The sequence below is a fragment of the Uranotaenia lowii genome, chromosome 3 (assembly GCF_029784155.1).
Source record: "Uranotaenia lowii strain MFRU-FL chromosome 3, ASM2978415v1, whole genome shotgun sequence".
NCBI lineage: Eukaryota > Metazoa > Arthropoda > Insecta > Diptera > Culicidae > Uranotaenia > Uranotaenia lowii.
The window spans coordinates 92,876,023-92,948,111 of record NC_073693.1 but is presented as its reverse complement, the minus strand read 5'-3'; the positions used below and the strand labels follow the sequence as shown (position 1 = coordinate 92,948,111).

The following is a 72,089-nucleotide window of genomic DNA, read 5'->3' as shown; positions in this document are numbered from 1 at the left end:
TATAACCAACACAACGCTACTAAAGTTTCACATATCCGAGCTCTATTAACGTATCTATCGCTGAAATAATGTGCCCGGATACTAAATGATCATAGCCTTAGGGTAACGGACCTATTTTGGACCGCTTTGGGAAGTGGCTATGTAATTTTCTGAAATAAAAAAGCATATGTTACAATTTTTGATCCGTTCATAACGAAGATCAAGGCTTTTTCTATCGAAACATATCGTCGTTTGTTGCAATGTAACAAGATTTTAGCCTTAAAACACGTTTCTTCAATCATTACTGTGGTCAGTATTTTGGACCGATTTTTGACCACCCTTAAACTAAATAAGTTTTTTTTTCTAAATTTTGCTATATATCGACAGCGATTGATGCGCAGTTATGCGAATTATTCAGATAATTTGATCTTTTCTTATTGTTATAGACTAGTCAAGTTTTGTTCGATAAGAATAAAAACAGTGAAATTCCTGTAATATAGAACACACTTAATGTTATGAAAATTCTGACAGCACACTTAAATCTTGACGGGATTTGTTCTGCAGTGTTATACACTGGCCACTGGCTTATCTTTAGGATCAATTTTCAGAACGCAAATCTCCTTCAGGCGACCCAATGATAAGTTGAGAAAGTCTGACATCATGAACTTCGCGACATCAATTGATGCATTTTGACTTCCAAAACCTTAGTGGATTTGGTTTGGCTTCAGTTCTGTAGATAGATTCAAAAAGATAAAATGTGCGAGATTTATGCTATCTTTTTAGCCATCTAAAAGCCAGATTTTTTTTCACAAAAATTCAGTTTTAAGTTTGATACTAACTTTGTTCTAGGATAAAATTTATCGTTGGAGTAATTCCAACAGTTTTTTTAATTGCATAACTACAGGGGCTGAAAACTAGATATTTACTACTTTATCGCTTCTAAAAATTGCACATTTCAACCACTTTTTCTCAAGTTTTGAAACATATATAGCTATAATTGAATATATTATTTGATAAAATAATTCTAATATTAACTAAGATATTTCAATTTTACAAAAATTAAACTCGTTGCATATTTGCCGATTTGTTGTCGTTTTTTCCAAACCCCTCCTTTAGACGAGTTTTATTTTTCGTTTCTCTCATCGAAAATCATTCCTGAATGCACTCATTTTACTGGTAATCCGTAATGGTTGAAACTTTTAGACCAAACTTTCAATAATTTTTCATGAAGCATTAAAAACAAGTGCAAGTTTTCGTGTTTTAAGGCTTCTTTAAGCTGTAGCTTTTCATTATGAATAACAAGCAGAAAAGGAGAAATCTCGAACAATTTATGCATCAGATATTTTATTAACAATTTTCAGAAAAATATGATTACTATACCCCAGTTTCCAACTCTTCCGACCAGTATTAAATCTTTTTTATTTTTTTCACCCATATTATATTATTGTAATTGAAATCATAATCTAAATACACGTCGATCTTTTATTGGACGTTTTAGGGTGCTAAGTTTATATAATTTCGCAATTATACTTATGAAGTTCCTGGATATGTCAACAATGAAAGATGGAAAAACTAATCGTAATTACATGACCCATTTGGTCATGCGGCTATGATTGGGCGGGGCTTATTGGCAATGAAAGTAGCCTCGGGATGTGCAGTTGCCATTCTGAAATGGGTTACTGGAATTTCAATAGAGCTAACACCACCAGCACCCGCGATTGAACAATTTTAATCAAACGGATTAATATTGGCCCTTTTGCATAACATACCTGCCAGCTCAGGGGGTCGTTGGATGGATTATCATATAGATTATATATAGATTATCATTATCAAACAGTTGACATTGATGTAGATTGTTAGATTCACGTGATTCAAAGCATAGTGCACAAAATGTAAGTTAAAACTATGATTGGCTTGGTTTTGTACCGATTCAAGTGAACCTCGTCTAATGGAGAGTTTGGGCTTTGGCGAGCTGATGAATAAAATCATACTTAAATTTCAAATTTAATTCATAATGAGTGATTGAAATAGTGTGCATAATTCTATCATATCGTCGTACAACGTCCTATTACGTTCATGAACATTTAACATCAAGTTAAATGGCCAGGTTATGGTGAGTGGTCCAAAATTAGTCCCTAAGGACTAAAGTAGGACCTATTTTCGACATGGGTCAAATAACTTTTAAAACCAGTTATTTTGCTTTTTCGAGTTTGCAAAATAGTTTTCACGTGTTTTATCATTGCTGTGAACATGTTTGTATTTGTAAAATTCATCACAGCTATGCAGCAAACCTCTTGAAAGTTGGCTCCAATAATGGCACGTCCTTCTTAAATGGCCCTGATTCGGTCCAACTGTGAAAAATCAAAACTTAATTTTCAATTATCTCTCCGTTAACAGCTTACTTAAATAAAATTTTAGATGTGATTAGAATCATAAAAAGTAGCTTTAACTATATTTGTTCAAAATTTTAATGAATAACATGATTTATTAGAGAAATATTGGCAAAAAGCTACAAGGTGGTCCAAAATATGTACCCTGTCCAAAATAAGTCCGCTACCCTATAACTCAAAAATCCAACTTTTTTGTACCGATCTTGAAGAGCAGGAATCCTCCTAGATAACATGTTTCAAAAGTGAAAAAAATCCAGCAAATTCTTCAAATTATCAATTTTTTTTTTAAATATGTCTTTATTTGTATCAAATCATGATTACACTTATATTACATTATTGCATTAAACTAGGTGTTCAGCTCAATAATGAACTGTTCATAGCCCTATAAGTAACTAGATTATAAAAATTTATTTATAAGATTTAAATTTGCTGAGCGCAATCAAGTTTTTAATGTAGGAGAACATCCTGTAATAGCAAAAATATTTTATACTTAAAACTAAACACTATCTGAAAATTAAACTAAACATAAAGAGAACGAATCTCTGCGATGGAAGACTGCATCGATTTGCCTCTGAAGTTGGAGATGATTTTGTTGGCCATCTCTTCGATAGATTCAATGCCTGCAATCCGATGAAGATCTTCGGTGCTGTGCCAAGGTGGAAGCCGCAAAATCATTTTCAGAACTTTGTTCTGAATCCTCTGGATGACTTTCTTCCTCGTCGCGCAGCAGCTAGAGCAAATCGGAACTGCATACATGATCGCTGGTCGGAAAACTTGTTTGTAGATGAGCATCTTATTTCGCAGACACAACCGGGATTTCCTGTTGATGAGAGAATAAAGAGATTTAGTGTATTTATTACATTTAGATTGAATATCTTCAATGTGATTTTTAAAAGTAAGATTCCGATCAAGTGTAAGTCCCAAGTACTTCACGTGATCAGACCATTCTAATGAAACCCCATTAAAAGTTATGGAATGATTTTCATTAGGTTTTAAAAAATTTGCTCTTGGCTTATGGGGAAATAAAATAAGTTGAGTTTTGGAAGCGTTAGGAGAAATTTTCCACATTTTCAAGTAATTCAAAAAGGAATTTAAATTTTGTTGCAATCTACTGCGTACCACCCGTAAATTTCGACCTTTTGCTGAAAGCAAAGTATCATCAGCAAATAATCTTCTACCTTTTCCTTCTGGTACATCAGGAAGATCAGAAGTAAAAATATTGTATAAAATTGGCCCAAGTATACTGCCTTGAGGGACACCAGCTCTAATGGGTGTCCTTTCAGAGCATGCATTTTGATAGCTTACTTGTAAGGTTCGGCTAGTCAAATAATTTTGAATAATTTTGGTGAGATATACAGGAAAATCAAATCGAGCTAATTTAGCTACTAAACCTTTGTGCCAAACACTGTCAAAAGCTTTTTCAATATCAAGAAGAGCAACACCAGTTGAATAACCTTCAGATTTGCTAGCGTTAATCATATTAGTTACACTCAAAAGTTGATGTGTAGTAGAATGTCCATGACGAAAACCAAATTGTTCATCAGGGAAAATGGAATTCTGATTAATGTGAATCATCATTCTATTCAAAATAACTCTCTCAAATAGTTTACTTAAAGATGGAAGCAAACTAATTGGTCGATAACTTGAAGGCTCTGAAGCACTTTTTCCAGGTTTCAAAATTGGAGTTACTTTGGCATTTTTCCATTTATTGGGAAAATAGGCCAAGTGAAAACATTTGTTGAAAATTTTAACTAAAAAATTTAAAGTGCTTTCAGGCAACTTTTTAATAAGAATATAGAAAATCCCATCTTCCCCTGGAGCTTTCATATTTTTAAATTTTTTGAAAATCAATTTAAGTTCATCAATATTTGTCTCACAAGAACTTTCAAACACATTTTGCTTAGAAAGAATATCATCAAATTCTAGGGAAATTTGAGCATCAATTGGACTTACAACGTTTAAATTAAAATCATGAGCAGACTCAAATTGTTGGGCTAATTTTTGAGCCTTTTCTGAATTAGTTAAAAGAAGTTTATCCCCATCTTTCAAAGTAGGAATTGGCTTCTGGGGCTTTTTCAAAATTTTAGTTAATTTCCAAAATGGCTTTGAGTAGGGTTTAATGTCCTCTACTGCTTTAGCAAAATTTTCATTACGAATGAAATTTTAACGACGTTTGATCTCTTTTTGAAGGTCGCAATAAATTAATTTCAAATAAGGATCTCTAGTACGTTGATATTGGCGTCGACGAATGTTTTTCAGTCGTATCAAAAACTGAAGATCATCATCAATTAAAGGTTGATTGAATTTATGTTTAACTTTAGGTATTGAAGCGGCTTTAGCATTGACTATTGAAGTTGTCAAATTTTCTACAGCCAAATCAATATCTTCTATTGAATTCAGTGGAACGTTTACATCTAAATTACGTTCAATAAAATTCATATATCGCTCCCAGTTAGCCTTTTGAAAGTTAAAAGTTGATTTTAAAGGGTTTTCAATGGGACTTTGGGATAAAGAAAATGTTACTGGAAGGTGGTCTGAATCGAGGTCCGCATGAGTAACTAATTGACTACAATGCTCGCCTAAATCCGTTAGAACCAAATCAATTGTGGAGGGATTTCTAATTGAAGAAAAACAAGTATGCCCATTAGGATATTCAACAGTATAATAACCTGCAGAGCAGTCATTAAACAAAATATTCCCATTTGAATTTGATGAAATATTATTCCAAGATCGGTGTTTTGCATTAAAGTCACCAATAACAAGAAATTTAGATTTATTTCTGGTGAGTTTTTGTAAATCTCCCTTCAAAAAATTTTTCTGTTCACCGCTGCATTGAAAAGGCAAATATGCGGCAATAATTATAATTTTCCCCATAGAAGTTTCTAATTCAATTCCAATTGTTTCTAAGACTTTTGTATTGAAAGAAGGAAGAAGTCTAAATTTGAGACGACTATTGATGACAATAGCTACACCCCCACCTTGTCGATCAAGTCGATCATTTCGTAAAATTTTAAAGAAAGCATTGCTTTTCAAGTTATTGTCTGGCTTTAAAAAAGTTTCAGTGATGGCAGCAATATGTATGTTTTGAGTTTTCAAAAATAAAAAGAACTCGTCTTGGTTAGCCAGCAAAGATCTAGCGTTCCAATTCATAATATTTAAACATCTATTTGGATCCATGAGGGAATCGTAAAGTCATAATAATTTTGTTAGCATAATTAAAAGAAGTTTGGAAAGCTTCAAACATTGAATTTGCTTTCAACATAAGTTGCATCATTTCCATTAAATTTTGATGCAAAAATTTTAATTTTTCCTCAGTAATCTCACCCAAATCAACAAAATTGTTAGAATCAGAAGAGGAAGGAGAAGAAAAAGTATTTGAATTTCGGGGATTTTCCCAAGCCTTCGCATGAACGTTGAGACTTGGTTTTTTCCCATTTTTATTAGTTAAACCTGAAGAGGGCAACCCATTTTCAACCACCTCTGAGAACGATAAACAACGAGTCTGGGGCGCAGAATCAGCCCAGGTAACATTAAAATCACTTCGGGTATTACCCAGCCGTGATTCCAATGTAGACCGAGGCTGAATGCGAACAGGCAGGTTGTTTGCCGGCCCGACGTGTGAAGACGAAAAAGAGGAAGGAGGAGAAGAAACTTTTCTGGAAACTTTGGGATTTTTCCTAGAAGCAATAATTTTTGCCCTGATGGGGCAGTCTAGCGAATTCGAGGAATGATTACCTGCGCAATTTGCACACTTAAAAAATTCTGTTTTTGGCTTATCACCACCAAAAAGGCATTTAGATTTTTCATGATCGAATGAGCCGCAAAACATGCATCTGGCATTCATTCTACAATTTTTAGTACCATGACAAAAAGCTTGACAACGACGACATTGCGTAATATTTTGAAGAAAATTGGTAGAAGATTTACGAAAAGGTTCGAATTTGACTCGACAATGAAACATAAGACGAGCCTTTTCAAGAATTTGCAAATTATTAACCTGATCCTTTTTAAAATGGATCAAATAAAGTTCAGGAGCAAAACCAGCACTACTGATATTATTCGTGTTGGTTCTTTTCCTCATTTGAATTACTTGAATTGGAGAAAAACCTAACAAAGAATTTAATTCAGCTGTGATCTCATCCGGTGTCTGATCGCCAGTGAGACCACGAAGTACAACTTTAAATGGACGATCACTTCTAGTGTCGTACGTAAAAAATTGGTGTTTTTTATTATTCAAATAATTTAAAACCTTTTGAAAATCATTAAAAGATTCCGCCAATATACGAGCAGTTCCCCTTCGACCGATCTGAAAAGAAATCTTCACATCCTTGACGGAAGTGACGATTTCTTTTCGAAAGGCATTGAAGTCAGGAATCGTGACCGTTATTGGTGGAATCTTTTCGTTTTTAAGAGTATAAGAAGAAGAAGAAGGTTTCTTAGTACACTTATCAGAATTAAATATGAATATTTCCTCATCACCGATGTTATGAAGGACATCGAATGAATTGGAAATTTCAACTTTTTTGGCAGATGGCCCTGGATTAGGTTCAGCAATCCGTTTTCTTCCGGCCCTTGAGCCAGCCGAAGACTTCCCCATGCTGGAAAGAAAAGAGAAAATATGAATAAAAGAAAATGAAAATAATTTTAGCACTGAAAAGTGCTGATTGAAATACAGGTAAGGAAAAAATAAATAATGTAAAATGTTCCTGCAGGTACACAGCAACGATACGATGCTCCGGCGTACGTGTTGACGGCTCAACGGTACAGATGGAAGTGACTTCAAATTATCAACGAAAAACTTCCTAGTAAATCAACAGATTTTTCATGATTGTGACGACACAGTCTGTACCAATACTAAACCAGGGCTGCCTTGGCATACATTCTTTTAATATTCCTTGAGTCAGCCCTCCCATCACGACTGGACACTCAAATAAATTCAATTAACATCACTGCTAGATGCCTAGCGAGGTATTGCATGACTACTTTGCATGAAACTTTCGAGAGGCCTCAGCAGTGATGTCGATTGAATTTATTGATTTTCAATGCCAAAAGACATACCCCTGTTAATCAGCTGATAACATTTTTGTCTAATTAGATATGAAGTTACAGTCTTCGACAAAGTTATTCAGCAGATAATTTTCTTCAGAGAATTTATAATTTTTCACAAAATTCATCAGCTGGCTCGGTTCCACAGAAGAACAAAAAGGATATTGATTTTTCAGTACAGAATATTTAATTTTCCCATACAAAAACAAAAGTTCAAATTTACTCATGTAAACGTTAATTAAAAATTTTACCAAAAACCATGGATGAGTTTTGAACCAAAACGAAGCATTTTAGACCCCAGGGTTTGAGGACGTACATACATACATACTGCAATGGTCAATCAAGAAAAAGAGAAAATAAAAATTGTCTTGATCAAGCTAGCTAAAAAGAGCTGTATAAAGGTCGCAAACTATGCTTCAATTCTTTGATTCGACCTAAACATTCTGTGTTTTATTTAAAATCAATGAAATTTGGTAATTTTTACTTTGAATGTCTATAATAATTTTATATTTGGAATTTTCTTACTTTGAATAGTGTGATTACAAAATCTCTCAAACACAGGAAAATGTGTACAAAATTATAAGTCTGTGAAATTTTCATTATATTTTAGTAACTGTATTTTTTCCTTTCTTTTAAGAATTAAACCTTTAGTAACTATATGATGATGGACTTTCCACAAAGAAAAACTTCAAAAGACTTTGAACATTTTACGTCAATTAAGAGGAATTATACGAATTATTCTTATAAACCCGGCATTTTCGAGAAAAATACCGCTTTAAAGGTTTGACAATATTCTCATTTTGGAATACAAAAGCACTGGATTTCCAAAAAAAAAGCCGACGCCTGATCACAATAAATTTCAGGCTCATTTGGCCCTTATCTGTAGTCCGGAAAGGGTTTAAATTCTGCCTGTGACATTCTGGTAAGTGATTAATGAGTTTATGCCTTAGCCACATAAGAATTATTCAGTTTAATATTTTACACAGCAAACACTTCACTATGATAATTGAGTCCTTATTTAAACAATTCTGGATATAAAAAAGAAATAAAAATCTGAATTTCTTAGAAAAAATTATAGAATTATGCTTAAACCAGGTGATTTCTAAAAAAAAATCATCGCTATCATAATTCACGAAGCAATGGATTAAAAAGTCAGTTTTACTTCTAGATTGTAAACTCAAACCTCACTAACAATTCGTCTGCATTGCGGGCAGATCATGACAGCCCAGTAGATTTATCACTACCGCAAAAGCTCGCGAATGTCAGAGAAAAGAAACCCTTACACGAGGCCCCGATATCCGAGCGGCTGTCAATCAACCGGGATATGCAGCCCCCGGGCGGCAGCAAAAGCACTACCTTTTGGTCTTAGTCCGATAACAGAATCCATTTGAAGGATTTTGAACTTTTTAGTTTACCCACACCAGAATCTCACGCTTTTGGGTTTGTAAAACTTCTGGAGGTTCGGCTCTTTCGGGGAGGCGTGGTTCGGAAGCTGCACAATTTTGCATCTGAGGGGATTGATCAAGCTTTCAGAGAGTTCACGATGTTGCGCGTTCCTGTACTTAAATGTGCACAAGGATATTTTGGTTAGGGAGAAGATTAAGTGCTCTGATTAACCGAGCGCACTTTGCTGGTTGAAACTTCTTTTCGACTAATACTTTTTTCTGCTAGGACCCTGCTCCCCAAGTGCCGGCGGCCGCAAATCTTGAGAACTCTCTGCACTTGAGCGCATATCACGATCGGCGGGGTCCAAGTGTGACCGCTGCCTGTACTCAATTGTGCGACGACGAGGACCAAGTACCAAGCGCAACTTCCAACACGTCATAACCTGCAATAAGCCGAACGCGCGAGTCGAGCGGCTAAAGTTTTTCTTTTTCGGTCATTTATCAGCATCTCGTGAACGTAACAACGGTGTTGTAGTGCATAGCGGTTTCAGTTCATCTGCGTATGGCTGGAAGCTACCGGGGCAGAAGCGATGAATCATGGCAATTTATCTACCGGAGCGGCTTCCGGTCAGTGAACTTGGTGGACCGGGGAAAGATCGTTACCAGATTACCTTTTCTTTGTTTGGGACGATACTTGTTGGAGATCAGAACTCTTCAGTTGCTGCTAATTAGAAACTGAGATTTGAAAACTAAAAAAGTACATTTATATCATTTATCCAAAAAGTCAGGAGAAACGTTAAACAGTAGAATCCCGCCTATACGAACCACGAACTTAAGTTTTCTTAGCTCCCTCGTTATTCCAGACATCAGATTGACACAAGATCCATAATATATTTATCGAGCCTTGCACCCGGATGGTATGCAAAAGAATGTACAGTAGAACACCGCTTACCTGAGACAGTCGGGGGAGGGACCACCTCGGAGAGACGAAATACATTGACAAACCCTTTTGCTCTGGTATTGCATATCATCCAGGCGCATAGCACGGTTCTTACATGGATTTTATATTTCAATTTTATCGACGTTTCTGACAAGTTTAGATTTTAAAACTCCAAAAAACGTCAATTTTATAGCTACTTAATACATCGTGATGACAAAAACACATTTTTATATGGATTTTGGATAAAAATGGTGGCTAGGATAACCGGAGCTCGCGTAAGCGGTACTGTACTGTATTCGTAGGGCAGAAGATGTGAACAACTTCATGAAATAGAAGAAATACATTAGTTTTTATGATCGAATGGCTTTCAACAAAAAAAAGAGTACATTTGGTAAAATTTTACAAAAAGAAGAGTACGCCCATTTTACAATCAAAAAAGAGTTCACATGTAATCTTAAAAGAGTACGTATGGTATCCCTAGCTTAGCCCCTTTTTCAGTGGGAAACGCGGAAAATTATGAAATGCAACAGAAAAATGAAAAAATACAAATTATGTTAATTACAGTGGCACAATTGCAGACCAATGTTACAATAAGCGGTTGCCTTGGTGCTTATACCACCAGCGTTTTTGTAGGGAAAGGGCAACCATATCCGTCGTATTCCTTTGATTCGTCTCAATTCATGAATGCTTGTTTTAGAGCCGAAAAAAACACTTTCCACTTCAATTGGCTACTTTACATGAAGAACTTATACTTCTAAAATTTATGTCTATCAATTTCAAATTATCTATGGAGGTATTCAATTTTGAAATCAAGAAGTGAAATGAACTATTGGCGCACTCCGCCATATTGATAGACGTAGTTATTGTTTCTCCCAACGTGTTTCATTGTTTAAAGGTTTCAGTGCAATGTTTTTGACTATCAAAATCATATTATACAACAACAAAAATGTTGAAATAAAATTAGAAAAAAGGTTTCAAAGTAGGGTGGGTGTACCTAATTTCGCTATATTTTGTCTAGGGTTTTTCGATTTGATAAAAGTAAGCCAAATTTTCAATTGTAATACATAAATTTTTTTGGTAACTAGGTTCAGAATTCTTGTTTGCACTCGATTGAGGTTTGAAATAATCAAGCTTCAATTTTCGAAAACTAATGTGTTTTTCAAAGTGTGTCGATGTTGCTAATGTAGCACTAATTATTTCTAATTGTTAATATATGTGTTCCTTATTATGGACATATAAATGAAAAGTGCATCAGCGTACCCAATATTATATAATTTGTTCCTGATTATCCATACAATTATGTTTCTCATTAGTTTAATGAGAAAATTCTCAAAACATACTCTTTTATCATAACTTTTATAACTTTTTTTTTTGGAATATGACCAAAGAAAACATGCTTATGAAAATTCTTCACCAAATTCGATTATGCCGGGTTTTAAGAAAGCAGTGGATGTTAAGCATATAACAAATTAAGCATTGTTCAATTGGAACTATTAAAATTTGTTTTTTTTTAATTTTTTTTTCATTTAACATTTATTATAATTGAATAAGTAGAAAATTTAAATCAATGGATTCAAATAAGTTTTCAACGTATTTTATTCAGTCTTTTTTTTTCAATTTTCCATTCCGATTCTGTTCTGGTTGAGAAGCTCTCTGCAACTTAATGGTTTACTTTTCTAATATTTTTGAGTCTTTTTTAAATCCTTTGTTTTTTCCTTATCAAACTACATGTTTGCATCCATTGCTTTTGTGATTTCGTCATTGCGAATTCCAGCTGATAAAGAACAGGATTTTTTTTAGTTATGGTGTTTCTTTCCATGGTGTCTGAGGTAACTTCAAGAGCTGCGAAAAATCATCTTTGAAAGTTTGTTACATGTTCAATGATAAAATAAAAAAAATAATACGGAATCAGATAATTTGCTTGGATAAAAGAATTACCTTTGAGTGCGTTTATACTGCGTTGCGGTTTCTCAAATTGGTCTTCGATTTTAGGACGAATTGGGAAGCATTGGACTATCATCGTCTATTACATGTGACAAATTTCGATTTTACTGGTTTGTAGCAGACTCCAAGAAGTTTTCCTGTTGTTCTTCAATCATTATTGGAAGATCGATAATATCAATAAGCTCTGCTTCGAGCAGTTTTTCAGCTGAAATATGTGAATAAAAATGCTAAATACACATCAGTAGACAACCGTTTTCTATACCATGGAGCAATATTTATATATTTTTTTTTATTTTTCTGGCAGCAAACAAGTTTAAAGTAATTAAAAAGAACGCGAGCAAATTACAAAAAAGTTAAGCATGCTGAGAACACAATATATTTAATTTTTAGAGCGGAAGAATGTAATAATTTAAAAATGAATATAAACTAAAATAGTGAATCTCAGTGGAACAAGTGTTCCTTTTAAGAGATCCACTTCTCAATCAAAGTTGTTTAAAGTATGAAAAAATTAAAAAAAAGTCAATTGTACTAAACTAAGTTTAATTTCAGAGAATTATACTATACTAAAAACACACAAGTTTAAACCAATTATTATATACAAATTAAAAAAAAGCTAGTTTGGTGATTCTTTGTTCAATGGTTTAATAGGTTCTTAAAGTATTGCATCAGTCTGGTCTTGAAAATATTTCTGTTATTTATTGTCTTCAATTCTTCTGGAAGATTATTGTACTTTGTTGGTCCGATAAAAGAAATTCTTTTTTGTCCTAGGCTTGTTGAAGAACTACTTCGTAGTAGATGATGAGATTGTCTAGTGTTGTGAATACGAATTCCCGCGGTAAATCTTAAGTTTTGAGATGTATATGAGGAATGCAAATTATCAAAAACATAAATACAAGTTTGGAAGTTACAAAGCTCAGTCAAAGGAAGCACATTATGAGAGCGGTTAGAGTACAACAAAATTGACGGGTAACGATAGGGAAGGTTGAAAATAGTCTTCAAACAACGATTCTGCAAAGTTTGTACACGATAGAGAAGAGATATAGAAGCCCTGCCCCACCACGTCGCTATTAAATAATTCAAGTGGGAATGAATGAACGCAAAATAACATCGCAACATCACATGTCGCGGTACAAAATGTTTCACCCTCCATAAGACACCACTAAAAGATGATATCTCTTTGTGTAAATTATTAATATGCGATTTCCAGGAGAACGTATCATCCATGGTTATTCCCAAGTACTTAAAACTGTTGACACATTCCACCGTGACGTGAAATCGCTTTTCCGGACTTTTCAGCACTGTTATCATTCTAGAAGTCAACCAATTTACTTGAAAAAGAAAAAAAATTGTAGCAAACGGTCGCAAATTGAATAACCTTCAAAATGAACATAATTTGGTCATTTTAAAATTTAAGTTGTTTTTGTTGTGATTAATTACTTTTGTGACGTGAATTCACGCTAGAATTACCCATTTCCGACTTTAGAACATACATCTTTGATTTCCTGTTCTCTCTGTGGAAATAGAATATCGGTGTCTTCAAATGAGTTGTAAAAAAAACAATTACCCACAATTTGATGTACGTAGCTTTTCGATTGAACAACATCGAACGAAGTTATGCTTATTTGAAGTTGTGACGTGAATTCACGCAGTTCAAACAGAACAGGGTAGTTGACTGAATTCACGTCACGAATATAAAGTTATACCTGGGGTTATACTGAACCATTCTTCGGAGCCTTCAAATTTTATGTACACTTTCAAAAACGATATTCTGTTGTTCTGACTTTAAAAATCATTAATTTTCATTATCAGCACCTAACTTTTTCCTTATTTTGATTGGCACTTAAATAGCAACATATTGAGGGATCATATGTTAAAATTACTACTTCATTTAAAGATTCACCAAAAAAATTTTTTTTTTACTTTTTTTTCAATCTTTCTGTATTTTTATTTCAAAATAATGAACATATAAAAAAATCAACTAAATTATGCTCGATTTGTAAAAATCCGACCATCTGGAGGGTCAAAACAGCTTTCAGAGCACATTTTTCATATAAAATTTAACAAAAAACATATTTTGTGACGTGAATTCCCTCATTCGCGCTGTTGTAACTCAGCTAGATTTCAACCGATTTCTATAAATTTTAGAGTTTTGGAATCCTCTTATCATTTTCAAAGAAAATCTTATTTTTTTTATTCCAAAAAAAGTCAGAGTTTTCTCGTAAAATTAAAAACTTCCCTTTTTTGTGACGTGAATTCACTCATTTGCGACTGTTTTTGTTCGCTTTTCAAACCATCTGCATTGGATATAAACAAATTCTTTTTTCTACAAAATGAAGCCGTGTTTTTTGGCTTCTAAACATACTAAAAATATTTTCAAAAAAAATCATCCATATATTAAAATTAATGATTTTGTAAAAGTTGTCAAAAACACCACTTTTTTAAACAAATAAACTGATTTTCAACATCATCTAAAACATGTGTAAAAAAACTGTTTTCTCTTTTTTCCGTTGGTTTTGTGTAATTTGAATTATCAAAATTATAGACAACTAGCTGACCCGGTAAACTTCGTTTTACCTTCTAAAGTATAAATCGTAATAAATGTTTAATTTTATCTACACGTCCTTAACAGCATCGTGCTCGCGAATAGATTCTTATAGTAATCGTAACAAATAAAGTTAAATTTGTATTGGGACCACCTTCCATAAATAGTGAGATCCTTGAAACTATTATACAAACCATCTCTGACCCAAAAAACTCTCGGGTACCAAATTTCACTTCATTCCGACCGACCATTCATACGTGATGTTGTTACAAAGAAAACGCCTCCATTTTTATATATAGGATTACATGAAAATTGCTCGAGATGTGTCATGTTTGATAATGATTTGATATGAGAGCTCCTTCCCACTAAAGTCGGATAGTCTTAAAACTATAATATAAACCAAATTTCATGTAATTCTGACCGCTCGTTCATATGAAGGAAGCGTGTCTTCATTTTCACATATAAGATTTATATGAAACTTCTCTCCCCTCCTCTCACCTTTAGTTCAAAAAATGGGGGGGGGGGGGGGGTTTATGGAGAAAGCGTTATTTATTACAATAAATCATATTTTACTGTCAAAACATGGCTGCCTGACTCGTTTAAGCAAAATCGCTTGGCAATTGTTTAAGTTATGTTATAACTCACGTTGATTTTGTATGGGAGCCTCTGGTTTTAAAGGTAGGATGTGTTATTTAGTAAAATAGATTGTTTTTCCACATCAAAACATGCATGTGTACACAATTTCATGAATATCCCATGTGAATTGTATGGGTTGTATATATTTTTTCAAATTTTTTCATATTTTTTTAAGGGAGCCCCACGTTTTAAAAGCGAGCAATTGCAGTCTGCATAATGAATCAACTTCTTGTGTCTTTTCGATCTCGTGAACCAATTTTTATGAGAATCGCATTTAAATTGTTCAAGTTATGTCCCGTTTCAATTTGATTTTGTATGGGAGCCCCCCTTTTATAAATAGTGAGATTCTTGAAACTATTATACAAACCATCTTGGCCCCAAAAACCCTCGGATACCAAGTTTCACTTCATTCCGACCGCCCGTTCATACGTGATGTTATCACAAAGATAGCGCCTCCATTTTTATATATAAGACTAGCAGACCCGGTAAACTTCGCCTTACCATGTTAAACTTGGCGTATATTTTTCAATTTTCATTAACTTTAAAAAGCATTTAATATTGAGCTGTGTCCCAGTTTTTTTACATTTCCCTCCTTTCCGTTTTTTAGAATTGTCCCACTTAATTCTATCGAAATAAAACCTAGGAATATTAACTCAATTCTACGGGCCTTAACTTAAATTATCAAAAAATAACCTTCAATCAATCTTACAGCATGAATACTTTTTAATTTTCTTTTCTTTAATTCGGATTTTCATACATCGTCGAATGATCAGGTATCAAGTTCTCGTTGCAAATTTGATTTTTTTTTCAGCACTTGACGTAATCACCCAACTTGGCAAGCCTCGTGCAAAAAAAATCCAAATTTTAGTAACTTGTTCCATAAATAATTGTATGTTGATAATATGTATGTTTCATTTTATGTATACCGTTTAGTTGATTTATTCCACTTTGTTCGAGTTCACATTAAGGTTTAAGTCGAGATCAAAAGTTTCTCATTTATTGGAATTTATTGCATTTGAAACTTTATATAAATAGAGTTGTTAATATCGGGACCACTTTTGAAGTATTTGCCTAATATTATGCCTAACACTGCGCTTTCAGCTCCCAATTAGCTTTGGATAGTATATTTTTTAGAGCAGAATAGATAAGAACAGTAGATTTTTGAATAACCATTTTTAAACAGCATTTTGTTCACCATCCTCATCCTTCGGAGCAGTTTAATTAATATCCATCTTTTCACCAAAATCAGCTTCAAAAAAGTTAGAGATGAAATACTTAAATGGTAGACGTTTCATGGCTCAAAGGCGCGTTTGCACTTGTTCGAACGTGTGAAATGACAGGAATTTATATTATTGTTAACACTTTCAGGTCATATTTATTGGAAATTCAACAACAAAATTCTGCTGCCACTGGAATATCAATCACAAAACATACTTTTCATCAAAAAAGCGGATCAAAAGTCTCTACTATGTAGAAAAAACTGAGCTAGAAATTCTTACGGAAAATGCATATCCTCATTTTTTGTTATGAAAAAGTAAATTATTTTATTGATAACTTTTATTGATTATGCTTGCAAAAAATTAAAAGTTCTCTACATTCGGCCTTTCATTATATCAATCCTATCGGATTTTGTTATTGTTGTAAAAATTTGAAGGCGATTGATACATCTTAAGTTACGTACATTTGTACAGGTTAAAAAAATGTTTTCGATATATTTCAGTCGACAACATCTTATTCTTTTTTCAGTTATTGATATGAATCAAAACTAACCTTCCAGGCGTATTGGATTATACGAAATTGAATACAAAGCTTTCTTTTTTTTTCAAACGTCCGCAAAGAGTCATACCATGATATTATATGCATCAGTATCATTCATATTCATCATATTCATATTTCTTAGACAATATTTTTTGTTGTAATTAACACCCAATCGAAATAGATTTTTTATATGGTTTTGATTCCATCGGCCAAATATCAATCTGCGTCACATTTAAGCGCCATTCATTAAAATTATATGTGCTGTACAAATGATCTAGGAATCAAGAAGAAAAAACACATCTATGCTTCATATGGCCACAACATGCATTGAAATAATGCCTGGTTGAGAAATGCGCGCCCAAATATTCCCACTAAACAGTATGCAATGCCATAGTTACTAACCTCCTACGACGTTTGCTCGCGACGCCTCGACCATGGAGACGAAAAACAAACCGCCCGGCGCCCAAAAGAAAGAAAATCTCGAAAAAATTGAAGGCCATGACTTTAATTTGATTAAATTTATTACAAATTCAATGATTACGGACAATTAATGCGACTTTTTGTTGTTTTTATTCGATATAAACCGATTCGCATGCCTACAGAATATTCTAAAAATAATATCATTTGAATCGGTTGGGTCATTCTGGAGGAGTAGTACTACAAACACCGTTACAAGAGAATTTTATATAATAGATTTTGAGATTTTTTGATACGCGAACGGATAAAAATCACTTTTGAGCGGTACAAGCACGTGGAATGTGTCTGTTGACTTTTTCCAAAACATTGTTCCCAATTTTTGGGCTATTGTGAAGTGGATCATTTTTCGGGAGGAACGGAATAACATGTATTTGGTTTTTGCTGAGTTTAGAGTAAGAAGATTTGAATTGAAATATTTGTGCAACGTATCTAGATCTTCTTCCATGTTTTTGACTATAGCTTCGGGACATTTTCCTGGGTAAAAAAGGGCAGTGTCATCAGCAAAAAGTCTTGGTGGTCCATGCAGCGTTAGGTTACTTATATCATTGATGTACAAAAGGAAAAGGAGGGGCCCTATGTTACTGCCTTGTGGAACTCCAACTTCAAGTTTCCCTAGGGAACTTGTTTCATCATCTATACGGACAAATTGTTGTCTTCCTGAAAGGTAACTGCGAATCAAGTTGTTTGTGATACCTCTTATGCCATAACACTCAATTTTTTTCAAAAGTACTTCATTATCCAAAGTATCGAATGCTTTTTTAAGATCCAGAAAAAGGCCACCAACAATTTTTTTCTTATCAATGTTGTCGATAACAGAATCCAAAAGTTCACATATAGCAGTTAGCGTACTTGAACCGGATCTAAACCCATACTGATGGTTGCAAAGAATATTATTGGTGTTCAAAAAAGGGTTGATTCTTCCGATCAATAGTTTCTCGAACACTTTACTTAGAACGCTCAAATTAGAAACGGGACGGTAGTTGGTAACATTTGTTGGAGCACCAGATTTAAAGATTGGAGTTACTTCTGCAGTTTTCAAACAATCAGGATGAGTTCCTGTTTCCAAAATGTTGTTGAAACATTCAGCGAGAATTGGTCCGAAGAGCTCACTATGTTTTTTCAATAAACTCGTAGAAATGTTATCCGGCCCACAACTTTTTTAATTTTTTAATGACTGGATAGTAGATGAAACTTCATTTGCCGAGCGTAAGAACAACGAATTAGGAGTTCGATTCATGTTTGTTAATAGATTGTAGGATGGATCAACAGTTATTTTCCCAGCTAATGATTTACTAATGTTTGTGAAAAAATCATTGAAGGACTGGCAAACTAGATGCTTGTTGTCTATTAGGGCATCATTTTTTTAAAAGCTATCGCGCTGTTATTTTTCGTTCTACCTAAAATTGAGTTAATGTTTTTCCATAACTTTGAGTGAGGAGTATTATTTAGAAGTTTCTCATAGTACGATCGTTTACCATTCCGCTTTTTCAATTCAACTTTTTTTGAAATGTGAGCAAGAAGTTCTTTCAGGTGCTGACTTTCGGTGTTCCGTTTTACTCTTTTGATGTAATTACTCTTTAACCTCATGAGAAGCCATAAGTCGAAACACATCCAGGGGCAACAGTTACCTTTTAACTTAGCATATTTCGTTACTTTCTTTGAACATGCCTCAAACATAGAATTGTAAGTGGCAGTTAAGTTTGTTAAGCAGGTATTAGCGTCTTCAACAAGAGTTAAATTCCTCAAATAATTCCTAAAAGTTTCGTTTAATTTTGTATGATTTGTGATAGTTTTAACAAGTTGAATATTTTTCCTTTCAGAGATAAGGTCAAAGGTGGTAATAATTAGACAGTGGTCACTAACATCGTTGAATATTGTATCGTTTTTAACCCGCATAATATCGTCCATTTTACAAACAACATGGTCCAAAATATTATTACTTCTTGGTCTTGTTGGAAAACTATTAGTGCACAAGAAGTTGAAAGATTCGAGAAATGTTTTATACTTTGCTACAGCGTTGTTATTTGTCAAGTTCATAGAAATGTTGAAATCACCAACGAAGAAACATGAATGTTTATCAGGAACAGCAGAAAAAAGCGATTCAAGATGATCATAAAATGAATTTAAAGGTAACGATGGAGGCCTGTAGATGCCATGTACGTCAATAAACTCCCCATTGATAGAAAGTTCAATACTTATGTTTTGAAACCCGTCTAAAGAAACGTTATTCAAAATTTTAAAATTCAAATTGTTCCTAATGAACATTGCCAAACCACCGTGCGATTGTTTCCTACAAGAAAAAAAAAGCAATATATCCCGGAATGTTATAGAGAGAACAGTTTTCCTCCTTCAACCACGTTTCACAAATTATTATAACGTCGATCACAACACAAGACTGATCAATAGTTTGTAAAATATTGTCAAATTTTGATAAATTATTCATTCCACATATGTTCCATTGTAAAATTCTTAGTTTTTTCAAATTATTTTTGTTTAAAATACAAGTATTAATATCATCAATGTTATCATTATAATAATTTAGTATACTATCCATTTTTTTTTAAATAAGTCTATGAGAACAAAAGAAGTAAGAACTAATATTTATTGCCTTTTACGTTTTTTTGAAGGAGTAGCATGTTCAACAGAGGTTAAAAATTTAGACACAAGACGGGCGATATCGTTTCTATTTTTTATAACTTCAGGTTTAGAGTTTTCATCCTTTTTCACTAAAATTGCACCACCTCCTATTAAAATCTCCTTCAGTTTTCGAGAAAACGATTTTATTGTAAAAGTTGTCTAAATTTCCGAACCTCAAATCGTGCGTGTTAAATGCGCTGCGCCTATTGATGTTATTAGAAAACATCACTTTTAAGGTAATATTTTTGTGAAATTTAATTGAAAACGTAGGAAACTGATATTTTATATACAACAAAGCTGTAATTTTTAAAAATCAATAATTTTTTTTTATTATTTATAGAATAAAGTAAAAGTTGGGGTTGCCATATTTTGAAATCATTTCATCCGTAGTGAAAACTTTATCAAATCTGTTTTGAGAACTTCTGATCTCTTTTGGTAAGTTGATTAGAGCCTAGATTCAAAATTTGAATGACAAAAATCATAAATTTATTCCGTTTTACCGGTTTTTGGATAGTGCAATTTTACAAACATGATTGGGCCTACAAACACATTCTCTTAATCCACTTCTAATCATTATTAAGCTTTCATTAAGTCCTTAAATAAAAAAAATTAAATTACGACGTCTTCGACAAAGTTGTTTAGCGGAAAATTTCCTTTGAAGAATTCATAAATTGGCACAAAAACCATTAGCAGGCTCGGTTGCACAGAAGAAACAAAAATGATGATGATTTTTCAGTACTAAATGTTCAATTTTCCCATACAAACCTAAAAGTCCAAATTTACTCATGTAAACGTTACTTAAAAATTCTGCAAAAAATCATGGACGAGTTTTGGGCCGAAACAAAGCATTTAAGACCCCAGGGTTTGAGAAATTCAAAAATGACCCCAAATCGACTCAGTCTATTGTACATATTTCTCAAATATTGGAAACTCGCCACACAACAATTCTCTAAAAATAAAACTTTTCGAACTTCTTTCATTAAAACTGCAATATCTCACATACGACCAAACACTTTGTCCAGCCAAGTTACTGAGAGATCTTTGAAAACTCAAACAAAAACTGTCAATAACTACTCGAGAAAACTAAAACTTCAAATCCTGGACAGAAAAGCTTGAGTTCTATACTCTGGTGTATTCTAATTGGTATTTCTCAAGTCTTTGAATTTCGGACAAAAAATGTTGGCAACCCTGCTGGTAGTGTAAAGAAAAAGTCCAACAAGAATCTGAATATGTTTAACCAATGCTATTCAGATTCGACATTTCGGCAGAAAAGGCATTTTGGATCGAGCATTCGATGGGATCAGGTGTTACTGGATTAGATTACGGGAGGATGGGGATACTTGATCCCCTTTTCTTATTTTCATCATATCTTTTTTTGTAAAATTTAGCAACTCGCCGTCTTTCGCATTTTCTTACAGCTTTTAATTTCAAGTTTATATGGACCAAAAGTTAGAACGATACATGAAATCGTAGATGAGTTCGGTAGGTGAGTACCATGTCATTAGTAAGACTAAAAAAAAAGTGATATTTTTTAAGTTACAGGAGACTTGATCCTTTACTGAAGGAGACTTGATCCCCTATTCAGGGTGCCCTGTCTCTAGGCAAAAATCTTATAAAATCCGAAGATAAAAGGTCTGTTGACTATTTTTTGCCATATTAGTTCTCATTTCACAGCTTTTAAGCATCAGACAAAGAGAATTATCAAAATTTGTTATCTACCCTTGATTCATTGCATACTTTAAGGCGCAATTTTCTAGTTTTTAGATAAGATACAGTATTTTTAGCCCTTTTTAGCAGATAATTACTCGATAAACATAAGTTATTGGTAAGATATTAGTAATTTCATGATAACCAATGATCACGATCCATTCAGATGAAAAATACATCTTTTTGGACTCTAGGGATCAATTATAATCATAGCATACATTTTGGAAAATTTCTTCATAAAAAAAATTGAGAGTTTACTATTGCTTTATAAATATGGCATTATGAAGTTCATTTTATACTCTAACGATCGACATATTGGTAAAAATATTTTTATAATTATTTGTTCATGTGAGAAATATTTGAAAGTGATAAAAAAAGATCTTCAAATCAAATTTCGTAAAAATTTTCAAACAAAGTTCAGTAACTCGAAAATTAATTTTATTTAAATTTTTTGAGATAAAAATATTGATTTTTTTTCTGTTTGGCATATTTTTCTAGAACATTTGATATTTGTAAGTCATTCCTGTTTCGAGATATAGCGAAGGAATCAAGTATCCCCAAGGATCAAGTATCCTCATTCTCCCCTAATGTTTGGGGTTGTTTGAGCTGTAGTTTTCAATGGCAACGACGAGTGCGTCGGAGCTCATTTAAACTCACTAGATACATTACTGACGAATTCTCTAAAACGAATTCCATCAGGCCATTGGTCTCGATGGCCAGAGAGACTCTAAACGACACTAATGAGAGTGTCCCTTACCCTAGGTACACGCTTTTCAATCATCACCAAGATGACTACGGATCATTCCTAAGACTGTTTCATTTGAAACGCTCTGGGGTGAACTCCTGCCAAGTAAAGTGAAAACTATTTTTGCGCAAAATCAACGCACTCCTGCCAAGTAAAGTGAAAACTATTTTTGCGCAAAATCAACGCATACGGTTAAAAGTAGCTTGTCTTTTTCTGATTCAGGCAGGCAGTTATAAGTGTATTACAAAAAATGAGTTTATTTTATTTTGGGAACTCTGTACAATATTACATTTTGTGGAAAAAGGTTACAAAAGTAACACATCTTTGAATTAAACCTGTTCAAATTAATACCATGCGTAGGCATTTTTATTTACATTTACCTAAATTTAAAGTGCATCAAATCACCCCAGGCTTTGTTTTCGTTTGCCTCATATTTTACAAGCTTGACCCAAATTTTCCTTTCCAGTTGTGGTTTATCATGTCAAATTTTTCCAAAATAATTCGCTTAAGTGTCTTCAAGAATGGATCATAATTTGCCTAAATTACCAAGAGATCGTATGCTTCCAAAGAATGATTCCGTTGCACATCCTTTTTTACAGCTAAATAAAAACAAATTGTTTTGAACTTTTGATACCAAACTGGCACAAGAATCATCCCATTAAGGTGTAATAAATTAATGACACCCTAATTGATACCGCTTTGATGATGATGATTATCTTACGTGCCGGGAAAGAGCCTCCTAACCGTTTCCATCAAACTTAAGCCCAGCAGAGAAAGCCACTTGGAAGCTCGGCCAGTTAATCCCCGCCTTAAGCTCTGCCATCTCATAAACGAATCGCCATTTCTACTCGGGGCGCGCGAAAGAAAAAGTTCCGCACAAGTCTGTTTACTGCACACTTGCGCAAATAATTTTTATTGCCCCTCGCATGCGACTTTTCCATCAATAAGCATTATTTTATTTGAGGGAGCTCAAGCAAGAAAGACCCTTTGCTCCCCGCTACTAATGATAAAAAGCTGCACTGCCATATTGCGTTTCAGCAGGTAAGTGTGAAATTTCCGACTTAAGTTCGAATAATTCTGATTCGTGAGAATCTGAAACTTGGCTCGAAGAAGCGCTGATACCATCCCCAACCGATAGCAACGACTGCTGAAGCTGCTGGGAAGGGCACACTTAATTCAAGTTTAATATAAATAAATTTCTCCTGCGATTACCGGCCAGGAGGAGTTGAGTTAAGGTTTGAAAGTTTTCTTCTGCCGGAACATAATAAAGGGAAGAAAAAACAACCATACTGCGATTTGCGCTGAGGTGAGGATGAAAAATTACGATTAATATAATTTTCCAGATTAATCTTTGCAAATATTTAATCGTGGACGGCCTCTCCTGGCGGCTGGATGAGCGTCATTTTTCATGGATAGAATGCAGCTGCGCCGCTCGACTGATGGATTGTGGGAATGGTTATGTTATGACCACGAATAATGAGAAGGCCTTTTTTAAAACAAATTATCGGAGCTAACATTACCGCTGTAAATTCAAAACTTGAGTGATTTCAATAGAGTGGTTAACTATTCAGCATTTACTGATAAGTGTACGTTCAGTACACAGATTAAAGACTGTTAGAATAAAAGAAATCTATTTAAAAACTTTGTAATAAGTACATATAAGAATACTTCAGATATGGATTAAAAAACAGTCAAGAAACTTTTAAAGACAGGGTACCAAAAAACGCAAGATAGTCCAAGTTTTCTGAAGTTAAAAAGGATAAAAAATTAAGAAAGTGAAGAAAACAACTCTGTTCACAAAGTTAACAGAAGAAGAATGTCAAGAATATCAAATTAGAAAAGAGTGTAGAGAAAGTCAAGAATGTTATAAATTATAAGAAACGAGTGTAGAGAAAGTCAAGAATGTTATAAAAATCATACATTGAAGAACGTCAAGACAAGTCAAAAATGTCTAGAAAATCATGGTTGTCAGGGAGGTCAATAAGGAGGTCAAGAAGGTCAAAAAATTAAAAAAAAAACAAAACAGTCAAACTGTTAAGAAAATTAAAATATATGTTATTAAAATAACTTAAATCAAGTAAGTCATTAAAATAATGCAAGTCAAAAAGTCTAAAAAATAAAGTCAAGAAAGCTCAAAAATTCAAGAAAATTAAGAATGTCATGAAAGTTCGGATAAACTGAGTTTCGGGCAGAATATCAAGAAAAACGAGAAACTGAAGAGAGTCAAGAAAGTCAAGAAACTCCAGAAAGTCCAAAAAATCTAGAAGCTGACGAAAGTTCAGAAAGTCAAGCAAGACAGAAAAAAGTCAAGATAATAAAAGAATATAAAAACAAACCAAGAAAGTAAAAAAAGAAATAAAGTCAACAGCGTCAAGAAAGTCAAAAAAGTCATGAAAGTCAAGAAAGTCAAGAAAGTCAATAAAGTCAAGAACGTCAAGAAAGTCAAGAAAGTCAAGAAAGTCAAGAAAGTCAAGAAAGTCAAGAAAGTCAAGAATGTCAAGAAAGTCAAGAAAGTCAAGAAAGTCAAGAAAGTCAAGAAAGTCAAGAAAGTCAAGAAAGTCAAGAAAGTCAAGAAAGTCAAGAAAGTCCAGAAAGTCAAGAAAGTCAAGAAAAACAAGAAAGTCAAGAAAAACAAGAAAGTCAAGAAGGTCAAGAAAGTTAAGAAAGTCCAGAAAGTCAAGAAAGTCAAGAAAGTCATGAAAGTCAAGAAAGTCAAGAAAGTCAAGAAAGTCAAGAAAGTCAAGAAAGTCAAGAAAGTCAAGAAAGTCAAGAAAGTCAAGAAAGTCAAGAAAGTCAAGAAAGTCAAGAAGGTCAAGAAAGTCAAAAAAGTCAAAAAAGTCAAGAAAGTCAAGAAAGTCAAGAAAGTCAAGAAAGTCAAGAAAGTCAAGAAAGTCAAGAAAGTCAAGAAAGTCAAGAAAGCCAAGAAAGTCAGAAAGTCAAGAAAGTCAAGAAAGTCAAGAAAGTCAAGAAATTCAAGAAAGTCAAGAAAGTCAAGAAAGTCAAGAAAGTCAAGAAAGTCAAGAAAGTCAAGAAAGTCAAGAAAGTCAAGAAAGTCAAGAAAGTCAAGAAAGTCAAGAAAGTCAAGAAAGTCAAGAAAGTCAAGAAAGTCAAGAAAGTCAAGAAAGTCAAGAAAGTCAAGAAAGTCAAGAAAGTCAAGAAAGTCAAGAAAGTCAAGAAAGTCAAGAAAGTCAAGAAAGTCAAGAAAGTCAAGAAAGTCAAGTAAGTCAAGAAAGTCAAGAAAGTCAAGAAAGTCAAGAAAGTCAAGAAAGTCAAGAAAGTCAAGAAAGTCAAGAAAGTCAAGAAAGTCAAGAAAGTCAAGAAAGTCAAAAATGTCAAGAATGTCAAGAAAGCCAAGAAAGTCAGAAAGTCAAGAAGGTCAAGAAAGTCAAGAAAGTCAAGAAAGTCAAGAAAGTCAAGAAAGTCAAGAAAGTCAAGAAAGTCAAGAAAGTCAAGAAAGTCAAGAAAGTCAAGAAGTTCAAAAAAGTCAAGAAAGTCAAGAAAATCAAGAAAGTCAAGAAAGTCAAGAAAGTCAAGAATGTCAAGAAAGTCAAGAAAGTCAAGAAAGTCAAGAAAGTCCAGAAAGTCAAGAAAAACAAGAAAGTCAAGAAAGTCAAGAAAGTCAAGAAAGTCAAGAAAGTCAAGAAAGTCAAGAAAGTCAAGAAAGTCAAGAAAGTCAAGAAAGTCAAGAAAGTCAAGAAAGTCAAGAAAGTCAAGAATGTCAAGAAAGTCAAGAACGTCAAAAAAGTCAAGAAAGTCAAGAAAGTCAAGAAAGTCAAGAAAATCAAGAAAGTCAAGAAAGTCAAGAAAGTCAAAAAAGTCAAGAAAGTCAAGAAAGTCAAGAAAGTCAAGAAAGTCAAGAAAGTCAAGAAAGTCAAGAATGTCAAGAAAGTCAAGAAAGTCAAGAAAGTCAAGAAAGTCAAGAAAGTCAAGAAAGTCAAGAAAGTCAAGAAAGTCAAGAAAGTCAAGAAAGTCAAAAAAGTCAAGAAAGTCAAGAAAGTCAAGAAAGTCAAGAAAGTCAAGAATGTCAAGAAAGCCAAGAAAGTCAGAAAGTCAAGAAAGTCAAGAAAGTCAAGAAAGTCAAGAAAGTCAAGAAAGTCAAGAAAGTCAAGAAAGTCAAGAAAGTCAAGAAAGTCAAGAAAGTCAAGAAAGTCAAGAAAGTCAAGAAAGTCAAGAAAGTCAAGAAAGTCAAGAAAGTCAAGAATGTCAAGAAAGTCAAGAACATCAAAAAAGTCAAGAAAGTCAAGAAAGTCAAGAAAGTCAAGAAAGTCAAGAAAGTCAAGAAAGTCAAGAAAGTCAAGAAAGTCAAGAAAGTCAAGAAAGTCAAGAAAGTCAAGAAAGTCAAGAAAGTCAAGAAAGTCAAGAAAGTCAAGAAAGTCAAGAAAGTCAAGAAAGTCAAGAAAGTTAAGAGAGTCAAGGAAGTCAAGAAAGTCAAGAAAGTCAAGAAAGTCAAGAAAGTCAAGAAGGTCAAGAAAGTCCAGAAAGTCCAGAAAGTCCAGAAAGTCAAGAAAAACTAGAAAGTCAAGAAAGTCAAGAAAGTCAAGAACGTCAAAAAAGTCAAGAAAGTCAAGAAAGTCAAGAAAGTCAAGAAAGTCAAGAAAGTCAAGAAAGTCAAGAAAGTCAAGAAAGTCAAGAAAGTCAAGAAAGTCAAGAAAGTCAAGAAAGTCAAGAAAGTCAAGAAAGTCAAGAAAGTCAGGAAAGTCAAGAAAGTCAAGAATGTCAAGAAAGTCAAGAAAGTCAAGAAAGTCAAGAAAGTCAAGAAGGTCAAGAAAGTCAGGAAAGTTAAGAAAGTCAAGAAAGTCAAGAAAGTCAAGAAAGTCAAGAAGGCCAAGAAAGTCCAGAAAGTCAAGAAAGTCAAGAAAGTCAAGAAAGTCAAGAAAGTCAAGAAAGTCAAGAAAGTCAAGAAAGTCAAGGAAGTCAAAAAAGTTAAGAAAGTCAAGAAAGTCAAGAAAGTCAAGAAAGTCAAGAAAGTCAAGAAAGTCAAGAAAGTCAAGAAAGTCAAGAAAGTCAAGAAAGTCAAGAAAGTCAAGAAAGTCAATAAAGTCAAGAAAGTCAAGAATGTCAAGAAAGTCAAGAAAGTCAAGAAAGTCAAGAAAGTCAAAAAAGTCAAGAAAGTCAAGAAAGTCAAGAATGTCAAGAAAGTCAAGAACGTCAAAAAAGTCAAGAAAGTCAAGAAAGTCAAGAAAGTCAAGAAAGTCAAGAAAGTCAAGAAAGTCAAGAAAGTCAAGAAAGTCAAGAAAGTCAAGAATGTCAAGAAAGTCAAGAACGTCAAGAAAGTCAAGAAAGTCAAGAAAGTCAAGAAAGTCAAGAAAGTCAAGAAAGTCAAGAAAGTCAAGAAAGTCAAGAAAGTCAAGAAAGTCAAGAAAGTCAAGAAAGTCAAGAAAGTCAAGAAAGTCAAGAAAGTCAAGAAAGTCAAGAAAGTCAAGAAGGCCAAGAAAGTCCAGAAAGTCAAGAAAGTCAAGAAAGTCAAGAAAGTCAAGAAAGTCAAGAAAGTCAAGAAAGTCAAGAAAGTCAAGAAAGTCAAGAAAGTCAAGAAAGTCAAGAAAGTCAAGAAAGTCAAAAAAGTCAAGAAAGTCAAGAAAGTCAAGAAAGTCAAGAAAGTCAAGAAAGTCAAGAAAGTCAAGAAAGTCAAGAAAGTCAAGAAAGTCAAGAATGTCAAGAAAGTCAAGAACGTCAAAAAAGTCAAGAAAGTCAAGAAAGTCAAGGAAGTCAAGAAAGTCAAGAAAGTCAAGAAAGTCAAGAAAGTCAAGAAAGTCAAGAAAGTCAAGAAAGTCAAGATAGTCAAGAAAGTCAAGAAAGTCAAGAATGTCAAGAAAGTCAAAAAAGTCAAAAAAGTCAAGAAAGTCAAGAATGTCAAGAAAGTCAAGAAAGTCAAGAAAGTCAAGAAAGTCAAGAAAGTCAAGAAATTCAAAAAGGTCAAGAAAGTCAGGAAAGTTAAGAAAGTCAAGAAAGTCAAGAATGTCAAGAAAGTCAAGAACGTCAAAAAAGTCAAGAAAGTCAAGAAAGTCAAGAAAGTCAAGAAAGTCAAGAAAGTCAAGAAAGTCAAGAAAGTCAAGAAAGTCAAGAAAGTCAAGAAAGTCAAGAAAGTCAAGAAAGTCAAGAAAGTCAAGAAAGTCAAGAAAGTCAAGAAAGTCAAGAAAGTCAAGAATGTCAAGAATGTCAAGAAAGTCAAAAAAGTCAAAAAAGTCAAGAAAGTCAAGAATGTCAAGAAAGTCAAGAAAGTCAAGAAAGTCAAGAAAGTCAAGAAAGTCAAGAAAGTCAAGAAATTCAAGAAGGTCAAGAAAGTCAGGAAAGTTAAGAAAGTCAAGAAAGTCAAGAAAGTCAAGAAAGTCAAGAAAGTCAAGAAGGCCAAGAAAGTCCAGAAAGTCAAGAAAGTCAAGAAAGTCAAGAAAGTCAAGAAAGTCAAGAAAGTCAAGAAAGTCAAGAAAGTCAAGAAAGTCAAGAAAGTCAAGAAAGTCATGAATGTCAAGAAAGTCAAAAAATTCAAGAGGGGTGTAAATTTAAAAAAATAAATCAAGTCAAGACGGATGAGACAGTTGAAACATCAGAATAGATAAGAACAATATAATCAAGAAAATCACAAAGCCTTAGAAAGTCAATACTGCCGCTCATAGCAAGACCTTTCCATTTTTCAGTTTATCGCTGGAATCACTTTAATTTTAACTGTAGTTTGTTGTTAGTACTTTGTTCTGTTGAACATTGAAAAAAACCTCATGTAATTTTGTCCCATCCTCCCACACATGGGACGAACTTGCTTTGAGCGGCAGAATAGAAAGACGCACCATTTTTTTTTATTTAATTTTGTGTTTGCGCATATTAAAAACCACGCTTAAAACTTGGGTGATGGATTATAATTAAAATTGAGATAAAAAAAACGGAGTTATGAATCATAATTGCTAAATAATGATTTAGACTGCAAGTTTCAAGGTTTTGTGTTTTTCTCAGTTCTGACAAGTGTATTGATTGGATTTTTTTTTGGAATTATCTGTACAAAAAACCAAAAATGTCATTTGGAGCAAGAACTTCTTAACGATCACAAATCACATAGCCCCGGTAACGCCGACATCAATTACGCGTCCAACAGGTTTGGTGCGCGATAATTTGAATAATTGCCCAAGACCCTCAGCGAGCCATAATTTTCGGCATCAATAAAATCAAGCCTGTAATGACCGTTCAAACATCGATTCTTTGACACCTTTTTCGGGCTCCGGGTATTCCGCCAGGCCAGTGCAGTGTGGCGGCTTATTTTCCCTGGGAAAGCTGTTTTGGAGTTTTGAGAAATATTTAAAGCATCATCAATAGAATATCATTAGCGAGCAGCGATCGATGCCTAAATGTTGTTTATGTTAATTGCAGACACCTGAAAATGTGGACTCGTTGACTTGGAAGTGCGAAAATGCCTTGGAGCAGCAAATTTATTCTCGTTATTCTCAGTTGTCTGTAAAGGAGCATGGATTTTTTTTAATAAATGCTTAAAACCAGTGACCTGGACACAATTGGATAGCATAAATTTATCTCAAAGTCTTCTGACGATGAACACCCCAAGAAACTGGTCGATACTGCGTGGCCACTTCACGTAAAGATCATCAATCAATTACGTAATTAATCTTGTTTAAAACAGCACTCAGAATTTATTCAAAACTCATCTGCTCGATGAAGGGCTGTTGCGCTACCAACAACTTGAGGTTACTTCATACCATATATCATGCTAACGCACCAAACCCTTGTTGGGTTCATTCTATTTAAACCAAATCTAGTACAGTGGTCGAAATTCCTAGAAGCGTATACACATTTTTTAGGTTTATTCTTAACAGGAATCGAATACCGTCAAACGAGGCATCATGCAACAGCAGGGTTAGATGCAACATTCGTATATCACAATACTTTTTCAATTTCTTACATACCAGGTTTTTTATAAATTGAAAAAAATATATGTAAAGCTTCGATTAAAGGCCATTTAAAGTGATTTTAATTTAATCATTGAAATACGGCTGTTTTAAAAATATAAAATATTCAACTGCTCTCCTGTTTCAAAATAAGGTTCCATCTAAATTACATATAAGGTAAAAGCACAGCTCAGGTTCAAAATCGTAACGAAAAGTTAGTTCAGCGCCAAATGAACAAAAAAGATACCTCGTAGAAAAAAACTGTTAAACAAACAAAGAAGCTCATTAGTCGCATCGAAAATATCAGCAAATAATCATAAAACACCATTTGGATGCCACTACCAGGTTTGTGATGAGATGCTGAACGAAAAAAAACACTCACTTTCTGAAGGATTATGGCGCAGGTCTCTTGGGTCGATTCCTCAAATAGAGATCATGGGCAGCATCTTTTCTTCATAAAATTTTGATAAAATTTCAATAGTTTTGATGTGCGCCGCTCTGGGCCATTCGAGCCTGAGTCGAGTCGCGAGTCGATTTGATGTGATTTTTCTCATGTTGGAGAAGATGTTTCTGATGCTGTTGTTTTCTCTTCACTTTCCTCTGGCTCTTATCTTGCTTCGCTTTCTGGAAAACCCATTAACCAGATGATGATATGAATGGGTCATAACTTAGCGTAGCTAATTTGTTTATACATGTTCGATTAGCAGGATTGGTTGCTACTTCTCGATCGGGGCATCGTCTGCATGTGTCACGTGGGAATTTCGAGTTCGAGCTGGATGAGTTTGTTGTTTTGGTTCCTGCAGCAAGAAATCGATGTGACATTTTGATATTGCTATTGACCAGGTGCAAATGCTGAGAGAAGAGCTCCGGGCCATAGTTATTTTATGCAAACGGTCGTATTTTGAAGGATTTGCTGGCAGATTATAGATTGTTCATGGTTGAAGCAATCGAGTGATAACGATTGCCTAAGAAGCTCAAACCATCTGATGTCAGACATTTACCTACTTAGGAGTTAAGTTCTACAAGAAATTTTACTAAGATACTTGATGGTTGAAAACTCTATGAACACATTAAGAAACCTTAGTTTTTTTTTTCAAGTATTAAAATAACAGTTTCCTATTACAATTCGGTGAGATTCATTTAGTTTGACAGACATATTTGATAAAATGGACGGGTGTGAACAAATTCAGTGGGGCTTTTGGTTTGATCAAACATAGAAAGTCTCTGCAAAATCCATTAAAAATCGCATTTAGTAAAGAACAAATTGAAGAGACATTTATTTTTCCAAAATAACATTTGCTCACAAAGCTTTGAATTTGGTGTCATTGCTGCAATCAAAGATAATGCGTTGAAATTGATAATGACCAGTGCAAGTTTCGTTTTGAAAGTTTCAAACTAATAACTTTTTAGTTACTTTCACTGCCCAACATTTTCGTAGTTTTCCAAATCGATTCATTAGGTCAAATTAAATTTTGAATGGTAGAACCAAATTCTTCATAACGAATCCCCAAAGATGTTTCAGCACATAAATCAATACTACATCGGATAATAAGTATTCTTTGATTCGTGTGTTCAAAACAATCATATTCCAGCGTGTGAAAAAGCCAGAAGAAGAAATTTACAACGCGTTACGTTTTGTTGCAGCTTACCCCAGATAGGTTAGCAGAATAAAATAATTTTTTTTAATGCAATTTTTCTACAATTTTTTTTTTATTTTACCAACAGATCATGGGTGGCCAAGATTTTCACCAAGATAGCCTTATTTTGGAGCTATCAGACAACAGAAAATGTATTCGGGTCATCACTTGGTTTCATAAACCATTTTCCTACTTATGACCATGACACTGACATGACTGGAGTAAATAATGATGTAACGATTCAGAATGAATTAGAATCAAATATTCAATCAATGCTTTTTCCGGAAGTCATTTATAAATTGTTCAAATAGTTGGTCCTTATATAAAGAAATTTGCTGGAAAATAAATTTCAAGCCGTCTTGCTTACAAATTTTATATCCAAATTTGCGCAACACCAGAAAACGAATAAGAGCTTATGTTTCAATAAAACAAGAATTTAAATCTTAAAATCAGTGCATAAATAGATAGCATTAAAAATGACATTCCTAATAAATTTCAAATCATGTCGGAAATAAAACACAAATACGGAAAAAAATCATTTGTTCACGATTTGAAATCTTAAATGAAAATATTCATTTTGAATTAAAGAGAATTTATCCAAAACCCATAACAAGTAGATAATTAATAACGAAGATTTTTTTTTGTTTCGATTATAGTCGTTTCACCATCTTTATGGCATTCGCGGCATTAAATATAACGAAAAATATATTTAATTTTGTTTCCCCAATGCAAGTGCTCAAATCTTTGGCTTTAAATCTTCCAGAAGAGGGAGGGGGGTGGTCTGACAAAAGATGAAATTGATATTTGTTTCAGCCTTATTAGTTTAAAAATTAATCAGATCTCAATGAAAACAAGCATTAATGACTGATAAACAAACAAATAACATGAAAGACAAAACTGATTTTGAATTTGTTTTCCTCCATTCATTAAAAAAATAATATTTTCCAAACATCAAAGGAAAAATTGATTTAACAAGTTAAATTCAACAATTTTAAGAAATTCGAAATGATATTATGGTGATTACTTGTGATCACTAAGTCAGTATGATCAGCAGTTTTTATGTATTATAGTAGGCTTGTAGTGAAAATATATTGTACGTTTTATTGTAAAAACGTGATATATTGAGCAATTGAAACTCCGGAAATACCACATCTGGCGACGAGTGAAAAAAAGGATAAGTTTATTTTACAAGATGTTAAGTACAATTGAAGATCATAATAGATCAGAATTCATTTCAATAACAAGTAAGTAAATTTTTCCTTATTCATTTTTGGATCAATCTCATAAAACAATCGCACTGGTTTATAGATTGCCTAAAAATCATCCATTTTAAGTCCAGTGTCTAAAAAAAATCACTTTGGCTTCGAGCTTGAAATACCGTTGGCTACGAGCAAAAAATAAAACGATAAGCTTCGAGCTTGAAAAACGGATGGCCTTGAGCTTGAAATACCGTTGGCTTCGAGTCGGAAAAACGTTGACTTCAAGCCTGAATACTGAAAATTATACAAATTTTCTTTCCACAATTTTTTTTCACTCTGATGAACATTAAATATGACATTATCTGTTACTAAAAGTTTCTGTTACTAATAGTTTTATAATTTCAGCCTTCAAAAGGAAGCTTGGAATATTTGTTCTTTTAAATTCTATCATCTACATCCACCACAGATTCAGACAGAAAGGCATAAATGGCAACGTAACTATCAAAATTAAGCAGTTAAAGAAGAGAAAAGTTCAACCAGGTTGAGAAATATTTTACTAGCCAAAGGAGGAGTTGAACTTCAGGATGTATTCTATTTATTCACTTGATGGTGCCAATGTTGCTAAGGATAAAAGAGTCAATTTAAGGTAGCTTTGAACATCATGAATCCTATGAACAAAGCGAACTGTTTCTTCAAACGGGAGAAGATGATGGAAAAATACCATTATCAAAATTCCTTACTCGTTAGTTGGAACAAACGAATAATCGAAATTTTGGTAAATCGGATGTGGAAAGTCGTGAGTTTAGGATAATTTGACAATTCAGCATTCTTCACCGGAAACGCGAGAACTTGAAAAAGAAAATTCATCTTTTACACATTCCACCGTGACGTGAAATCGCTTTTCCGGACTTTTCGGAACTGTTATCATTCTAGAAGTCAACCAATTTACTTGAAAATGAAAAAAAAATTAGCAACCGGTCGCAAATTGAATTTCCTTCAAAATAAATATAATTTGGTCAATACAGGGTAGTTGACTGAATTCACGTCACGAAATATCAAGTTATTCTAAACCATTATTAAAAGCTTTCAAGTTTTATGTGCACTTTTAAAAACGATATTTTGTTGTTCCGACTTTTACAATCATAAATTTTCAGTATCTTTACCTAATTTTTTGTCTTATTATTGATGTATCATACGTTGAAGTTACTATTGATTCTCACAGTCCTTAATTAAGATTCACCAAAAAAAAATTTTTTTTACTTTTTTCTCAATCTTTTGGTATTTTCATTTCAAAATAACGATCTTATTAGAAAAACAACTAAATTATTTTAGATTTTAAAAATCCGACCATCTGGAGGGCCAAAACAGCTTTCAGAGCATATTGTCCTTATGAAATTTCACAAAAAAACAAATTTTGTGACGTGAATTCACTCATTCGCACTGTTGTTACTCAGCTAGATTCCGACTGGTTTCTTAAAAATTTAATGTTCTAGAATCGTCTTTTAATTTTCAAAGAAGATCTCTATTTTTTACGTCAGAAAATGTCAAAGTTTTCTCGTAAAACTCACTTTTTTGTGACGTGAATTCACTGAAATGCGACTGTTTGTGTTGGATTTTCAAAACAACTACATTGGATATGAAAAAAATATTTTTTTTTCTAAATCAAGTTGTGTTTTTTGGCTTCAAAACGTATTATAAAAAATTCCAATACAAATAAATCCACATATTTTAATTCATTATTTTGGAAAAGTTGTCGAAATAACCACTTTTTCTAAACAAAAGGGATTTTCAAAATCATTCAAAACACGTTTAAATTTTTTTTTCTTTTTTTTCGTTGATTTTGTGTGATTTGAATTATCAAAATTATAGACATGTTTGAGATTTTTTGATACGCGAACGTATAAAAATCACTTTTGAGCGGTACAAGCGCGTGGAGTGTGTTTTTAGCTCAGCATACAAAGATAGTCGACCTAATCGATTATATTTCAGGCTCTTACAAATAAAAATTACCGAATCTAATTATTTTCAAGTTAATTTCTATATAAACAGAATTCTAGAACGCAGGAATATTCAAAAAAATGCACATTACCGGAGATAAAAATTTATTACGCTAACGATCCATTCTGTCCAGCTAGAGCAATAAAGTGCCCAAAGTGTTCTAAAATAGGACTCATCCTCAATACAGTAAGTTTGCTGGAAAGTACACAACAAAAAATGAATCGTGTAATTTTCTATCTATAATGATGCGAATTATTGGACCATCGCTTAAGATATAAATTTGTGTGCTTGTTTCAAATTACATCGTCGCATGTAAAATCTATATCATCGCACGATGTGAGTTTAAGTAAGATGATGGATTCCATTTACATCATTTGAAATGTAATTTTTCCTGCGTGACGGTGCTACGTTGGGTGTTTGCTGAAGAGGTTAGGATTTGCTGTTTTCAACATAAGAAAATTAATTGAAATACATTATCATTTCATTTTTATTTCTGTTTATTATAAAATTTCTCATTTCTATTTCGAAGTAATTTGTCCATAAATATTTGATTCATGTTACACATGCTATGAAAACTTGCTAGTTTCAGATTCGGTTTTGTATTAAACTAACTTAAGTCCTGGATGAATATTGATGGTAATTTGAACTCCATTAGAGAAGCATCGAAGCTCATCAAAGCTGGTGGCTTGAAGTGTAGCTTGGCTCTGCTGAGTATCGGCTCCAACAGCTGCTCGCGCTCTGCACCTCAAAGCTGGTCCAATTGCATCCCCACACTAAGTGAATTTCCGAAAGCTACGCTTGTTCGTGAAGCCCTTGTCAACAATTACAAAGGTCAGGATTTCAGAAATCCAGAATTATTACCAATAGATAGACCGGGAGCCAACTAAATCGAACACAACATAGACAAATCTGGAGAAAAAAATAATAATCAGACGACTACAGCTGACAACGAAACAAATTAACTGGTGACTTACCGGAGCAAATCATTTTCCGACCAAAATACTTTTTTATCTCTCGTTTTCCGTGGTTAGGGCCAGAATTAGCACAATACAAATAAATAAATCATTCAATGTGGTACAAACAAACTTACGAAACAAACTGTCTAGAATTTATTGTGACTCTGAGTTTTTGCGTCGTTTATTGAATTAAGTTTAGTGTGAAATTAATTATTTTTTGCTGTGTAGTTTCAACACCAATAAAAATTTTTGAAGCAGTTATATCTGATGATGGTTTCCCACAATTGGAGTAAGTCGCTACGTTATTTTTGGTTGTTGATGGAGTACAGCCTCTATTTGGGAAAGAGACTGCCAAATTACTTCGTGTGATGACCAAGGTTGCCGAAAAAAATTATGTGATTTCACGAAAAAAAATTCTGACTTTCTGTGATTTTACTAAAAAATTCTGTGATGGATTTCTGTGATACTTTTTCCAATAATTTCTTTCAAAAGTCATGTCAAACTGCGTCTTTTTAGATTCAACTTAAGAAAAATCAATCAACATTACCAATTTTATCATAATTTTCCAATTCAAAGATAATTATCCAAAATATATATTGACATAAAAAGTTTAATTTTGAAAAAAACGGCCTAAACTTCAAAATTCTGTGAAATCTGTGAATATTTCCAAAATTCTGTGTTCTGTGACACAGATTATGTGATGAAAATTGGCTCAAAATTCTGTGAAATTATAGACTTTTCTGTGATTTCGGCAACGTTGGTGATGACTCCAATTGTTTAACTTTGTGGTCTCATTTTTAAAACGTCCGTTTCCAATAATAAAAAATTTCTATTACGCATAACTTAGTCGTCTAGGCATCAAAGACGCTTTTCATCAGGTAGAAAAGTTGAACGTTTGCACTTACCTGCACTTAACTGAAAATCATTGCATTCATGGTTGATCGACCCTCCCAAACGACAAAGAATCGGAAGATAACAACCCTGTTTCAGTTTGATTTCCGAGTGTAATCCTCTTTTTGTGATTGGTTGTGAAAATGTTATCAATTAAATTGATGATATTTTCATTTAGGCGAAGTTGCGAGTTATTGCGAGTAAACTCAAGAAGAACACGACATAAGTTTATCACAAACTTTAGGGGTTTAAAAAAAGCCGTTAAATTCTTCTCAATAATCAATAATACATCTTTAAAGTACACGAAATATAATTTCTTGGACATAAGATTTCAGCTGAAATATCTTCTAAAGAAGTTCGAAGTTTTCTTGGACTTGTAATGTAACTTGTATAGGAAAATTTATAGGAATTGAAGAACGCTATGAATCCGCACCACTAAATAAGGAACCAATAAATCCGACACTAATCGAGAGCGTTGGCGGGAGTCTTCAATATCTCAGGATTATATAATGAAAATTCAACAAACCTAAAACTTTGCTTAAACTTAAGGAGATATGGTGATTAATTGTGATCACTAAGTCAGCATGATAAGCAGTTGTTATGTATTATAGTAGACTTATAGTGAAAATATATTCTTGGATTGTACGTTTTACTGTACGTGTTGAACAATTGAAGCTCCGGAAATACCACATAGGGTAACGGACTTACTTTGGACCAGGTACCTATTTTGGACCACCTTGCAGCTTTTTTCCAATTTCCTCTCTTAAATCATGTAAACTATGAAAATTTTGATCAAATATAGTTAAAGCTACTTCTTATGGTTCCAATCGTATCTAGGATTCCATCTAAATAAACTGATAAGGGAGAGAAAATTGAAAAAAAAATTTGATTTTTAACGGTTGGGCCAAATCATGCCCATTTCAGGAGGACGTGTCATTATCAGAGTCAACTTCTAAGAAGTTTTCTGCCTAGCTGTGATAAATTTAACAACTACAAACTTGTTTACAGCTATGATAAAACACTTGAAAACTAGTTTGCAAGCCTGAAGAACCAAAAAAAAACTTGTTTTGGTAGCAATTTGACCCATGTCGAAAATAAGTCTTACTTAATTCCTTAGGGACTTATTTTGGACCACCCAACATAACCTGAGAATTGAACTTGCTTTTAAAAGTTCATGAACGTAATAAAACGTTGTACGACGATATGAAAAGAATAATGCACACTATTTCAATCGTTTGATATACATAAAATTTGGAATTTTGACATTATTTTATTTAATCAACTCGCTAAAGCCCAAACCCGCCTTCAGACGGGGTTCACTTCAATCGGCAGAAAACCAAGCCAATTATTGTTTTAACTTACTTTTTGACAACTGTTTGATAAGCAGTTGTCAGAAGTTACAGCTTAAAGAAGCTTAAAAACAGGCACCATTTTTTATTAAGTCATAATTTTTTATGCTGCATGAAAAATTATTGATAGTTTGGTCAAAAAGTTTCAACCATACAGGGTTGATTTTTGAGAAAAAAATTTGGTTTTAGTGAACCTACATGTAATGCAGCTTCACTAGGTAGAAGACGAAATATAAACCCAGTCTAAAGTAGGGGTTGAGAAAAATCGACAACAAATCGCAAATATGTAATGTAATATTTGTAACAATTGAAATATCTCGGTTCATAGAAGAACAATTTTAACAAATAATATATTCAACCATAGCTATGAGATAGTCTTAACATGATTCAAAACTCAAAAAAAAAGTTGAAATGTGTAAAAATTACAAGCGAAAAAGTACTGAAAATCTAGTTTTTCAGCCCCTGAGGTTGTGCAATTTCTGAAAAAAAACTGTTTAAGAACTTACTTCAACGGTAATTTTTTTTCGTAGAACAAAAGTTATTTTAAAACTCAATTTTTGTGAATTTTAAAGCGAAAATAAATCTGACTTTAGATGGTTGAAATGATCGCATAATTCTCGTATATTTTATTCTTTTTTTATATTTATGTATTCTACAGAACTGAAGCCAAACCAAATCCACTGAGGTTTTGGAAGTCAAAATGCATCAATTGATGTTGCGGAGTTGATGATGTCAGGCTTATCATAGGGTCGCCTCAAGGAGATTTGCGTTCTAAAAATTAATCCTAAAGATAAGTCAACCGGTCAGTATAAAACACTGCAGAACAAATTTCGTCGAGATTGCAGTGTGCTGTCGAAATTTTCAATACATTTAAAACACACTGTATTAACTGAGGAATTGTTCTATTTTAATAAATTTTTATCAAAAACTAATGTTTAAAAGCATTAGAAATTATTGAAAAATTAACAGATGGTTGTAGTAGGAACTATTAAACAAACAAGTGTACCTAAATAGAGGCTGGGGAGAAATTCAAGAAACTAAGTTCAGGAGTAAATTAACGTGAACATACAAATCTTGACTACAAGAATAAGAAAGGTATAGATCAACTGAATTATTGTTATAATTGCGAATCAATCGCTGTCGTAAGTATAGCAAAATTTAGAGAAAAAAAACTGATTCAGGCTAAGGGTGGTCCAAAATAGGTCCAGTGGGTGGTTCAAAATAGAAACCTGGTGGTCCAAAATACCGACCAGAGCAATGATCAAAGAAACGAGTTTTTAGGCTTAAATCTTGTTACATTGCAACAAACGACGATATGCTTCGATAGAAAAAGCCTTGATCTTCGTAATGAACGTATAAAGCAGTCAAAAATTGTAACATGTACTATTTTATTTCAGAAAATAGCATAGCCACTTCCCAAAGCGGTCCAAAATAGGTCTGTACCCTATATCATTACGAGTATTTCTGTAATTACTGAATTTCTTGCGTTTTATGCTAGGTATTTAACACATTTTTTTGAAAATTGAAAATTGATTTGACTACTGTTTAAATAAAATCCTAAATTCAATTTGGTTTAAAATACCTAAAAAAATCGTTAATATTATCATATTTTACAGCGTAGGTAAAAGCAAACAATAAACAAACTTCTTTTCTTTTTTCGAAGAAGCGAGCTTCTAGAAAGTTTATCATTATTTCAAATCTTTATTTTAGAAATGTTTGTAACTTTATAGAGTTTTGTCAAACAAGTGCAGAAATGTTTTGAATTATTTCTACATATTTTCAAAAGTTGCTAAAAACAAAACTTTTAGCAAAAAACTGATAATTGTAGTTTGGGTTCAGGGCACCCAAATTATTCAAAAAATAGTATTTAAATTTTAAGGCCTTGTGTAATCACAACCCTTTCGAATGTGGAATTGAAAAGACAAGTGGAAGGACACGAAACACAAAACAAAACTTTTTTTGAAGAATATTTCATATCAACATAAAATTTTTAGTGACATAAAAGTTTTTTTTTTTATAATCAAAGTGATAAATAATCAACTAATGGATACTTGGTTAAAATTTTTTTTTGCGAATTCTATTGACTATCGTGAGTGGTAAGCATCTGAAACTTGGTTACCAGCTTGTTGAAGTGTAAAATTAGGATTTGATGAATGTAATTTGATGTTAAAATGGTAGGTTTCAAATAATGAAATTGTTAAGTTTCAGTTATTAAAGAAACCCCATTCTTAAGAGGAGGTATTGCTTTTGAGTGTCAAGATTTAAGCTTTAATACAAGTGATATAGGCTATGATCCGCCCGATGATATAGTCTATAATCAGTCAATTTTTTGACTTGTTTGTTAACAGTTTGTTTTGAATACTTTTTGGGATCAAGTTATTTCCCGTTTCTATTTTTAATTTTAAAAAAGAATATTTTTGTTTACTTGAAAAAAATCTTCATGAGGAGGTTTGTTAGACCAGGTAAACCCCCCCCCCCCCCCCCCTGTTTCACACGGCTTTGGAACTTTATCTACTAAGACAATATTGGAAAAAACGAAAAATGTCGGTTTTAATGAGACTTTTCATGTTTTAAAAAACGATTGAATGGTGCAATTTGAATTTTTGATACCTTGAGGGCTGTAATAAAAACGAGTGAAGTGATTTTTTCTAAAACTGTATAACGTTTGTTGACGGTTACAAAGTTAGATTGTTGTACTTTCGTCGGGTGCGGTTCGTTTTTTGTCTCCAGCGTGCCCTTAGATGCCACTATCTGTTTTGAATATCATCTTGTCAGTAAACATAGGGAAAATTTATCAAGTCACAATGATTTAGCCAATAAATCGGTGGACTAAAGTGAGAACATAAAAGAGTTGAACTTTTTCGAAAGTTGTGAAGCGATTTGATACGATGTCCAATGAGTGTATTTTGTCGCAGTTTTTTTTGTCGTTGTGAGATGGGGAGAAATGGTTTGGGACCAGAGCAAATGGCAAAATTTAAAAGTGAAAATGGAGTTTACCGGTGATATGCGTTGTTTGATGCGAAAAGTGTTTTTAATGAATGTTTAGCCGATGCATTTGTCGATCAAACAGGTTCAATCCAATCATGTGTTCCATAGACATGTGTCTCAGGAATTTGTTTGAATTTTATCAGGGAGTGATGAGTGCGCAAACCGGTTGCCATGGTGACATGTGACATGGGGTTTCGGGAAATTTCAAATAAAATCAGTGCTTGTTACGTTAGCATTATTGTCGTTGAAGTGTCGTTTGGTTTCATCAGCAAGTTACTGCTAGGTTTTATTTCATCAGACTCCCAAAAGCTAAGAAATTTTTAACAAAAAAGTGATAATATTATGAAGATGCTCTGCCGCCATTCAGCGTCAGACAGTTCGACGGCGTTGTGAGTGTGTGGTTGCTTTGATTTTCGGATATTCTGAAAATTGCCTAAATTGGGGCGATCTGTTTGTAAAAATGTATGGCATCTGGGTTAAGTGAAAAATCCCACACAAATCATCCAATGTCCGGGTTAAGTGGTAAATTTGTTCCTGGAACAAAACAGTTTAAAAGTGACGTTGTGGAATATGGGCTTGGAACTTCTTGGAACTTTATTGGTGCAAAAACATCAAATGGTACAAAAGCAGAAACACTCGGTGAGAATGTTCCATTATTTATTTTTCTAAGCTTCTCTCTCTTTTCCTCTAATGTTGACTTTATCGTTGATGATTGAATCGTGTTAGGGCCCGTTTCCGAATTCTCTAGCTGTTCTTTTAAACCATTTTTTTGCGATTCTTTGCAGTATATTCCTATTTTGGCGCTAAAATATCTTAGAATGGAAAAAATTCTAAAGATTTAGGTGCTATATTAATAATTTCTCTGCTCTTCTCAAATCTTTTCAAAAGCGAGCAATGGCGCTATAACCATGGTCAATGACCTGAGATGAAGGTACAATGATCCAGAATTGAACAGTGTATAATGGTTAAAGAATTTTCTTTAGTTATTGTATTATTCAATTTTGGACTCTGTGTAGAAAAACCTCATTTCCATCCCTTGAAGGAAGGCCCAACACCAAGGAGCATAGAAATATCTTAGCATCTATGCTCCCAACGAATAAATACCAAATGAACATGGGAACATATGGTACTGTTGTCCACGTTTCTTCTTCCCCTGATTCCAGTCGTCTCTGCGTCCAATACTGCACAGTGGGCCCGGCCTTGATAAGATGAATAGTAAATGTATTTTTACTATTCACCGGGATGCTGACAAGATCTGGCTGTGTACGTATTATAAGCATAAGCAGCATAAGCTTTGGAACTTTATCTACTAAGCATATTCTATAATCTTTTTTATATATCATTTTCAATTTTTTTTTAAATTAAAACCTTTTTATCAAAATTTTTAGTTAAGAACTTTATCCATAAAATTATTGGATTTTTTTTTATTTTCAAAGAGATCCTTATACATTCAAGCATAAATATCGAAAACTTAAAGTTTATTCGAAAAAAAAAATTGTGTATTTTTTTCGCAAATCTTAAAAGAAAAGTTGTTCTAGACCCCCGATTGATTTCACCCCGAACATTTCGTTGGATAGGGGAGAGTCTTTTCTATAACGTGGCATATTTTCAGAGATTCCGATTTTTCTTCTTGAAATAGTTCTTTGAAAGAAAAAAAAATTTGCGCGGCAAAGGATAAAGCCTTATTTATTAAAAATTACTCTTTCTTGGTGGACACTTCTTTACATCTCATTGTGGCAGCTTCGATAGCTCCACTAACAATATATCTGAAAGCTGAAAAGATTTTTTTTAAATAAGATTATTCTTCAATCAACGATAAACCAATACAAACCATGCTGCTCAAGGAACGACAGCCCGGTAATGGTCGACCCCCCAGGACTCGCAACATCATCCTTCAACTGCCCAGGATGCGCACCGGTTTCTCGTACCATTTTACCGGCACCCATCACAGTCTGGGCTGCCAGTTTGATGGCCAAATCTCGACTCAGTCCCATTTTAACCGCTCCGTCAGCCATCGCTTCGATGAAGGTGAACACATACCCGGGACCACTCCCGGAAAGTGCCGTAATGGGATCAATCAAGGCTTCTGTAACCTCATCACAGGTTCCCACAGCTTCCAGGAGATTTTGTGTCAGGGAACAGTCATTTTCGGTGGCTTTGCTTCCTCGAACGTAAACACATGCCCCACACCGGACGAATGTGGGAAGGTTTGGCATTACCCGAATCACTCGGGCGGACGGTAGCAGCATCTGAAACAGGGAAGCAAACAACGTGAATTAAAAAGAGATAGACAATAATTTAGGGTAACGGAACCTCTTCCAGCTCATCCAGCTTCAGTCCCATGGCGACGGAAATGAACAACTTTTCGGCGCTTATTTGCTTGACCAGTCCCAAAACATGCGGAACGACCCAGGGCTTCACCGTAACGAAAACCACCTCGGAACGTTTAACGACCGCAATGTTATCCGTATCAACGATGGCGCCCATGTCGCTAAAGGCCTGCCGATTAACGTCGTCATTGACGCTGAAGCTGGCTGCGATGTTTTTCCCCTCAACCAATCCTAAAAATAGAAACACCAAAGCAAAACACAAAATTGCACAAAACAGTTACATGATTATATCCGATCAGCATAATCCGTTAATTTGATGAATGAAACTACCGGCCGATATGAATCCTTTGGCCATCGCCTGGGCCGTTTTTCCTCCGCCGAGAAACCCGAGCTTCAGAAGCTTGCTGCAAACTTTCTGCATTCTTTAACGAGCTTTGTTCTGAACCTAGACCGAGTCACGTGAACGTGAATGAATGCACTTACTGCACTAACTGTCACGCTACTGGTTGCAATCGGTTGAGTAATGCATCGGAAAAACAACAAAGCTTCAACTGGTTGCACCAACACATTGAAGAGGATAATAGTAACACCTGTTGAATGTGCCATCATGGGAGAACAGAAATTCTGACCTGCGTACTTGGATCCGGAGATTTGCACTCGATTGCATCATTGATGCAATGAGTAAGCGGGAACTACCGATTGATATCCATCAGCTTGTGTTCTCAGACAGTTGTAATCTGAACTGAATCGGGAATGTAGTCTTACATAGTAATCGGGTAAAACGGACATTTTCAGTAGGTATTTCGAAAATTTAAATAAGTATTAAAAAAAAATCTGAGTACAGCAATTTTTGAGATATGCTACAAATATGAAATTTTTAAAAAAGAAAAATAGTAGCTGTGCTACGATCCAAATACACCTATCTCAAATTTATTATCATCAAATTGAGATCTATTCCTTGCATATTGAAGGCAATTAAATTTGCTATCGATCATTTGAACTTCATTTCTGCGTATGATTAACAGTATTGATGATGTATGTGAATTTATGATCGGAAGAACCGTTCAAATTGCATTTTGTTGGGGAAATTTTGTTTTTTTTATAAACGGTTCAAGACTCGATGGTAACATTATAAAAATCTAACTTTCTCTGGACTTAGAATTTAAAATAAAGATTTCAAAAGATTTTTTTTTGTAGCGATCCACCACACTCCCCCACAGCAAGCAAAAGGCTCAATTGAGCCCCCTGGTAATGGATGCTACTGCTCTCAGCATGTCTGGCAGCAAAATGATAATAAAAGTAAACGCGAGCAAATTTTAATCATGCTGAAAACACAAATATTTATAATGTCGTGCGAGGAAATGTATTATTTAAATAAATTATACTATAATATGAATCTCAATGGAAAATCGAATATTTACCAAAATCGGTTAGAAATAGTTGAAGTTATGTTTACTTTACTCCAACATTTAGTTCAACTAAAAAAAAAATTACGAACCACAGTATACAGCAGAGATATCACGGTCTACTGTAGAGTGTGGTTCGTTAAATTATAAAAAAAATAAAAAATTCTGTTGTAGCATATTAACCATAAATTCTACAGTTTTTAACGGATTTTGATAAAAAACCACTTGAAATTTTTGTTTCAAATTGAGGATTAAGGTATATCAAAAACAAGAATTTCAAAATGTAAATATGGTGTCCTAAAGCACCGATGAAAAAAAAATCATTTAAAAATTTGGATTTTTTGATCATAAATTGACAAATATCATCAATAAAGTTCATAAATCGCAAAAATAAAGTTCAGATGATCGTGAGACAGCCCGAAATATTTGGATGAAGTACAGTCCCTCAACAATCATGGGTCACACACAATTATAAGTCCCCGATTATTTGAACTGCTGATATTTACTGAACTAAAAGAAATTATGTCATACTACTATTTTCAGTTAAACGATAATTTTATCAAAATGCATTAAAAGTATTATGTGTGCGCTTGATAGCACTAAAATAACTGTTTGAATTGTCTTTATCATACGTTAACCTGTTGTTGAACTATCGTTAATCTGTTGAACTATCGCATAAAATTTCAATGTTATGAAGTCGACATCTTAAACCGATAAGCCCCTTATGCGGGTATTTCAGAGATTCCAACAAAATAATCTGGTCTCATATAAACACATAAGGCGAGTTAACATTCTTCAAATGAAACTGAGTGAATGAAAAGCGAAAATTCAATAATATTTGGCAAAATAAAAGTGACCTAAAATTTATACAGGTGAATGCTGTATGTAAATCATACACAATCATGGGTCATTTTTCCCAGCTAACATTTTTGTAGGTATGTTTCTCAACAAACTTCGTTATACGTTTTATATCTATATATATATAAAAAGCAATTTCTGTATGTTTGTTTGTTTGTCCTCTATAGAATCAGCCGTCTTAACAGCTAGAGGTCTGAAATTTGGCATGGATACTCATTAGGACCAGGAAGGATGAAAAATGTTTTCAGATTTTCGGATGACCCCTTCTGAAGGGGGATCTCTTAATTATAAAAAATGGGTCCTTTAAGAATGCAAAGCCATTAGCGTTGAGAAGCTGTTATAGAATTTTCATCTTCTTTCAGTTATAAATTGTGAAATGAGAACAAACATTACCAAAATAGTCAATTGACATTCTAGTCAATATTCAATTTTTTCCAAGGATTAGGGCTTCCTAAATAAAGGATAAAGTCTCCCCTCACTTCAAAAATATCTCAAATTTTTAGCTTCCACGAAAATGCATCTAGTTCATCTACGTGTTCAAATATCATCCTAATTTTAGGAGCATAGAAACTTGAAGTTCCAAGCTTTCAGAAAATGTAAAAGGGTGCGAGTTGCTAAATTTTCCCAAAAAGTTATGATGAAAATAAGAAAAGAATGCCTTCAAATGTTTGCTCGAAACTTGTTGAAATCTATGTTGATATTCGGGTGTTACCATAGACTTCTATTTGACTAATAACACTAATTTACAGCATTTTTGAACTTAGTAAACTGAAGGTCATTTTTAATGTAAAATCGGGCGCTGAATTCGAAAATGAATTCAAAAAAATCTCAGTAGAACCGTTTTTGAGTTATGCTCCAAATATGAAATTTCGGAAAAATAAAAAAAGTTCTTGTACTTAGATTGAAATATCTCGGACGGCAAAACAGTAATTTGCAATCCCTCTTTTGCATAGTGAAGGTGAATAAATTTTCTATCGATCATCTGGACATTGTTTTTGTGTATGATCTACAGTAAGGTTTGCCCGGATATTTCATACAAAATTTAGGAACAGTCCGGCCCGGCCCGGTTGCCCGGATTTCATTGTAAAATGCCCGGATGTTGCCCAGATTTATTCACTTTATTTGGCAAATAATACAAAAAAAAAAACAAATAATGTTGTAAAAATTGATAATTTTTGCTTCTAAAACGAAATTTTTGAGCAAGTTTTATCAAAAATAATCATGAAAGGTTTTTTGGAAGCCTCTAATAGGCTTTAAAATCTGTCAATGTACTTCGATGAAAAAACTTTTTTTCAATATTTTTTTCTTGATATTTGTTGAATAATTTTTGTGTTTTGACAAAATTTTCCCGGTTATTGCCCGAATTTCGATCGTCAATTTGAAATCTAATGCCCGGATTTTGCCAGGTTTTTATAAAAAATTGCCCGGATTTGTCCGGCCCGGATAGGTACTGAAAAAATTCTGGCAACCTTAATCTACAGTATTTTTGATATTAGTGACTTTATGATAGAAAAAAATATAAAAAACGCTTTTTTTAGAGAAAATTTTGTTTCAGCTAAAGCTTTAGACTCGATGGTAGCATTCAAAAATCTTCTTTTGCGCTTAAATGTCAATTTAAGAAAAACAAAGATTTCAAGTGGTTGTTTATCAAAATCGGTTGAAAATTGAAGAAGTTATGGCTTCTTTACCATAACAGTATTTTTTGTAGTTCTTAATAATTTAACGAACCGCAGCACATTTATAATAGTATAGGAAGAATGAAGTTTTAAAACAAATTGTACCTTTAAAACGTACAAATCGTTCCAAAACTACTAAGAACGCATGGTGGAACTCCGATTTAAGGCGACTAAGGAACCAGCTACGTAAAGTTCGCAAAAGCTTCAACAAGAACCGCACAGAAGCTCTTAGATGTCACTTGAGGCACTTGGAAAATGAATTCAAACATCGAAACGACCTTCTCTACCGACAACATATATATCGACTCGAAGAAAACCTTAAACGGGATCCATCATCATTTTGGGAGCATTTTAAGAGTAGAAAACATAACGTCTCCGTACCCGTAGATGTAAGCTTCAATGGTGTCACTGCCTTCATCAAGCCGAGTCGGTCAATTTGTTCGCGGACTTTTTCCAAAATGTGTACTGTTCTGTTGGTATTGATGCAGACTGCAACTACCTTGCATCGTTGCAATCTTACGTTGTAAATTTGCCTTCACCGTGCTTCACCGAACATGATATTTACGAAAAGTTGTCCACAGTCGATCCTTCTAAAGGTTCTGGTCCAGATAAAATTCCTCCCGCTCGTCTGAAACATTGTGCTGCATCTTTATCCGCCCCGATTTGCAGTATCCTTAATCGATCGGTAACCGAAAGATCGTTTCCTAATGCATGGAAAGTTGCGGCTATTTCTCCGATACACAAATCCGGAAGTGCTCACAGCGTGGATAACTACCGGCCAATATCGATTTTAAATTCAATGTCAAAGATCTTCGAAATACTGATGCACGAGCGAATGTATGCCGCTGTTAAACCTTTGATCTTGGAATATCAACATGGTTTCGTCAAGAAAAGGTCAACAGTTACAAATTTGATGTGCTACGTAAGTTCACTGAATAAAAGCATGGAGAAAGGTTGCCAGGTGGATTCAGTCTATATTGACTTTGCCAAAGCTTTCGACCGTGTGCCGCACAAAATACTGGTTGCAAAGTTGAATCGACTAGGATTCACGGCTTGGGCACTCGAGTGGATTGCGTCATATCTAACCGACCGCCAGGCTTTCACCAGAATACGAAACACGCGCTCACGAATGTTTGCCACACCGTCTGGAGTTCCCCAGGGGAGCCACCTCGGTCCTCTGCTATTTATAATTTTCGTGAATGACACTTCAGTCCGATACAGTCCTCTACGCCGATGATCTGAAGATTTTCCGGAAGATTCATAACACTGTTGACTGTTTGGCCTTTCAAGCTGACATCGCTAGACTAGATGAGTGGTGCCGCCTTGACGGAATGCTAGCAAACGCGAAGAAGTGCAAGGTTATAAACTTTTGTCGTTCAAGAAGAACGATCCTTTTTGACTACCAACTAACCGGAGTAAGGCTGGAGAGCGTGAAGTTCTCGACCTCGAAGTGAAGATCGACAACAGGCTCACATTTGCTGAACATGTCGCGCTTACTTCTGCATAAGGATTCGCTGCTTTCAGATTCCTGCGTCGCAACACCAAGGATTTCGATGACGTTTACGCATTGAAAGCCATATACTGTGCATCAGTACGTAGCATCATGGAGTACGCCGTCCAGGTGTGGGTTCCAGCTCAGAGGATACAATGCCACCGTCTTGAACGAGTTCAACGCTGTTTCTTAAGATACGCTCTACGGCGTCTTCCCTGGAACGACCCGATCCAACTACCGCCGTATGAGGAAAGGTGTGCACTGATATGCCTAACCTCACTCGAAAAGCGTCGCATCGAGCTGCAGCAAGGTTTTATATTCGACACATTGACCAACCGTGACTGTGCTTACATTCTACAACGTGTTAATATTTATGTACCAACGAGAACACTTCGACAACGTCAGTTTCTTTCAATACCTCACCACCGTACTGCTAATGGTCAAAACCATCTTATTTACAAGTGTTGTGAACGTTTTAATTTAGTATACCATTTGTTTAATTTTAATATGTGCAATCGTCGTTTTAAATTAGGTTTAAGCAGAATTTCGTAGTTTTTAAGTTATCAGTCTGTACGGTAATTTAAACCAAAGACGACATAAAAAAAATAAATTTCGCTCGAGGACTGTAACTCGATTGGATTTGAAACAGAAAAGTTATTGCGGTTCAAAGATTGTATTTTGGTCGAAAATTCTCGTAGAAAACGCAATAAAAAGTACTCATTGCGTGTTGGACAAAATTTGCAGCCTTTGAACTGCAATAACTTTTTTACTTCAAGTCCAATCGTGTTGCAGTCTTCGGGTGAAGTATTTGTCTCAACTTAGGCTTTAAGAATATCAACCATAAAAAACAATCGACTAGTGATGAAAAAGTTATTGATGAAAAACCAGTATTTTTGTTCCTCCCTGGCAGAATACCTTAAAATTTTATTCACGTTTGAGACTCAAGCAACCCCTCCCTATAGTCAGATCTTCCTGAAATTTGGCTTGTAACCTTCTGGTAAGCTAATAAATAACTTTAACTTGGAGCGAGTGAGATTTACCATGTGTCATTCTTCCTATACTATTATAAGTGTGCTGCGGTTCGTTAAATTATTAAAAACTACAAAAAATACTGTTATGGTAAAGTAGCCATAACTTCTTCATTTCTCAACCACTTGAAATCTTTGTTTTAAATTGACATTTAAGCGCAAAAGAAAATCAGCTACCATCGAGTCTAAAACTTTAGCTGAAACAAAACTTTTTCTAAAAAATGCGTTTTTTATAATTTTTTCTATCATAAAGTCACTAATATCAACAAAACTGTTGATCATACGCAAAAACAATGTTGAGATGATCGAAATTTATTCACCTTCACTATGCAAAAGAGGGATTGCAAATTACTGTTTTGCCGTCCGAGATATTTCAATCTAAGTTCAAGAACTTTTTTTATTTTTCCGAAATTTCATATTTGGAGCATAACTCAAAAACGGTTCTACTGAGATTGTTTTGAATTTCATTTTCGGATTCAGCACCCGAATTCACATTAAAAATAATGGTCAGTCAATCAAGTTCACGATTTTTTTTAAATTTTGTAAACTAGTGTAATTAAGAGCAATTTGACTAATAATTATAATTGTTACGGGCTACATGTTTGACCCATAATTGTGGTTTGGAAAAACGTTGATTGTTTAGGTAAAAAATGTTATTATGCGTTTTTTGTTGCAAAAACTATCTTCAACACTTTGTTCCAAAGGAATGGAAACAAAAATCAAACATACAGATAAACAACGGCATGTTGCTGGAAGAGTTCCCTAATCATGAGCAATACATCTTGCATCATCACGCCATCCATTATGCCATGTCAGGTTCCGATTTATCTCTGACGATCCAGCTTCGGGGGAAGTAAAGTTTGCACGAAAATAAGATGCATAGTTTTTCCAGCATGTTGTTGATGCTGCTGCTAGCTGTCCTGCCACAATTTTATGCTCGACAACTTGCTGCTACTCGAAATCGATATTTCACGCCGATAAGCAGCGGAGAAGGCCAATCAGGGAACAGAAAGTGAGAAACGTGGAGAAGTTCTTTGAACTGTTTTGGTATCGATTCTGAAAATAAGAACTAAAATTCAATCTTATTTAGGTGAAAGACAAAAAACAGGGAAAATGGAGTCAAAAACCCCTACTAGGTGATCAGGACCGATAATATTAACATATTCCCAGGCGTGCTCTGGCCACTATCAGATAAGGCACCCGGTCACGCATGATGTCGTGGGTTTTGTCACAGATAGCCAAAGGACCCCAAACCAAGACTTAAGGGAATGAAGAAGACGCAGCTGACCGTTTGCTGTGTCGTGCGATTGGGATGCTGCATGAGAGATTCCATCTCGTCAGGGACATCGGCAGAAGATTCCCTAAATGAACCTGCCCGATCTGCCTTCTGCGAGGGACCACGACGAGGACAACGACGTGGCTCCAATCACGAGCCTTGCTTCTCGTAATTTGAGAGCGTAAATCGTGATAATCTTTACGACCCGTCTGTCGTCGCCCTGTTTGTCCGAAAGATGTATGTTGTTTCGGAAAAAAAGAATCACGGAATCTTCGAAAAAAGGATGCTGCAGGCGAAAATTGATTCATTTTTTTGGATGAAATGTTTCAGTAAGTCAACAAACTTAAAATGATATGGCACTCTGGAATTCAGCTGAGGCAAATTGTGCCAAAGATGGTCGTTCAACAACCAATCACCAGAACGTGGCGAAGAGATGTGAGCCATAGTCTTGGAGCGAAAAGGAATGGGATCAAAGCCCCAGTCAAAAAAGAAATGACCATTTACTCTGCAATTAGTTCGCGAACGCATGAAACCGATCCCAAAAACCCAAGCAACCAAAAGTTCGATTATCACTTAAGGAACGAACTCAGAAGTTCACATAGAGCTGTACTAAAGTTCTGTGGAACTTTTTTGCAGTTCAAAATACTATTTCGAAGTCCATTGAACTTCATTCTCTCACAAGTTCAGTCAAAGCTAAAAAAGCTTCAAAATACTACTTTGGTTTCTGTTTCTTTTTTTACTTTTTCTTATTTAATTTTTGGCATTTCGGCGAGTTGTGAAAATTCAAGGTAGAATATTTAGAAAGAACATGAAAGTATTATAGGTGGAAAGATCAAAGCTAGAACGCTTTGGGTAGAAGAAATTGAATAGTTGGTGAAAATGTGAGCAGGGCTTTTGTTTTGTGAACAGCTTTTGAACTACTTGCGTGATTCTTTGCCGCGTGCCGTTTCAATGTTGATAGGAAGCGATGAAGAAACCCATCGCATTCCTACCCACATTGAAACACGGACGGGTCGAACACATGAGATTGTGTCCGACCGGGCAAAAAATCACCCAAGCAGCGCTCACATGTGCTGTTCAATTGCTAAGCCAATTCTAATGATGCGTGCTACTTTTTTAGGTACATCGGATGGTTGCTACTTTTTGTTTCGCATATTATCCATCCGATGCCTTACTTTTTTGCCAAATGCATCGTGATGAATTGTGTTGTAATTTTTGTTATCCCATTTTCCCCCCTTTTTTAGCCAAGTGATTCTGTTTTTTTACTTTTTGGGAACTTTAAAGTTGGTATGAAGGAAAACAATCTACTTGCTACGAACTTTTCATTTTTTCCAAAGAAATTGATTTTTCGGACATTTTACTTGCTAAACCAGTTTTTGATAACCTGGTAATAATTCTACAGGAGAACAAAATCAAACTACAACTCAAATTTCCCGAAACGGATATTTTGCGAACGGCTTTGGAAGGTTAAATGTTAGTTACCTAGTAACAAATATTATTGATTGATTTGAATCAAAATAGCGGATTTGAGAAGGGTAGCACATGAAGGTTTGAAGAAGTATTTTTTCGATTTTTTGTACTGCTTATAAAAGTGCTTTTAGAAGCCGGTTAGAAGTTGTTTAGCAATTTATTTGAACTTTTTGTCAACTTTAAAGCTAGTTTAGCTACTTAAAAATTGAGCTGAAAAGAAATTATATTACCATACACGATTGAGCTGATCAAACCTGATAGAGGAATGTTATACGAAATTTTGGTTGCTTGGGAAGTAACTTAATAAGGATCATCAGAAAAAGGGTAGGCTTTTTTTAAAATATGTCTTTATTCGTACCAATTCATCATTACATTCATATTACATTATTACATTAAATTAGGTGTTCAGTTCATTAATGAACTGTTCAGAGCCCTATAGTTTACTAATCACTAAAATTTATTAATTCGACTTAAATTTGCTAAGCACAATCAAGTATTTAATGTAGCAGAACATTCTGTAATGTCAAAAATATTTTAAACTCACAACTGAAAACTATCCTAAAATTAAACTAATTATAAAGAGAACGAATCTCTGCGATGGAAGACTGCATCGATTTTCCTCTGAAGTTAGAGATGATTTTGTTGGCCATCACTTCGATCGATTCAATGCCCACAATCCGATGAAGATCTTCGGTGCTGTGCCAAGGTGGAAGCCACAAAATCATTTTCAGAACCTTGTTCTGAATCCTCTGGATGGCTTTCTTCCTCGTCGCGCAGCAGCTAGACCAAATCGGAACTGCATACATTATCGCTGGTCGGAACACTTGTTTGTAGATAAGAAACTTATTTCGCAAACACAACTTGGATTTCCTGTTGATGAGAGAATAAAGAGATTTAGTGTATTTATTACATTTAGATTGAATATCTTCAATGTGATTTTTTAAAGTAAGATTCCGATCAAGTGTGAGTCCCAATTACTTCACGTGATCAGACCATTCTAATGAAACCCTTTTAAAAGTTATGGAATGATTTTCATTAGGTTTTAAAAATTTCAGTTTCAGAGTATGAACATTGATAGCTTACTTGTAAGGTTCGGCTAGTCAAATAATTTTGAATAATTTTGGTGAGATATACAGGAAAATCAAATCAAGCTAATTTAGCTACTAAACCATTGTGCCAAACACTGTCAAATGCTTTTTCAATATCTAGAAGAGCAACACCAGTTGAATAACCTTCAGATTTGCTAGCGTTAATCATATTAGTTACACTAAAAAGTTGATGTGTAGTAGAATGTCCATGACGAAAACCAAATTGTTCATCAGGTAAAATACAATTCTGATTAATGTGAATCATCATTCTATTCAAAATAACTCTCTCAAATAGTTTACTTAAAGAAGGAAGCAAACTAATTGGTCGATAACTTGAAGGCTCTGAAGCAATTTTTCCAGGTTTAAAAATTGGAGTTACTTTGGCATTTTTCCATTTATTGGGAAAATAAGCCAAGTGAAAACATTTGTTGAAAATTTTAACTAAATAATTTAAAGTGCTTTCAGGCAACTTTTTAATAAGAATATAGAGAATTCCATCTTCCTCCGGGACTTTCATATTTTTAAATTTTTTGAAAATCAATTTAAGTTCATCAATATTTGTCTCACAAGAACTTTCAAATATATTTTGTTTAGAAAGAATATAATCAAATTCAAGGGAAATTTGAGCATCAATTGGACTAACAACGTTCAAATTAAAATCATGAGCAGACTTAAATTGTTGGGCTAATTTTTGAGCTTTTTCTGCATTAGATAAAAGCAGTTTATCTCCATGTTTCAAAGAAGGAATTGGCTTCTGGGACCTTTTCAGAATTTTAGTTAATTTCCAAAATGGCTTTGAGTAGGGTTTTATGTCCTCTACTGCTTTAGCAAAATTTTCATTACGAATTAAATTTAAACGACGTTTGATCTCTTTTTGAAGGTCACAATAAATAAATTTCAAATAAGGATCCCTATTACGTTGATATAGGCGTCGACGAATGTTTTTCAGTCGTATCAAAAACTGAAGATCATCATCAATTAAAGGTTGATTAAATTTATGTTTAACTTTGGGTATTGAAGCGGCTTTAGCATTGACTATTGAAGTTGTCAAATTTTCTACAGCCAAATCAATATCTTCTATTGAATTAAGTGGAACGTTTACATCTAAATTACGTTCAATAAAATTCCTATATCGCTCCCAGTCAGCTTTTTGAAAGTTAAAAGTTGATTTTAAAGGGTTTTCAATGGGACTTTGGGATAAAGAAAAAGTTACTGGAAGGTGGTCTGAATCGAGGTCCGCATGAGTAACTAATTGACTACAATACTCGCCTAAATCCGTTAGAACCAAATCAATTGTGGAGGGATTTCTTATTGATGAAAAACAAGTATGCCCATTAAATAAAAGAAAATTAAAATAATTTTACCTCTGAAAAGTGCTGATTGAAAAACAGGTAAGGATAAAATAAATAATGCAAAATGTTCCTGAAGGTATACAGCAACGATACGATGCTCGGGCGTACGTGTTGATGGCTCATCGGTACAGATGGAAGTGATTTCAACAATGTTTAATTCTAGTAGTTCAACTAAATATCAACTTGAACAGGAGACAAACAAAGTATATAAGTACACTAAAAAAAATCAATGGATTGTTTTCTGATATATTCAACTAATGAAAATGTTTCTTAAAAAATAACATGGAGTTTTTCAGAGCAATAATTCATTCTAAATGATTTATATTATTTAACAAATTTTTAAAATTACACAACATTTATTTGTACTACGGATTTTCGTTTAAAAGAAACCTTCCCGCCATCAACTAAATTTCAATTTCTTATCCTATTTTTATATTGAAGTTGCGCAATTTCCCGGGACTGCTTTGGCCTTCCAAGGTGCACCGCCACCAGCCGTTCGCCATCGTTCAACGACTCGGCTGCCATTTCTTCCTCGAAGATGACCTGTCGTATCTTGTCCAAGACCCGCCGGTCCACATCGAGTCCTTCGGATGACTTCAAACCGATCAGCACTCGTTCGTAGCGCCCATAGCGATCTTCTTCGGTTTCTAAGTTGTAGGTCCGTGGAATGGCCAGGTGCTGAAAGCCTTGACCCCCACCGCTAGAGGCCGCTAGAGATGACCCAAACAGCATCGAAAGCAACGGCAGCAGCACAAGTACCTGTTCAATAGTAAGAAGAGAGGAGATTAATCTACGTTGTCACGTGTTATGGGCGGTTGTGAAATTTTTCCTAATCTCAAGATACCAAATGACCGGCTCAAATGGGCACCCGTTGTTTGAGGTTGACCTTCCCATACTTACTGCAATTGACAGCCCCGTTTGATGGACGTTTCTCATCTTTAGCGGTGTTAATGACTTGACCTCAACAACAACAACAAACTCAGCTGTGGATGGATGGAAAAGAAAGAAAGGTGCGGTGTTTTGCGGTAGCTGAAATGAGCAGAGTTTGGGAAAAAGAATGTGAGAATGTAAGTAAGTAGAAAAAGAGCTAGGCTAGCTATTCGCGACACGCTCCGGCCACGCGACAGACTCGCGACTTTAGCGAGGATTGACTTCCAAATGATCGCACCGCGATATCATTTATTCGCTTTTATATTGGGACCCTTAATTTTCGGGGGAGATGAGACGGTGATTTTGGATGCGCTTTAAGAGGGTGTGCTCTTTAGCCGTTTGGTCCCTGAATAAAATTGATGATTCAGTAGAGAGTGTTGGTTCACTTTGAAGTAATCTAAAAAGCTTAAAACACCTAAAAACTGAAACACATAGAAATCGACAATCGTTTAGTAAGTTCAAACTTTCTCTATTGACTGTACCGATAATTATAAAAACACTTCAAAATAACCGTCATTTAAGAAATCTTGTACGCAGCCAATTTTTTTTAATATTCTGTCACCGAATCTGGGGTGGCAGCTTTGTGCCAAATTGTTGATCATCCGCCACCTGTAAAAATAGTTTTGATTAGTATCTTTCATGGAATATTTACATGTCCAATAAAAACTCACCCTTAACAAATTGATATCTGGTTGCTAGAACATAGAGGAAAATAAAGTTAATTACCTATATTAATCTAACCGAAATTCGTAAAATAGAACAAACAGACTCCAATTTGACAACTCGATTGCTGATTTTCCATCAAACTAGATCAATGGGCGATGGAATCAAAAAGTTATTCTTTCTCTCCTTAAGAAAAACCCCTTTAGAACTGTCAAAAGTTGGGTGAAATTATAGCTGCATCCCACTTGCACTAATGCAAAACCATCACCCAAATTCGTCAGCGCTTCCATCGAACCGATTGTTGATTATAACGATACCAAAAATACACAGTAATTAGTAAATGGATCATTTTCTTACTCATTATCTTCAAACAAACTGAAAAATAATTTATTTTACTGAATACATTTTTCAAAACTTTCTGATCAAATCACAATAAATGTTTCAAATCAATTATGTGCTTGGTAAATCATTGATGAATTTTTCAAAATGATGTTTCTTATTCTGAACTGATAATTTTCGTCAAAAAAATTTGTAAGCAGCATCTAGTTTTGATATTTGAAATATTTATTCCCAAAACACAGATTTAGAGAAAAATTTTTTAATAAGTTTAAGATCAGGCTAAAAATTTGCCATAATTAATTGTTAGGAAAAAAATGATAATTGTTATCTACTATTGATCTTAATTTTTATTTCTTTTCTTCATTTTCAACTGAAGGGTTGATTGGAGTGCTGTTGTGTTTGAAATTTGAACAAAAAATCGTAATTAGAAATATGAATTTTTGATTATGAAAAATAAAGTTTATGTTTCTAGAACACCAAAAATTCAGAATTGAAAAACATAGACAAACTTATCGAAAATGTTCCTTAAAATTAAATTGTTTCATTTGTAGTGTATTTCAGTAGATAAATTCATTTTTAAATAAAAATAAAAATTTATGATTAAAAAGGCAAATTTTGACTATCACATTTAGATTTAATGATACGGAGTTTTAAAATGTGTCAGTTTCAAGTGTTATCAATCATTGATAATTGATGAACTATCAAACCTACATTTAATTAAAAATTGGATTTTTATTTTGTTTATTATACTTCATTCAATTGAGGAATAATATTTTGATGATGATGATGCATGATCGAAAAAAGTAAAATTCAACAGTTTTTTTTAATTTGAAAAAATTGTGATAAGGTACAAGTATTTTTGACATTAGGTACTGCAGAAGGTTGAAAACTTAATTTCATTTAACAAATTTGTTGAAATCGGCAATATGATTAGTTTTTTTTTATTTAGTTCAATTCAATTTGGTTTATGACTTCTTTAGAAATACGTTAGATGAAGAAATGTAAACAAATAGAAAATCTCCATAGCTTTTTTCGCAGAACTTAAAATTACCTGATGGGTGGAGAACTTTTATTTTTAAATGTTTTGTTATTGTTTTAAAGTTTTATAAAAAAAGCAGAAGTTTCTAAAATAATTTAAACCTTTTTTCATTAACAAAAGCTAAAAATAAATTGAATATTTAGATTTAGGGCATTAAAATTAGTCATAGGGGAGATGGGGGCATAATGGCCACCTTAAGGAAAACGCTTATTTAATCATAGAGAACAGGTGTAATATGTAAATTACATCATTGTTTCGTGTTCAGACACTCAAATGGTCTATTTCCTAATTGGATGAAACTTGAAAAAGTAGATAAAAACGTTTAAAAATGCATTTTAAAAATTTTTGCCGAAAGCTGAAAACCAGTCACTGTAGAGGCATAATGAGAAACCCCCCGAGGCAGTATGAGCACCATTAATGAAGGCATAATGAGCATTTTCTGCCGGGGAATCTAGCAGCGAATTCGACTCGATGAAGTCAATAGAGCTTGACTTGTATCGTCTGAGGATTTGGCCTATTGGTTAGATGTCGGAGAGGTAATCAGTAGGCTCGAGTTCGATTCCTGGTCGAGGTGATTTTTTTTCATTTATCATTCATGATCATGATTGCACTAAACGATGAGGCGTAGATTCATCAAACAAAACAATTACAAAATAATATAGGTCTGTTTGTAGAATTCAAAGAATTAACACATGCTCATACATTATGTTTCTGGTGTTTTGTTTGACGGATGATGCTTTGATGCTATTAGCCGTATAATGTAACAATAAAAAAAATCAATCATGAATGGTATGTGCAAAAAAAAAAATCCCCTCGAACAGGAATCGAACTCGAGTCTACTGATTACCTCTCCGATACCTAACTAAATCGACAGACGAAACATGCCAAGCTGTAGCTCTATTAGTCAGTTGACTTCATCGAGTTGAATTCGCTGTTAGATTCCCCGGCAGAAAATGCTCAATATGCATTCATTGAAAGTGCTCTGTTCGCCTCTAGTGAACAAATTAAAGTAAAAACGCGTTTTAAAATTGATTAAAGTGAAAAATCACAAATTTTATGATGTTGAAAATTGAGAAACAATGTGTAGATCATGTTGCAGTGCGTACATTTCAGATCAAGATGATTTAAAGGTCATAATAGCTTATTTGGTGGTGCACAAAAATTATAATATTTTCGTCAATTGAGAACCTAGCTGGTTTTTATTTAATATTTCTGTAAAGATGAAAAGGATATTTCTTTTTTGATAGAAAATTAATACTATGGGTAGTACGAAACAAGTCCTTATGAAAATTTGTTTAAGAAAATACGTGCTTATGTAGAAAAAAAGGGGTGCTCATTATGCCCTGGGTGCTCGTTATGCCCTCATCTCCCCTAATTACGTTTAAAATTCATTGCACATTTAAAAAAATGTAAATTTTGTGGCCTTGGGTGATTTTTCAAAACTTTTTCAAATGTGATGTTTAGCATTGAGAAGAACAAGGACAAAAATTCAATATAGACTTAAAATGGTTTCTTAAAGTTCATTTAATTTTCTCTTCAAGTTCATAATTTTTTGAACCCCACGGACTTGCAAATACGTACTTTAAATGAAAAAAATTGTTTTAAATTTTTCCCTTCAAGTTTCAACATCAATACGAGACATGGCGAAGATGAAAAAACTGATCCGAATAATTTAATTGGACAACAATTTTTAAGCATGCTGACAAACTTTTTCTCGCGTGCACACATAAAAAAAATCCACTTATTTTTTGAGTAAACTAGTTTTAAAAGTTGCTAATGGCTTTTCAATGCAGTTCTTACTGATTCTACCATTATTAGGTGATAGAACTTAGGATTCCAGAAAAGTTTAGATTAACCGTAATTTGTCGGCTTTATCGGTGAAAAGTGATGTCCTTTTCAGTAGGGACATCTTAAGATTATGAAATTTTATAGATGATGAAAAACAAACACAAAAACAAACAGGATCTCAATGACACTTGATGTTTCCTCGAAGAGAATCCTTTTACTTAACTCTAAGCATATTTACATCTTTCGAAGATATGATGGCTAGCATCTTACTATAGTAGTTTCTCGATTTTATTACGGTCAAAAAAAATTTCACCATGAATATGGTAAAATCGTGAATTTGGCGAAACTTAAAATTAAAGAGGAAAAAAGTATTTTTATTGTCTTTAATAAATAATTTATAATATTTCCAGTAGTGGGAACTTTTTGTAGCAATAAATCTTGATCTTAAGATGTAATTATCAAAGATTACTAAACACAAAGGATCAATATCAGTTCAAATTGTTCTTCTCTACGGCAATTTTAAGTTTTTTTTCTTGAATTAAAACCGTGAAGAATATATCAATTTGGTAGTCTACATCTAATTAATGCGAATTATTTAGTTTTAATGGAAATTTAACAGTAGTTATCTACTGCAAATTTTAATATTTTAATCTTCATACCTTTGACTAACTAGAGAGTTCAACAATATTTGAAATTCGCTGAACTTAGACTTTTAAACTGTTTCTCGAAATTTGCTTTATGGACAGATAATCCTTTGTTTTTCATCTGTAGAAAAACATAAATTTTAGTCCTTTACATATTTTAAGGCAAAACTAGCAGGATATCATTTTGATCTTTCAAAATTATCCATTCAGACAATTCCAAAGGCTGTTCAACCAAGATTGCGCACACCACCCTTTCAAATAAACAAATTAAAAAAGTAATCGGACACACTTATCTCTTTTCAAAAACGCTTAAATTCACTCACATCTTTGGGGCTGTTCACTAATTACGTAAGCACATAGGGGGGGTGGGGGGGTTTCACATTTGCTTACGATCTCTTACTAGGGGGGTAGGGGGGGTTTCCAAAAATCTTACGTAAGAAATATTACATTAAAAATTTATCAAAGCCACAGCCATACGAAACCATACAACTCAGGTTTTTTTTACTCACTACCTATTTGTGGTTAATTTTTATGTTATGTTATTTATCTTTTAATTTCTTAATAAAATTAATTTAAAAAAACGGCAGGTTCTATAAAATTTATAGAGAACCAATTCAAACCAACATGCCATCAAAAACACTAAATCACATTATTAAAAAAGATCGTCGCTTTTCGCTATCCATCATAACAATCTTTTTAATTGGAAAATTTATAGAAACAACAAGGAAAATGGCGCGTTGACACCACGATTTGAATCCATCATTTTTCGAAAATGACTTCATCCAGATAAGGCGCTTTAAATAATGAATTTCTAGACAGTTTTTTCAGTGATAGACACTACCAACTCTAAATTTTACAAAATATTTACCAAAAAATCCTAAAACTTTATCGCTTACCACTGAATGACTCTTCTAACATTTTTTCCCCAATTCTGGTAGTATAGAATGATATATTTTTTAAAAGATTTTTTAAATTTTCCGATAAAAATCATAAAAAAATTATGGTACCTCAAGCTAACCTGATCTCTCTTTTTGAAATCGAAATTTAGATTTTATATTGTTTATTCAATTGTGGAAATTTATTCAAAATGTTTGTTACCCTAAACATGTCTTGAATAATGTTTTCTTTAATCGTTTATGACATTTCATCTATTATTTTGTATAGATTGTGCTTTTCAAATACAGTTGTTTTAATTTTACTTAAAAAGTGCTTTGCTTTGAAGCATGTATGTCACATTTTTAATATTATCAAGCTATTTTTGAAAAAAATGGGTCAATTTCTCAAAGAATAAAAAACGTATGATCTTACAAGGGGGGGAGGGGGGGTTTTGAAAAATCTTACTTTGTCTTACCAGGGGGGGAGGGAGGGTTGAAAATTTCCAAAATCGTGCTTACGTAATTAGTGAACGGCCCCTTTACATGATTTGTATAACGAAAAATAATAACTTTTTTAGAGCGACTAACCAAGCACAAAAAACAAAACTAGTTAACGTGACATTAAGCGTGACATTCAAAACTTATGTCGATTATTACAAGTTTTTTTTTTTTTTTTTTTTTTTTTTTTTTTTTTTTTTTTTTTTTTTTTTTTTTTTTTTTTTTGTTTCGATTATAGTCGTTTTACCATCATTATGGCATTCGCGACTTTATCAACGTTGCAGTTGGCGGATCGTTATTGAAAAACTATCCGGTACAACTGCGTTCGATGTTTACTCTTGGGCTTGAACTCGCGGACATCGGCTCAGGAGGCAACAGACTTGCCAACTGAGCTATATCACAAGCCCAATTATTACAAGTGTTTTTAAAATCCAAATGACTATTTAAAACACTAAACAGCCAAAGCACAGAGATCAGACGTACAAGCTCGAACAAAAAATCTTCAAAAAAGTGCATATGCTGGCATCCAAAAAATACGTTGAAAACTGGCTTGAAACAGTGCCATCTATTGCGCCGTTCAAAAGTTACAAATAAAATTTTCAAATGTCAGCTTTCGTAAAGGCTTATCGTATATGAACACATTAATAACTAAACTAATGCCGCTCTTAAATAGACGGGTTTAATTTTTGGCTAGATAAATGCAATAAGTGTTACTTTTGATTAGACAGAATTTAACTCCCTTTATTTTTTTTTCTAGGGTTACGGACTTATTTTGGAACAGGGCACCTATTTTGGACCACCTTTTCTAGCACTCTTATAAAGCAACTAATAATGAAAATAATTAGTACATAACATTAAGTGCCAGAGCTTTAACAATATTTGCTATAAAATTTCATGATTATTTGTTTTATAAGTCAAGGTGGTCCAAAATAGGTCCTCTGCTGCAAAATAAGTCCATTACCCTACTGAGGCAGTCAAAATAACGAACAGTTTTGGAATAAATTTTTACACTTCTTGGACGTTTATCGTCTGAGGACGAATCGGCTATTCCAGTAAATTAGGTACATTCTTTACGATCTGTCTTACCCATTAGCACCAATTCTAGACATCTCGAAACGGGTTACTTTCGAGAATCACTTTTACATCCCATTGTTCAAAATTTAGTACTTTCTAGTTTGAAGGAATGAGATAAAATTTTAAAAATCTTTTTCCATTATGCAACGTGACGAAAATGTTACGAAACTTCAAAAACGATTTTCTCGAAACATACTAAACAGTTTCTACAACCTGTTCAAAACTGACCAAAATTTTGTTTTTTTCTCATTTTGGCTTGGACAGTTCCCTTTGGTGTGCTTGGAGACATCTGGTGGTCCAGCCAAAAACAAAAATTGGGTCAAAACGATCGTTGGATATTTTACACAAGTTTCGTGGGTTAGCTTGTACGTCTGTTTTCTGTGGCTAAAGTCAGCAGTTCAATGGCATTTTCATATTATTGAATAACTTCAGTGTAGGACAATAGAATAGGACCGCTCTAATGCAAAATATTCAAATCACGTTTAAACTGCCAATTCAAATATAATAATATGCGACACCTAGCGGCAAGCACTTATTGTAGTATGCCAACTTTGTGTACTGCACGTTTGTTGCAATCAAAGCAACTCGTTTGTTCTACTCGACCAGAAAGCTGTCAGAGGGTGAAAAAAGTCGCGTCATAAAATAAGACCAGCTCATCGGTTCGGCTGTTTCGGCATTTTCAGCGCTCTAGATTTGAAGAAAAGGTGTTGTTTTCGGTGTTGTTTGTCCATTTTCGTGTCCTGGTAAGTATTTCCCATAAAATTAATCATGTAAATCATGAAAACAAACAGCAAATAAAGATTTCTATCCTCCTACTCTGAGAGATGGGTCGGACACAGCACTGCACGGAGGTCCAGCGAGCGATCATCCTGAATCTGTACAAGGCTGGCAAAAGCCAACGAGATTGCGACTACTAAGGAAGGTCGAAAACTTTCGTTTTCAACGCGCTTCACAGCACCGGCAAAAGAAACTGACCAGCCGCCCCCGCAAAACGACGCCGAAGGACGATTCGGCAATCAAGCGGGCCTCGCAAAAGGACCCTTTCAAAGCGTCTAAGCAGATCAGAGACGAGCTGAACTTATCTGTGAGCTCCATGACGGTTGGCGGAGAAGGGACTAGGAGGAAAAAGTCCCCGGAAGGTGCCGATGCTGACGCCGAAGCACTTGAAGGCGCGGCTGAAGTATGCGAAGGACCACTTCGATTGGGTCGGTCCGGAAAAGGAGAAACTATGGAGAAATGTGCTGTGGTCGGATGAGACCAAAGTGAACTTCATCGGCTCGAACGGAAAGAGTTGGGTCCATCGCCCAGTCGGCTGTGCGTATATGCCCCAGTATACAAATAAAACATTCAAACATGGAGGAGGTAGCATCATGGTGTGGGGGTGCTTTTCTTGGTACGGGGTGCGTCCCTTGTACTGGATCGACCGGATTATGGACCAGCATCTCTACGCCCAGATACTTCGGGAAGTAATGCTGCCACACGCCGAGTGGGAGATGCCTCTAAAGTGGCAGTTCCAGCAGGACAACGACCCCAAACATACAGCTAAAACGGTTAAAAAGTGGTTCCAGGATAATAAGGTAGACGTTATGGAGCGGCCAGCACAGCCCCCTGATTTCAATCTCATAGAGAACCTATGGGAAATAGTTAAAAGTAAGGTGTACACCGAAAAATCAAAAAACAAGCAGCAGCTGTGGGAGAGAATCCAGGCGGTGTGGTACGCTATCCCGGTGAGAACGTGCCAAAAGCTGGTGGAGTCGATGCCGAACCGGGTGTGAGAAGTGATGCGTAATAAGGGTTATACCACCAAGTACTAACCCTGGAAATCGATCACGGTATGGATTTCCTTTTTTTTTAATTTTTTTTACTATGAATTCTAAAGCGGTCTTATTTTATGTCGCGTTATTTTAGTCAGTAAGTATGCTTAAAATGCATTTTTAAATAAAGGACAATTGTTTCAACTACGGATGATTTTAATTTCTTTGATGAATGGGTTTTACAATTTGTAAATGGTTTGATGCACTTAAATGGAAATTTTTTTCTCAAAATTTTGTCACTTTCTCCTTTGGATTGAGCTGTGGTCCTATTCTATTGTCCGACACTGTATAATCCAAAACATAAACCATAAATTATCACGAACAAAGCAGCTCTACGCTCTTGAACGAAAATTATAGTCCTGGAAATGGTTTTTGAATGATTTCTAAAAAAGCGTGATAAAATCGAAACAATAACCGTAAAAAATAGAGCGTGAATTTGGCGAGTATTGATAAAATCGAACAGTGATGCAATCGAAATACTACTGTAATGCTAAAATCACCAACCCACATAAAGTGTACTATGAAAATCAATAGAAAATCCGGAAAATTTGTAAAGGGTCCAAATGTAGGAGACTTTCGACATTGATGTTCATGAAATCATGAAAACTTTGTTCAGTACCAAACAAATCAACAAAGGTGCAAATTTTGAATTGGGCATGATTCAGAACCAATATTGATGATTTCTAATATTTTTTGTCAGCTTTACGCAAATAAACTACAAGTAAGTGAACACAAAAAAGTTTCAGCTATAGTCCTGCTGATAAAGCTGACGGGGAGTGAAAGTGTTCTAAATATTCATAGCATAAATTCAAGTGATTTAAATTTTTGAAAAGCTTTGATACTTTTTTATAATAATATTAGATTCAGGATTTAATTTTTAATGAATTTGGTTATTCTTTTTCGAAAAATCGTACCTTTTATAAGAATTTTAGTTATAGGTCTAATCAGTGATGGTAAATTTCGCCCGTCACGCTTGACCCGACTAGTTTTGTTTCATCAAACGACTGGCACTGTTCTCAATTGACGGAGCCTCACTACTCGCATGACGGATAAAGCATGACAACAATCAACATTTCTCCATCATCGACTGGCGAAGCTCCTACACAAGGTCAAAATTTCTCCTGAGAGTGACTGGCAAATCTCTTCACACTTCGATCGGCTGCTGACGGCAGGCACAACTAATTGAACGACTTGCTGGCAGAGAGCAACAATAGCAATGAAAATCCGAAAACGGGCTTGCTGGCAGTAGCAACAATAATAATAAATTCTTTTCTTTTTCGTCTTCGGTCGTCTTCGGCTTGCTGGCAGGAGCAACAATAATAATAAATGCGTTTCTTTTTCGTCACCGGTCGTTTGAATGCGATTGCTTGACTAGGTCATTCTTTTAGCTTCAAATGACTGGGGAATGAATGACTGGCAAACGAAGTGACTGGTCGTTAAGGAACAGACAATAGGCGATGGAAGAAGAGACGAATTTGGGTGATGGTTTTCCACTAGTGCAAGTGGGATGCAGCAAAAATTTCACCCAACTTTTGACAGATCTTTACGGGTTTTCTTAAGGAGGGAAAGAATAACTTTTCGATTCCATCGCCCATTGAGTTTGACGGACCAAGAGGCTTCACAGTCACAGCTTCACGCCTCATGACGATGACTTTTGCCAAGCCTGGGTCTAATGAAAGGCACTAGTACATGGAAGTAGTAGATAGAAATTTTGATTATAAATATCTTTGCAAATCTTTCTATAGTGGCGAAACTTATGTTAAAAGTTCTCATTGAAACTTGCAGATAAGTTCATCAACTAAACTATATAAACCTCCCGTTCGTTTATGAGAAAAACATGATTATTTAAAAACCACCGCTGAAATTTCACACATTTTGGAAATAAGTAGACCAACACATTAAATGTGTGAATGCTGCACATTAATGCTGCACATTAATGTAAAATATCGCTTAAGGAAACGAAATGTGAGCGGTTCACACATTATGCAAAAAGCGTTTGAAATGAGAAAATGTGTGAAATGATTCACGGGCCAAATGTATAAAATTAAGCAATATGAGTGCGGGGAGTTCGCAATATTAAATTATGATTAAATGGAATAGGAGGAGAGTCCAGGATTATTCCTTCAAGCGGCTGTTGGCAGCTGCCTCGATACACACGATCTGAAAAATCTATATATATAAAAAGCAATTTCTGTATGTTTGTTTGTTTGTTTGTTTGTTTGTTTGTTTGTCCTCTATAGACTCAGCCGCCTTAAGAGCTAGAGGTCTGAAATTTGGCATGGATGCTCATTAGGACCAGGAATGATGAAAAATGTTTTTAGATTTTCGAATGACCCCTTCTGAAAGGGGTCGTCCATAGAAGACAAATATTGTTTTCGCGATATTGACGTTACTTTTCGTCAGATTGTGTTGAAAATTTGCACATGAGTGTTTTGAAAGACGAGCAATCGTTTTTAGGTGTCAAATTTTGTGTAAGGGGTCGGCCAAAGGGATCGCCCATATTAACTGTTCGCTGTTTTTGCGATATTGATGTTATTATACATAGTATTTAGATGAAAATTGGTACACGATAGTTTTGAGTAACGTGCAATCGATTTGAGGTATCAAATTCAGTGTAAGGGGCCAGCAAAAGGGGTCGTCCATATAAAATTTTCAGTATCTTAGTGATATTGACGTTTTTATACATCGGATTGGGATGAAAATTTGCACATAGGAGTTATTAGGGACAAACAACTGATTTCACTGTTCCAAACTAAAATCAGAGGTCGGCCAAAGGGGTCGTCCATATTAACTATTCATTGTTCATGCGATATTGTCGTTATTATACATCGGATTCAGACGAAAATTGGTATACGAGAGTTTTGAGAGACGGTTTGCACACGGTAATTTTCAGGGACGAGCAATCGATTTCAGATGTCAAATGTTTTGCCAGAGGTCGACGGAAGAGGTCGTCCATATAAATAATTTTTTTACTGATTTTAGCAATATTGACGTTATTATACAATGGGTTGCTTTGAAAATTTGCATACGGAAGTTTTGAGGGAAGGGCAATCGATTTCAGATATCAAAGATTGTATAAGAGGCCACCGAAAGAAGTTTAGCTTTTTGGCAATAATTGCGTTGTTATGCAAAGATTGAGTCGAAATTTATACACGGGGTTTATGGCACGGTCAATTGATTCCTGATTTCAAATTTAGTAGCATACGACAGACAAAGTGATCGACCAATATTTTTGCAATTATTACTAAACAATGAATTCAGAAGAGCATCTGAAAAATGCTTGGCAATTGGCTTTTATACAAACTGTTCATGACATATTCCAAGTTCAAAGCGAAACGGAGTTCGTATGGGATCAGCTAGTATTAATATAAATTATAAATAAATTATTTTTTATATATTGATCTTATGCCGAAAATTTACCAAACTAACCTCTAACGACGTAGTTTTCAATTTTATTTAAACAGTTTTTTTTTCAACTGGTTTTGTCTCATTGATGGTTTTCAAACTGCTGGATAAGTCATTTTCACACACTTTCTTCTTGAGCGGCTCGCGGTGTTTAAAAATCACACTCCAGTTTGACAGCTCCATACATTTGCAAATGATGTGTGAAACTATTTATCAGTGTATGGAGTGGTAGATACAGATAAAGTTGGCCCATGCTGAACAAAAAAAAAACAAAAAGAATTCACATTGATAGAATCAACTTAAACAGTGCAATGATTTCCTTTCATTTGAGGCCATCAGAGCCAAAGGGGTATTAGTGACAAAATGGTTGATTTTGAGTGAATGCTGTCAATCGATTCTTACCATTACAAACTATATTTGGTGATTTTTTTCAGATTTTTCGAATTTTATTTACACACTTTTACGTTCCAGAGAAAAATTCAAATTTTCAAAAACTTCAAAGCGTGTTTTTTCGAAATAAGCTTTCATGTACTTATACCCCTTTGGCTTCAAGGGCCTCATTTGCTTGTTTGTTGTAACTTTCTTCTTCTTCTTCTTCTTCTTCTTCTTCTTCTTCTTCTTCTTCTTCTTCTTCTTCTTCTTCTTCTTACATTAACATGGCCAAAACATGTACACTCAGAAAAATACTATTATGCATGCCATAAGATTCTCTTATGAAGTGGGGCCATAAGAAAAATCAATGAAATTCATAAGATTGTCTTATGACGCGAATGAATTCTTCAGATGAAAACCTAATTCAATGAGAGTTTGTTGCTTTTCATAAGAGGGTCTTATGGAAACAGAAAATGTCACGTTTGATGAAAATAATTCAAGATTATAAATGTTTAAAACATTTTATTTATTTTATGGCTTATTTGTAACATATGGTCACCACCAGCAACACATAAACATCTGGTTCCGACAAGGTTACTGTGCCGCATAGATCCTATGATTTTTTTTTCCTTTCTACCGGTCAACATGCTGAAAAGTAAACCAAAACATGTGTTTGAGTTTACAAATAATTTCAACGTTTACAAAAGATAAACTTACGATTGAGAAAAACCACCATAACCACTTTTAACTATTAAGAAAACTCCACTTTTGTTTGATACCTCGTATGACGATGAAAAATACTGACTGTTGGAATGAATGTGTTCATTATTTTTCCACAATGCCGTTTCTTCTATTTTTCATAAGAACTTACTTTGAAAATAGGAATAATTTCATAAGACTCTTATGAAAATCAATTTTACACTCTAAAAATCGATTCATAAGACACATCTTATGAAAATTATAATAAAAATTTGCCTGAGTGTAGGCATCCTGGAAAATGGAAGACTTGCGTCTATCATTTTTCTATTCAGCGTATTACCTCACAAGCAACCAAAAGTCACATATTTACTTGTATGAAGGCATTGAAAGTTACATATTGGCTGACAAAGAGAATCAACTGCCCGATTCCCTTTAGTGAACTTTATGTACTCATTAATTAACTCGAAAGTTGCAAAAGTGATTAATATGTACGTTGTATGTGACTTGTTTTGCCCAATTCTCATTAGTGAACTATATGTGCTCATTAATGAACTTGAAAGCTGCGAAAGTGATCTATACGTACGTTATACGGGACTTAAGTCACATAAAGGGCACAAAAGTGCCCAATAAGGGATTTGGTAAGTCACATAAAGGGCACAAAAGTGCTCAAACGGGATCTGATAAGTCACAAAAAGTGCATTGATGTGCTTTCAAAACCAAATCACCTCTTCGAGTTTTAGTTTCAGTTAGAACAACACCTAGGCGTGGTCTCGTTGTAGCGTGTTCGATTCTCACGAAGGTCGGGATTCGATCCCCAAGCCAGCCGAGCAAGTTTTTTTTCAATAAGTAATTTTGTACATGAGTGACCATTCTGATGCGATATATGTAGTAAATGTAGGAAAGAAGCAATTGAGCCATTTGTCGAGTTTGAAATTCGGCGCGTTGCATCATGGCGGCACCGGTACAGAACACAGTAAATAATCAAGAGAAGGTGTTATGAACCGAAGCCAATGGTTCTGTTGAGATAGAGAGAAATTTCTTTGCTCATTTTGCGATTGTTTGGAAGCTGAGTTAAGAGGCCACTGGAAGCTGAATAGAAGATCATTAAATTTGTTTTGAAACTTGAAAGTATCAATAAGAACTTAAATTTTGAGCTGCATTGAACGTACTTCATATCAATGATGGGGCTGAGTAAGCGTTTTTGTACCTGTTTTATGAGACTTTTGGTTGCTTGGGCTGTTACTTATTCCTATGCATTGCAGATATTACTACGGCCAGGCCAACCATGTGATGAAAACCGCGAAAGATACAGGATACAGGGGCGGAATGAAGCGTGGAGATCCCTACCAAACGCTTCATATAATATTTTGAATATGTAAAGACCTCAATATGAATTTATGTCATTTAGCCAGCGGCTTCGGTGTAGTGGTGAGAGTTCAAGTCATCTACGCCAAAGTTCATGAGATCGAATCCCGGTCATGGCATACATAGTACACTTTCTGTGGTCTGGTGGTTTTAGCATTTGTGAGATGCTAGCCATCATTACTTCGAATGATGTGCGCTTAGAAAGAGACGAACCAGCCCAAGGCTGAAAGTCTCTATAATAAGAAAAAAAAATTATGTCATTTGGGAAAGTATATATGGAATATTGATACATTAAATGCTGTTAAGGAATTAGGAAATTACGATACTTGCCAACATAATACTCACCGCAATAATAATTAGAATATAGAATATTACAACTGGGTTTCTGTAGATCAGCTATTCTCACATTATAAAAATAGTAAGTTTCAAACGTGGATTATCATTAAAGTTCTCCCTTTAAAATAATTCTATTTTTGAATGAAAGATTCAAATTCACTGGTTTTTCAATAATCCTCAAAAATATCTTGAGTTTAAAAATTCAACAACATTCTCAAAGTTTAATGATCACATAAATTTTCTATCGGAAACTGCACTTGAAAATGTCGGGTTGGGCGGATGTGTGATATCACATCCTACAGAACATACTTTCACAAAGTTTTAAATATCAACTTACGAAAAATCTAGAGAGGACGTGTACATGATTGAGTTTCTGTGCACAAAATTTTCAAATCCGATAGAATTCGACTCTGCTCAAAGTTTTATTTGAAATTACTTACTTTCATGACTTCTCAAATCCATTACTATTTAAATTTATGATGCTTGATCAACAACATTATAAAGGGAGAAATGTGGTAGAATAAAATATCACGAAAAAATGAGGTGTCTTAATATATAAGATCACCCTAATACAAAATAGATCGGAACGGGCTCACCGAGGCAGCATAACAGGATAACAGGACTCTTTTGTTGGCCGATCTGGTAGCGCTTAATTTACCGGAAGCGAGTTTCAGTAACGCCATAACCAAATTTGAATAAAAACAGATTCACTTCTTAAGAATTTGTTTTCAAATCTTCTTTCTTCTTCACATGGTCAAATTTCGTATTTTTCAATTTTTCAAAAAACGCTTCCATAGTTAAAAAAAATCTTTTTTTCACAGCTTTTTTGTTATAACTTTCAGTGAATTGATTAATTTGTGTGAACTAATTGTAAAAAACAGTAACTGTTTTTCTTTTTTTTCTGAATTTCTAGAGCGGTTGCAAAGTTTCCATGATATGCAAAACGTCGGTCTAAAGAGGTAGTTTTTGGAAACCATTCACAATTCCGCCCAGGTGATTGTTCGGATCACTCATTGAAGCTCCCGTCGTCGTCATTTACCGCGATCGTATATAGTAGCGCTACCTACTGCTACGAATCTTAGCCGGGTGGATTAAACCTAGCTTAAGCACTCAAAATTGATGAATCATACTGCGGCACGCTTATGGTTCATAAAATTGTACAATTGCTTTTCCAAATCCGCTGGG

General features: G+C 34.3%; 2 protein-coding genes across 2 annotated transcripts; both read right to left on the bottom strand.

The window, feature by feature from the left end:
- Window positions 1-42,751: 42,751 nt before the first annotated feature.
- On the bottom strand, window positions 42,752-43,936 carry LOC129756491 (pyrroline-5-carboxylate reductase 3-like). Its single transcript, XM_055753392.1, has 4 exons — window positions 43,748-43,936; window positions 43,401-43,648; window positions 42,919-43,336; window positions 42,752-42,860 (listed from the first exon to the last, which is right to left on the bottom strand). Exons 1-4 carry the CDS (start codon window positions 43,836-43,838, stop codon window positions 42,784-42,786), a joined length of 834 nt encoding a protein of 277 aa, XP_055609367.1. The 5' UTR covers window positions 43,839-43,936; the 3' UTR covers window positions 42,752-42,783.
- An 11,501-nt stretch (window positions 43,937-55,437) lies between these two features.
- Window positions 55,438-56,211, bottom strand: LOC129750785 (uncharacterized). The gene is made up of 2 exons (XM_055745844.1): window positions 55,964-56,211; window positions 55,438-55,822 (listed from the first exon to the last, which is right to left on the bottom strand). The coding sequence occupies exons 1-2, from the start codon at window positions 55,997-55,999 to the stop codon at window positions 55,475-55,477; spliced, it is 384 nt and encodes a 127-aa protein (XP_055601819.1). The 5' UTR covers window positions 56,000-56,211; the 3' UTR covers window positions 55,438-55,474.
- Window positions 56,212-72,089: the final 15,878 nt, after the last annotated feature.

Bases quoted from the DNA above. Each gene is read 5' to 3' on its own strand.
- LOC129750785 (XM_055745844.1), bottom strand. From the start codon at position 55,999: ATGAGAAACGTCCATCAAACGGGGCTGTCAATTGCA. The intron at 55,823-55,963 runs GTAAGTATGGGA...ACTATTGAACAG, and splicing joins AAACGGGGCTGTCAATTGCA to GTACTTGTGCTGCTGCCGTT.
- LOC129756491 (XM_055753392.1), bottom strand. From the start codon at position 43,838: ATGCAGAAAGTTTGCAGCAAGCTTCTGAAGCTCGGGTTTCTCGGCGGA. The intron at 43,649-43,747 runs GTAGTTTCATTC...TTCTATTTTTAG, and splicing joins CAAAGGATTCATATCGGCCG to GATTGGTTGAGGGGAAAAAC. The intron at 43,337-43,400 runs GTTCCGTTACCC...TCCCTGTTTCAG, and splicing joins AGCTGGATGAGCTGGAAGAG to ATGCTGCTACCGTCCGCCCG.